The sequence below is a fragment of the Phaethon aethereus genome, assembly GCF_964289735.1.
Source record: "Phaethon aethereus genome assembly, chromosome: 1".
In the NCBI taxonomy this organism is placed as follows: domain Eukaryota; kingdom Metazoa; phylum Chordata; class Aves; order Phaethontiformes; family Phaethontidae; genus Phaethon; species Phaethon aethereus.
Window position 1 is genome coordinate 52,898,560 of NC_138575.1, and position 72,089 is coordinate 52,970,648.

The 72,089-nt window shown below is 42.8% G+C and overlaps 2 protein-coding genes across 2 annotated transcripts; both read right to left on the reverse strand.

Moving 5' to 3' along the window:
• Positions 1-2,137: 2,137 nt before the first annotated feature.
• HAL (histidine ammonia-lyase) lies at positions 2,138-16,601 on the reverse strand (the record flags this gene model as incomplete). The annotated part of the gene is made up of 20 exons (XM_082007787.1): positions 2,138-2,287; positions 3,300-3,369; positions 3,474-3,582; positions 4,699-4,833; positions 7,263-7,428; positions 7,528-7,593; positions 8,477-8,557; positions 9,373-9,431; positions 9,546-9,641; positions 9,726-9,873; positions 10,941-10,988; positions 12,902-13,041; positions 14,535-14,660; positions 14,740-14,777; positions 14,957-15,023; positions 15,102-15,174; positions 15,280-15,354; positions 15,655-15,682; positions 15,855-15,915; positions 16,355-16,601. 20 exons carry the CDS (start codon positions 16,599-16,601, stop codon positions 2,138-2,140), a joined length of 1,983 nt encoding a protein of 660 aa, XP_081863913.1.
• Positions 16,602-20,759: 4,158 nt separating this feature from the next.
• Positions 20,760-36,934, reverse strand: LTA4H (leukotriene A4 hydrolase; the record flags this gene model as incomplete). Its single annotated transcript, XM_082014017.1, has 19 exons — positions 20,760-21,292; positions 21,622-21,726; positions 22,987-23,069; positions 23,589-23,684; positions 24,535-24,589; positions 25,166-25,236; positions 25,632-25,735; positions 25,818-25,962; positions 26,919-27,030; positions 27,149-27,219; positions 28,239-28,262; positions 28,496-28,636; positions 28,947-29,019; positions 29,628-29,680; positions 31,944-32,048; positions 32,748-32,816; positions 33,318-33,438; positions 35,564-35,694; positions 36,782-36,934. The coding sequence occupies 19 exons, from the start codon at positions 36,932-36,934 to the stop codon at positions 21,172-21,174; spliced, it is 1,833 nt and encodes a 610-aa protein (XP_081870143.1). The 3' UTR covers positions 20,760-21,171.
• Between the last annotated feature and the right edge of the window lie 35,155 nt (positions 36,935-72,089).

Genomic DNA, 72,089 nt, shown 5'->3' on the forward strand with positions numbered 1-72,089 from the left:
AATGCAGTGTGTGGCCAGCATGGTGCCTCTCAGCGTAAGTAGGTGTGGTGCGAAGCTGAGGCCACCGTGCTGCAGCACGTGCTGGTGGTCCCTTGGTCCCAGGCAGCCAAAAGTGGAGGTGAGTGGGAAGCAATGCCCAGCACCTCCTCTCTGAAGTGCCTAAGGCATTTGAGAGACCAAGATTGCATAAGGTAAACCTCAAGTATTCTCTCGTTGGACAGGAATAGGCATTCATGGCCTGAAACTACTGGAGTAAAGGGATTCTGCTTTCATGAACGAGCTCTGACTGGAATGCCAAGCCGTGACCTTGCCCAACCAGCTCAGCCGAATCCAGTAGTCATTTGGGAGTATGCCCCAGGGGTATAATTAGTGGCATGTTTGCAGTTAGAGGATGTGGTTATGATTCAGTGGTGCAGCCGGCTTAAGTGGTTCCTGATGGCCAGCTACACGGTACTTGCCAGGGAAGGAACACCGCACTGAAATGTGGGAAGATTTTGTTTGCTTGTTTTTAACGCGGCTCGCTTCAGCAATGACGTTTACCGTGCTGGCTCCCGCAGCCGCTCGGAGCAGGATGTAGGTAACAGCGTGGCGGGTGGGAACTCCTGCTTTGCTACTTAAGGAACCGTATTGTTTAGCCATAAAATGAGGCTGAAGGAAAATGGTTAACCCTACAAGAACATAAGCCTGGCTGTTTGTTCTCATGCTTGATTTTAATTAATACTTGGTTTTATACAGAATGGAACAGCTTCAGGAGGAGATTGAGATACGCCTGCTACAGAGAGCCTCCAGCTGAAAGGGTAGGGACTTACTTGGCACATGGGGGAGAGACAGAGGCCAGAGATGCTGCAGATCAGGTGCAGAAGGAAGGAGCTAAACTGGGACGTCACGCGCCATGGGTGGGTACCCTAGTTCCCAGGTTTTCTGGCCAGGTTAGTTGTTTCTCTGCTAGCTTGCCAACAGGCATGAGTCCTCAGGGCACATTTGACACGACAGGTCTCAGACATGCGAGGGTAGCCCCACACTAGTGCTTTGGCTGCCCCTTGCAGCATTACCGATAGCCTGGGAAGATTTCCAGCCCATGCTGGACCTCCTGCAGCCCTGGGTATCAGACCACTAGGGCCAAGGCTCGTGATCGTCAATCAGCCTTTACTGTCGTCACTGCACCACGATGTGAAGTCTAAGCCCTGACTCTTCCCGTGGAAAAGAAAGCCTGTGCCAGAGGGTCAGTGTTGTGACACGGAGCACACTACGACACGAGCCCCTCTGTGGGGACAGGGCCCTCGGCTGCCAGGCAGATACCCGGTGAGCCATGGGAGCGTAGCTCTGGGTGCTATTGCTTCAGCACTGGCTCACATCCACCCCTCCTACACCGCCTCTTCCTCCTCCCCGTTTTCTGGCCCCTGTTCCACCTGTCCTCCTTATTTCCAGATTAAGCTTTTGCTTTAGATTTTCATCATCACACATGACAGGAAAATAGATTTCTACAGCCATATGTGAAGTCTCAGTTTATTTATTGCAGGTGTGAGCCCAAAGCTCTTTGAAAGTTGCATTAAGTGTAGTCCATCACCAGAATACAATATATTTGTTCTGGAGCAATGATCTCTATAGCACATTTTCTTGCACACAGCTTTTCTGATTTGTGAAGCTCTAAAAATGCTCTTTTTAGACAAGAACCTGTGCCTCACATATAATCTGCAAAAGAGAGGATAATTAAGTCTAAAGATAATTTTGCTTGTGGCAGAATGAAGGGGACCACAGCAGTTACCCAAAGGAAAAAAAAAAAGAGACTATCAAACCTAGACTGGTTGGTATCATTGGCACAGAAGAAGAGAAAACAAGTGAAGAGCTAACGAAATACAGGAGGCCCTGTATAAAACATCCACTGGTTTCAGCAGGAGTCTGAATGTTTTGTGTTCAGAAGCTCAGGAAATTCAGTCAAAACCACACTATTATGACAAAGCTGTCTTTCACACGTGAGGAAACCAGTGAATAATTTCTCTACTATCTGTATGTGCTCTTGAGCTAGTCACTCAGGTCCTTTGGGTCACCTGGAGAAACCATGTTGAGTTTGAGTAGAACAGCCACCCTTAGGCAAGGTCCTGGAGAGGATCTGTTCTGTACCAGAGGACCACAACTCTTAAAGTTCATCCTGATGCCTGTGGTCATGACCAACACCTGTATTCACTTCCAGCAATCTCAGGGAGAAAGCTGTTGGTGAAATGGGTCTCGATTCAGGGATGTGTTCCCTCCTGTACTTTTCAATGTAAGGTTTAGCCACTTCCCACACCTGCGAAACAAGAAAGTGAAACAGTAGAGTCAGATCTGCGAAAAAAAAGGTCAGGTAAGACATCAATACACAAGGTCAGGAAACCCTGTAGGAAAGCTATTGGGATGGAGGTGAGAATTACAGACCTACGTAAATATGCTGTACATGGTCAGCAGAACCAGGGAGGCAGCCAGAGTGAGGTTTAGGGAAGAGCATGTGGATGGAGTTGACAGGGGACAGGAAAAGATATAGCCCCTGGGGGACAAGGTTTTCGAAAGCATTCAAGGTGAAAACGCTGCATCTTGTTATCAGGTTAATGCTCTGTGTGCCATAGTTGGGACAGGATCACTGTCACTTGCTACAAAACCACTTGGTCATGAAGGGGACAAGGAAGCAAAATGGCATCTGGCATGGACAAAATAAAAGGGAAGAGACGGCTGCTGGGGTTTAAGGCAGAAAAGGAAAACGTTTTACAGTCTCCTTTGTCTCCCCCCCGTAAGGGCTGCAAGGCAAAAAAAAAAAAAAAAGGGATGCATTTTAAAAACAAAGAAAATAGATAGATCCCATAGCTGTACAAACACTTGGCCCAGGTTAACACACTTCTCCACTGCTATTCCCTCACCCACATCCCCTTACTGCTTCCAGACCATGCCCAAGGGCCTCCAAGCTGGGGCGCACTCACTGCCCCAGGAATGAGCACCACCATCTGAAGCAACTGCCGATTTCTCTGGACATCTGTGGGGTTACAGGACCCTGCCCTCAAGCGATCCGAAGTTGGACCTATGTCCGGACCCGGCCAGATTTAATAATGTAAGCTATTTATTACACAGGGCAAGTTTAAGAACTGATTTCTAAATCTATCCCACTAAAACTAAGGAAAACCCAATCTCAGAAAATCTGGTGGGTTCATCCCAGGCAGAAGAGTGCTTTTAGTGAGGTCATCCGGTGAACACATGGAGGGGTATTTCCAAAGCAAAGCTGCAGCATGCTCCTCAGGACAGCCCTACCGCACATGCCAGAAGTCAACACTTGCCTTCTGCTCCACGAGCAGCCGGTGAGCTGCCTCAATGTCGGGGGCCATGAAGCGATCCTTCAACCAAGGCCTGTAACGAGACACATTGCGAGCATTGGCCAAATATTAACCACAACTGCCGGCAGCCGGTTTCCAGACAGGTAGCCTCTGGGGGAGGCGTTTATCTGGTCTTACCTCACAACGGAGCGCACAAGGTCGTAGACCTTCTCCAATGGGGTTGTCGTTCTCAGAGGGCGTAGGAATTCAATACCCTGGCAGGCCGCGAGCAGCTCAATAGCCAGCACTAGGAAATGAGAAGCGTGAAAGGGATTTTTGGCAGGTACGGCTCATGGTGACGTTTCCCTTCTAGAACTATCCCTGCCACTTGTTCTGGCCAGTATGATGTGGTTTCAGGCAATGTGAAAAGACTGGCGGATCCACACACCCTAGAGATGCAGCCCAGCAGCAGGATCGTTCTATGTATGGTGCTGGGTGCGGTATCCAGCATTTTAGCAAGCACGTTTTGGGTGTGCTGCCATACAAACGTTTCAGTGTGCCAGGAACTCCTGGTCACCACAGTCTTAAATCCATAGGAATCTCTTCCAGGGTACCTTGAATACTCAAGTTAATGGCCATCATAAATCAGGAAGTCTCTTTAGGACTGAGAAGAAAGGAGCCTGAGCTATAAAAGAAAGTTCTGCCTATGAAGCTTGCAAGAGCCCACATGAAAGCACCAGTAAAATTACAGAGCTTTGGAAGAGAGTTTTGTTTTGAGAATTTTTGAGAGTTCTGTTTTGAGAATTTCGCACTGTGTCTGCCCACCTCACACCTGATTGTTATTGGCATTAGTTCCTCTTCTTCACAAGCCAATTCACCCAAGGAAGCGAGAGAACCAACCAGATCGAGGACACACTGTTTCTCAGCCCGACATCGAAACAGACAGTTTCTCAAACTCATTTCTCTGCACACGAAAACTGAATTTCTATAGAAGTAAGTCTTCAGAGCACTCAAATGTATAAACTTAAGTGGGCAAGTGAGCTCAGTATTTGTGTGCCATGTATTACTCTGCTCTTCCACTAACAGCTGACATCTGCACACCATTTGCCAAATAAATAAATGCATAAATAAATAAAAAGCAAGGGAGAAATCTGTCCTTGTAAGCAAGAGAGGAAAGTTTTGTGGAGTGTCCTGCAGTAAGCAGTTTTGTTTCACAAGAAACACTTAGTGCTAGATTTACCTCGTTTCTGTTAGAAAGATCCAAATGCTTGTAAAAGTATGTACTTAGTATAATACTTTTCAGATACTTCTTTCAGATGCATTAACTCCTTTTTTCTTAAAATATATCTAAAAAGAATGGCACTAATATCTTCATCTAGTTACATACATAATGCCGGTCTGGAAATCAGCTTTTTAATTTTACCTTGTTCCACGTGTTCAATAACTCTCAAAGCTTTTCTTGCAGCCCATCCTCCCATGGACACATGATCCTCTGTAGCCGCACTGGTTGAGAGGGAATCCACAGAAGAGGGGTGGCACAAGGCTTTGTTCTCAGAAACTGCAAAAATCCAGTGCAATGAATGTAAGACAGAATGGGCACGAGACAGCAGAAGCAACGGCCAGCCTGGAGCAAAGAGCTTGTCCATGACCTCAGGTCCAACTATTGTTCCTCTTTCAAGAATGCATCGATTTTTTACCTGGATTGAGTAATTTGTAATAAACACCTCAAAAACGACCATTGCCTCTGAAAACGGTAACCAATATCAATCTTTAGATGCAAATATTAACCAAATATAGGAAGACTGCTCAATTCTCCCCTGTCTCCGGGGTTGAGTTGCCCTGGCTCAAAGGCCTGATGGACACTGAAGAAAAAGAGTAGACTGAAATAGAAGCCTGGTCTTGCCTGTTACTTCAAGGCAACTCTTTGCAAAGAGCATTGGTTCCCTTTGCATTTGGTCACAGATACTGTCCCTACCCTGGTTTCAGGAGAGCTAGAGATCAGCATCTGGTCTCTTCTCATCAGAGCTGAGACTCTTGCAGAACTTGCTCCAGGAAGATGCTGCAGATGCATGGTACAAACCCTCTCCCACCCTCCTCGCCTCGCTACCAGGCTGCCCACGTTCCTCCCCAGGCATGCACACCCCTGAGGGTGGGAGCGTTCTGGCTTTGAAAGCCGGGTGCAAGGCTTGGAGTAAGTCTTTCAAACCATGCCCAAAAACATGGGGAATTTAGCTGCAGGAAGGGCTGTAGGCACCATCCGGCGACAACCTGAGGTTGAGAACAGCTCTTTTAGAAGAGAAGAAACAAAGTCTGCATCCACCGTGCTCTGGCTACACGCAGACCTTTCCTTTCCGAAGCCCAGCAGGCCGCCGCGTAACGCCCTCGCCAAATTAGTGGCTCCAGAAAAGCAACAAGAGCAACGGAGAGGTTGCTCGTGACACCGACAGTGTATTTGGAGTGACACAGGCCAGGCTGGCGCCCAGCCGGCACGTTCGGGCAGGCGACGGCAGGTCCCGGAGAAACTGCCCGTGGCTGCCGCAAACAGCTCTCTCCGGCAGGCACGGTGCTACCGGAGAGGAAGGGAGAGACGCATCCAGCCATGTTGCAAAACATCTGCAAATTTTTTGCAGCTTTTATCTGTTAACCCTGAGAGTGGACAGCGTTCGCTGGTACGCAAACGCCCTAGAAACTGGCACAGTGACTTAAAATACTAGTAATACCTTGTTAAAAAAAAAAAAAAAAGAAGAAGAAGAGCTCAGACTTCACTTTTAAGGTAAATTCCTGGCTATTTTGACCAGGGAAAGATGGTTTTAACCCATGGACCCCGGGGGTCAGTGCAGCAATGCATTTAGGAGGCAGGGCTGTCATTTTCGCTCCCTGGGGACAAAGCCATGAACACCCCAGAATCTCTTGCTCCAGATCGCGGAAGGGAGCTGCGAAACCTGAAGCCAAGCAACAACTAAAGCCTGGAGCCATCCTAAACTGCCAAGTTTTTTTTGCCCAGCCAAAAAAAAAGGTTTCCAACCTTCGAGCAAGAGGACGAGCACTTCAGCTCCTTTTCCAGCCCCACTTCCCGAAACGGTCTCTAAGCAACGTCCCTTTATTTCACTGACTTTTTTTCTGCAGGATGTTTATCTACACCTTTATCTGACACTCTCTGTTCCTTTGTCTGTTTGCATGTCTTATAATTTACCCTCTACTCATAGCCTGTTTATCTTTAGGTTGGCTCATGCTTTCCTGAACCTATGAACTGTAATATCCCAGCGGCCAGCAGGCTTCTTGTTGCCTTAGTCATGAGTACTAGAGGAAAAATGCTTATTTTTAGTGTGGTCCTCTGACAAGCAGCCCTGGGAACTCCAGTCTCCTGAGGACTCTGGAGTCTGATATTGATGTACAGACCTGGCTATCAAATGGAGACACTGAGTACTAAGGGTATCAGCCCACCTTTGAGACAAGTGGTGTCCCCGTGCTAGTGAGAAGTGAGGAACAGAGGTATCCCCTGCTTACAGACCATAACTATTCAAGCGGAGGTTCTGGGTTCAGCAGAGTGGCTCAGACAGACGTATGATTGCTGCCTGCAGTATTTGCTGTTAATTACAGCCTTATCTGAGCTGATTTGCAGGCTCCTGGGTACAGAGCTGTCACTGATTTCAACCAGAGTTCTTACATTGGTGAGTGTAAATCAGAGTGCTCCCTGCCAATCCTATAAAGATGCACACAGGCAAGCATTCCCACCAAAGTCCACCTAAGGGTTTGCATGCTCAGAGCGCTAAGCACACCCATGGATCAGTGCAGAATGAAGAATCCTGAGCTGAAATAATTGCAGCTGCGCTCCACGCTCAAACTTTGCACCCAGACAGCACAAAGCACGTGGAGGAGAGATGGGAAACGGGAATGAGATGCCTTTGTATCTACTATCAAATTGCAGCTGCCTTGATATAAAGTGGTCTTTCTAGCTTACTCTCTTGATATTCCTCAAGCACTCACCCAGGGCAGCCGCTGTGCAGTGTGCAATCATGAAGCCAGAGTTCAGACCTCCTTCCGTGACTAAAAATGCAGGCAGTTCGCTGAGTGAGGGGTTGCAGAGCCTCTCAATTCTTCTTTCACTAATTGCAGCAAGTTCATGCACACCGATTGCCAAATAGTCCAAAGCCTATCAAAGAAGACCTCATTAAACCAGATTACAGAAAAAACAAACAAACAAATGAAAACAGAAACTTTTTTTTTTTCCTTTCTCCAAATGCTTAATTACCTTTGCAGGATATTCACCATGAAAATTTCCTCCAGAAATGGTCTCTGCTCTTTCAGCAAATACCATCTGAAGGAGAAGTCAAGGCACAAACATGAGTGAAATACAGTTTACATGACAGATATCTGTCGGTAATCAGAATATCTTAACTGAATGAATGTTTGTACTAATAGGTTGTTATTTGCAAGTGCATTATATTACATCTGCATGTTCACTTTTCAGACAACAAAGACCCAATTTCAGCTCTCCTATTTTTCCAAATAGACTACATAAAATGAGGTCTTTGATCGGGGGTAGAGAGAGGTGCAAAGAAACACATGTGTTTGGATCCTAGCATGGTTTCTTGGTTCCTTGGCAGGTTCTCTCCACGGCAGATACAATTTTAGACAGGTTATAAGCAGTGATGCTTATCACCTGTGGTTGTGATGTTACATATAGCATCATTTTACTGCTGAGGGGAATCCAGCCTTGCTCAGCACCAATGCAAGAACTGTGCACAGAGTTTACCAGGCTGAGCCAACGATGAGGCTTACCAGGCACACGTGGTTTGCCTGCCTTCCCTGACTGAGTGCAAATCTTGCTCTATAGTGCAGGTTTCACTCATGCTGCACCAACAGATGTTTCATACAACAAGTCACCATCTGTCTACGTCCACTTGGTTGCCAAGTCCCGTCAATCTACACATTCAATATAAGCGTATAGAATCTCATCTAGCAAACATTTAACATGCACTAAACTGCATGCTTATGTGGTTTCCTTGCCCAGACACACACTTGCATTCAGCAATGCAGGCGTGGAGAAAGTAAGAGAGGTTGCTGTTGCAACCGATGGTAGTTATTGACTGAAGCCAGTTATGACTTTTTTGCCTCCTATGCAAATAATTATATAGAAGAAAAGCTTTAAAAAAGGCTAAGCAAAATTTTGCATAGAAATAAAGTTATCAAAAAGATACAGGGTTGTCCGTGGCACTATTGATTTCCGTTGTCATGATTTCCTTCACAAAAGCAATTGTATCATTTACAACTCCATGGACCTAGAACAAAAGACATTAGCACCTGAGCTTAGTATCTACACTTAGTTCATCTTCAGGATGCTGACTGAGCAGCAGGCACCCTCTTTCCCATCACCCCAGTCTCTACACCCACACGTGAAGATCGCCTTGTATTTGCTCTTAGTATCAGGAGCATCACTATGCGACACTGCCCATCCTAGACACCCAAAAGATTATATTTACTGTTCTTATGACAGTATTGCTAAAGGCTAATCCAAATATGTCATTCTTGTTTGGATTTTTTTACCCTAAGTGGAAGATAAGATACTTATTCAGTGGCAGAAGTGTTATTAGGAGACAAGTAGCCTTACAAAGACCCCACAGAAAACAAAAACTCTCATTAATTAACTTTCATTAATTCCACTGATTTAATAGCTTTTCTCATGTTAAAACTCACAGGATTGAGTTCTTCCAGTATGTTAAAGATACTACAGGTAGAAGAACAACCTATCGCTCTGGCTGCTTCTGGAAACAACTTTCCCCAGTTCATGGTCTTAGCATCAATGCAGAATAAACACCCTACAAAGCCTGCAAGAGTAGAAACCAACATCTGCCCCCTGATTCTGACACTCAGCCTTTTTCAGAGCTGAACACACCTTTGTTAGACGCTTCCTGATCGCTGCGTGCACGAGATCAATGAATACATGGCTCCATTAATACTAAGTTTGAAGTGAGGGAGAAGCAAAATAAAACCGCTTCCTCTAATGGAGTCAGTGCATAGCTGACAGTATTTCTGAGATGGGAATTTCATCATCGTTTATCTAGTGCTATGAAAGGAAATAAAAGTCAGTTTTTACCTGAGGGCAGCAGCGCATTGTGTACGCGTCCTGAACTCGGTCACAGAATCTATGGCTCTCTATAAGGAACAAGGGAAGAAAAAAACAACAAAAAAAGAAAGCATATGGGTTACTCTTGGAAAGACACAGACTGTCCTGTGTGACCTGAAAGGGTGAAGGTTAAGATTGTTTACCTGCTATTTCTGACGGATGATGGTCAGAATCTAGAAGGGACCTGAATCGAAATGCCACTTCAGCCTGCCCTCGATGTGGGCGCACTGCGTGAATATCTAGGAAAACAAGTTAGAATCTCAGGTTTTGCCTCTCCTGTCAATGGCCGTTAAGCAAACAGACAGAAAAGGACCGGTACCCACCAGTGTCAAAGGCCCTTGTTGTACCCTTCAAGACTTCAAGCGTGAGGGCAGCGATTATGTCAGCTTGTCTAGCAATAGCACCAGCTCTTTCAACTGCTTCACATCCCAGCGAGGTGATCATTTGTGTCCCATTGATCAGAGCCAGACCCTTCAAAGAAAGAGCAGGCATTAAGCAAATTCATTACAGCTATTCCAGTTGATATTTCCCATGATATTTCCCCATCTCTGTGATAATTCTTCCTCTCATATGAATGAGTTAAAGACCTTTGCTCAGCTTCCTGAATCGTCCTGAAACCATAAAATGCACAGCTTGACTGGGCATCTTTTTTACATAAATTGTCAATGGTTATAATCCTACCAAGTCATTATAGATGTCCTTGGAGCTTCGGAAGTTCCAAGCAAGAGGTTTATTTCATGTTATTTCAAGCTTAAGCAAGAAAAGTACAGGAAATCTGTATTCTTTTCCAGTTTTTTGGAAGTGGAATGCTATTCTTATTAATTTTTTCTGAAGTTATTAGTTAAGTCAAAGAAGTTATGAGCATGGGGAGTGCAAAAACAAAAAATAAGGAAGTGGAGAATTAAAACAGCATTAGAAGTTATAACTGCTTTAGAAGATTTGTTGAGTTCAGTTAAAACTGGTTTCCTGTTGGTTCTAAACAAACATGAGGCCCATGGGAGCCTTCCATTTGCCTTTAAGAGACACTGGATTTGGCTTCTTGCTCCTGGTGCCATTTTACAGCTGCTGAGGCCCCTTATCAGAGAGTTCCACAGCCCCCAAATCTGTTGTGTCCCCACATAAACTGTAATACTTGGAATGAGATTCATCTCACCTAGTTTTAATGGTGTCTGACCTAGAAGTCAGATACCTGGTTCAAGTCAGTCATTTGAGCTCCTGTTATGGTCAAAGGGTGGATAGGTACCTTGACAGGGCTTCTTAGCTGTTTCAGGATGATGTAAAATGTTTTCTGAAGATGCCCATCTCTTTCCACCGATCACAGAGCCAATCTGAACACCAAACTTGGGTCTGATATTTCAGGTCAATTAGGGTGACACTAGGAGAGGTGAATCCCACTCCTGATAATATTTCATTAATATTGTTCTTGAGTTTGATTTAAAATGACTGTTAATTAATTTCAGGCTAAAATTGTAAGTATAAAGCAACTAGTAATTGACTATGCTTGTTTTTCTTCAGCTGGCATCATTATACTCTATTACCTCTTTTGATTTCAAGCTAACTGGTCTCAGACCATGGGCTTCCAGGACCTGTGAAGGAGTTTAATGACAAGGCAGTTAATGAAAAAAGTGTTTTGATAATTCAACCACCAAAACATTTAAATTTCAAATGTTTCCATAAATAAAAATATTAACAAATTCCTTAAGTGAAGAGAGAAAAAGAGCTTTATATCACAAATGTCTGAAGTATTTTTTTTCTGCTGGGCTAAATGAAGGGCAGCATTTTTGGGCTTCCAAACTAGCACCTCATTTCCCAGTGCCAGTAAAAGAAGGTAGCAGGAGTACTGAAGGAAGATACTGTCACAGCCCATTAACATCTACCATGTATTGGCTGATGTGAGAGAGTAATAGGAGAGAAGGCTAGAAACATCTTGGGAAGGTAGTTCTGCCCACACCCTGCCTCACAGCAGGTTTGGCTTCGCATAAACTATTCCTTTATAAATGATTCCCTAACCCTTTCTATAGAAAGTCTCTAATGACAGTGAGAGTCCTACTCGGTTTATTCTATATATTTCTATTCCATAAGGCAATTGCTCTTGTGGGAAATGGAGGAATGGTATAACCTTGATTCTGATTAGAGTCCTCTCAGCCTTTCCAACTGAAGAGGTAATACCTCTCAGAGGCGTACAGCTGTAATTTCTGGTCCTGAAGGTCCAGGACACACTGGCCTGCTTCGTCCCTACTCCTCTGCCTGTGTAGTTCTCAGTACTTCTCCAGCCTAGAGTGATGGTACAGCTATCAGTTCATGAACAGAATTCATGAGGACAGGCTGAGAGAGTTGGGGTTGTTCAGCCTGGAGAAGAGAAGGCTCGGGGGAGACCTTATTGCAGCTTTCCAGTACTTAAAGTGGGCTTATACAAAAGATGGGGACAGACTTTTTAGCAGGGCCTATTGCGATAGGACAAGGCGTAATGGTTTTAAACTAAAGAGGGTAGATTTAGACCAGATCCAAGGAAGAAATTTTTGACAATGAGGGTGGTGAATCACTGGCCCAGGTTTCCCAGAGAGGTGGTAGATGCCCCATCCCTGGAAACATTCAAGGTGAGGTTGGATAGGGCTCTGAGCAACCTCATCTAGTTGAATATGTCCCTGCTCCTTGCAGGGGGGTTGGACTAGGTGGCCTTTAAAGATCCCTTCAACCCAAACTATTCTATGGTTCTATGAATAAAAGAGGTGTTCAAATAATTATGGACAGGAGTGATAGGTGTAGCAGAACAAATTACCATGAAAGACTTTGGAGGGGCCAGACATGGAGAAATTCAACACTAGGTCAATCTGTTGATGTATTAGGGACAGAATAACAAGTAATTCAAAATTAATTCCATTGTAAAACTTCCATCTTGTAAAGGAGGATACTATAAAGGTTACCTGTAAGCCTAGCTAATCTATCAAAAATGAAATGTCTGAAATATCTATGTATTCACTTAAAGCCATTATAAAAATCAGTAGAAATTTTACTGATAAGTTCCTGCCTCCAAAAAATCTCCAGTTACTCTCAGCATTTGAAGTTTTGAATTTGAGAGGTGATCTTGGGTTTGTTGGAACAGTGCTGATGTTTATGGAGCTGAAGATGTACTAATAGTTCTTTCATAGCTGGTATTATATCCTGTCCTCTCCAGGTCCTAAATGATGTCACTGTGGTGTCTTGTATTGCAATACTATGGCATGATATTTGTTTAGGACTTAATTACATGCTGCGTATTCATATCTGCTCCAGTGACTTCTGGCTCAGTTATTCCATTCTCATGGATCCACCTTCCTCGAGGCAGAGGATGAGTTGCTAAAAGAAACCTAGTCCCAATTCAAACTGGTACAAAAAAATCCAAAGACTTTTACATGTTATTAATCTGAGCAAAAGCTCTCTTTCTCTTAAGGCTGCACGCAATTTGACAAATGAGCCAGCAAGCAGAAAAAAAACAATCAATCAGCTACATGAATCTTACATATTTAGCATCAGCCCAGCCACTCTTTGGGGACCACATCTTTCCTTCTCCGATTAATCCCAGAGCAAGATGAGAGAGGGGGGCTAAGTCTCCGCTGGCTCCAACGGTCCCTTTCTCAGGGATATAAGGAAGGCAGGATGCTAGAAAGAAAACAAAAATTACTCCTGTTAGAGCTTCCTCTCAATACAGTCGTTGGAAAACAGAGAAGCCAGCACATGACTGTGGTCACAGTAACATCCTGCAATCACAGTCAACGGCACCAACAGGACTACTCTCGTCGCAGGCTGGGATCTGCCCCTGCTGCCAGGCTAGCTGCAGTTTATAAAGAAATCGGTTCCCTTCTGCATTTATTTCTGCATTTAGTTCTGGAGTGGGGGGACCACAGACCAGGGTGACAGCATCTACAGCCACACAGCCAGGCAGGTGAAACATCACTCCTCTTAGCTCTCCATTGCAGGGCGACCACCTGGTGTGGACAAAGCTATCTTTTCATTTCTCACTCCACTAAATATTGGGTAACTCCTAGAAACCATCTTCGAGCCCTCTTCCCCCATCCCAGCCCTCTGAGCACTGAATGTGTGGAAATGAAGGAACGGGGCCCAGGGAACTGCAGAAAAAGCAGGGAAGGGACCAGCCTGTTTCTCTTCTTTTGCAGAGCTAAAGGCTGAATTGCCGCTCCTTCATCTGCTGTGGGAGAAGAGGAGGGTCTCACAGACAGCAGGACTGCACAGAGAGAGAAAGTGCTCTTTGCTTGTCACCGCCGCGCTGGCATGCCTCACCAGAGGGACCATCAACGGACAGCAGCTGATGAACAGCACGGCTATCCCTTTGGTTTCCCTGTTGGTGGCATCCAGCAAGGCCACCCAGCTTCAGCTGCGTTGACAGCCATGGCCACGTGAGCTGCTGGCCAGCCACGTGCTTCTGTGCGGCTGCCTTGTAGCCCTTGCTCACGAATGCTTGTGTAGGTCTCAGGGAGTCTACTCACAAAAACAGGTGCTGCTCAAGTGGATCTGCTTGAAAAACACCAACACTTGTAGTTTTCTACATGGTAATAGCCCCACCCAAAAATCCTGGCATCTCGAGAGATGGTGGCACATGTGAAAGGACAAAACATTCCTGGAAACATTCAAGGTGAGGTTGGACGGGGCTCCGAGCAACCTGGTCTAGTTGAAGATGTCCCTGCTCCTTGCAGTGGGGGGTTGGCCTAGATGACCTTTAAAGGTCCCTTCCAACCCAAACTATTCTGTGATTCTATGAAAAGTTAGGGACTTGAGCCTTTGTAGAAGAGCTCACCCAGAGTCAGAGTCATGCTCTTTACCAAGCTTACTCTTGAACTAATTATCTAAATTCTCAGTGGCTCATTTCCTAGACTCCTACCTGTTGCATCCCTTTCTCTCAGCCTTTCCTGTCACTTCTGCTCACATCTCATGTACTTCAACAGAGGAACGGTCTCTAGCCATGTTCTTCCACAGGACCGGTCACAGCCGAGCTTTGGCCCTGATCTCTCACAACTACCAAGTCAAAAGACCAACATCCATAGCTGGATTCATTGACCTACATCCTTCAGTGAAACAGTTAAAAGGGGAAAAAAAAAAAAAAAGGAAAGGGGGATTTTCTTTAAACATCTTTTTACCATTAAATGCTTCAATAACTTGCTGAAGCGTTTCTAGGGATATTCCACTGTATCCTTTTGCTAGAACATTGATCCTCAGCGCCAACAGCATGCGAGATCTCTCTGGGCTCAAAGGCTTCCCCACACCTGAAACAGTAATCCCCTCAGTTACTAAGCCACTACCAACAGCAGCAGCAAAGGGAAAACACCAGGGATTTCCCATTACCTGCAGAATGCGAACGAACCAAGTTCTCTTGAAGCTCCCTATAGAAAAAAAAAACATGTAAAAACCCAAATAAGTTTTGTCAGGTTTTATTTTGCACAAAACAGAGGGAAATACTGAAGCAGCCCTCTTATTTAACCACAGCACATAAATGTACAGGGTCAAACTGTTCCCTCTTCATCCTTTCCTGAAAAGAAAGGATGGAGAAAGCCACACTTACCTCAGCTTACTGTTTGGGATGACAGTCCTGGCAAACTTCCCAAACCCGGTGGTGATTCCATAAACAACTGCAAGAAATGTACACTGCTAGTTAAGGAGGGAACCCAATGAAGTTTCCTAAACAATGAATAATTAAAAAGATTTACCCTTCTGCTCTTTTACAATCCTTTCGATCACTTCTCGCGATTGTTTGACTTTAGTTTCAGCCTCAGGTGTGAGCTAAAACATGAGTAGTTTAAAAATTAGTTTATCTGTCATTATTTAATTTTAATTGTAGAAAGATAAACGTGTAATTTTTTAGCCAGGTTTGTTCAGAATCTTTACCTTTATCTTGTAGAGCCCCTTTCCTAAGTTGACCAAGTCCTCTGTTGTTAAGCTGTTGCCATCTAAAGAAATATACTACAGCAAAGAACCACCTTTTAGTCTGGGATATGTATATGTATAAAGTTGCTTAATAATCAGAATAAAAAAACCACAACAAACAGTCAAAACTCAGCAACGACAGGACACTTGCTCATACTCATTCATAAGACGGGAACTGGCTAACAAAAACATAAGAAGCACATTATAATTTACATTCCTAGACCCAGCCAATCTAACAGCCCCTGCTCTTGTGAAAGCCGCAGAGGTTGAACTCTCAGCATGTTCTGGTGAATAGCAGGATTTGTTCTGAGTTGTACAATCGTCAGGGATTCCTACCTGCTCTGGTTCTCGGTATTTGCTGTATCTGAAAGTTCTGTGAAGGAAAATAAAAGGCAGACAGGATTTCACAGGTAGTGAGCATTAGATTACAGCTGGCAATGTGTTTTAAGAGTGAAGGAACTCTAAAAGAACAGGGAAATCTAGAAAATTATAAATCTGTAATTATAAAAATTCACAAAACGCTCAAAAAAGGATACAAATGAACTCCTTCTGGCTGAGATGGTATGAAATCTGGAGACATTATATCTCCTTCTATAACTAGAAGAAATACAGAGAATAAGCACAGGCAGGATTAAATTGCATTCTGCATATAAATTAATTTGTTATTCAGTACAATACACAGCAGTAAGAATTCTAATTTACAGTTATCAGCCCTGAACATATTCGTAAGCTTCTAGGAAAATAACAAAGAAGTATGTGCTTGTTTAAGGTACTCTAAAGGCAAAAGCAGATCAGCCCAACCCAAGCGTATACTATATATGACATCGTATACAGATGATGCATATCGAATCCTGAACCTTCTAAACCTTATATAGTTCTGTTCTTAAAAACTAAATATTCTTAAAACATTTTGGCATTTTTCCATAAGAATTGTAGGCACTACCTCAGACACAGTTTTAGATAAACTAAGCCACACTTTGCTGACTCAGATACCAACACAGTCACTCTCTGATGCGTTGCTTAAGGTTTTGCTTACCAACTTCAACAAATTCGTTGTCCTCTAGAGCATCCTCCACTGTATCATCAAGATCCAGCAAGCCAAGTCCCTTGCACCTTCGAATGTAAAATTTTACTTCTTCCGCCGAGGCAAATCCCCCATTGTCAGGTTTGTTTTTCATGTAGCGTCTCACAGCTTCCTTTCCCAGCCACCTGATCGTGTTCGTGCAGCTTAGGCACGGCACTGCCAGCCACTCTCCTCGGACGTGCACCGTGTACCTCGGCATCCTCTCTCTCCGAAAATTGTCCCTTGACCAAGAAGGGCTTCAGCGTGCAGCAGCCTTACATTTACCACGCAACGGCCTGAAGAGCAGTGGCTAGCTGGAGTCCCGTGTTGCAATCAGATAGCGGCAAAAACCCACCCACAAAATCCCCACCTTTGTAAATAAGCGAGATTGATGTATCCAGCTGGGTTCATCCAATCAAACCAAACCCAGGGAGCACACCCTTTTCATGGAAAGGCAACTCCCCTCCCGGAATTTCTTTCCAAAGATCATGTCGGGAATATAGAAATGAAAATCTGGGAGCTGGAGTTCATGTGGCAAGAATAGGTAGGTAAGTCTGAGTAAACTGGAACGCAACTGCTCTAAAAACTTAAGGGTTTATCAAAAGTTAACGGAGTTGGCACCTGGCAGTAGCTCACACTAATGAAAACCTCCACGAGGGGCAGGGCTGGAAGAGAGTCACCCCGTCATTACGGGTCGGTCACGGTTGCTGGCCCTGAAAGGAGCGAGGATTATGCCCATACATCCCTACCCGGAGCAGGGTGAGAGCAGGCAGGGTGGGAAGCCAGCCTGCTTTGCTCAGTCCACGCTGAAGCTAGAGAGCACGATTTTGTATCATAGGGGAAGAGAAGACGAGTGAGTTTCCCTCCGCTACCCTTTCACTCACGCACTGGCAGATGTTGCTAGAACAGGTAGCACAAATATCAGGCCATGCCTGCCCACGGCCGAGCCTGGTGCTGCTATACCATGCAGGCAGACGCAAAGCGTGTGGAGAAATGCCTGTTAAAATGGTAGCAAAATAAAGTTTAGCAATGACCACGTCGACACAGACGCTGAAAATACTTTTGTCTTTAAAGACAAAGCAATAGCAACACTCCATGCTACCCACAATAGTGTGCCCAGATGAAGGGACTACTATAAAATGCACTTACCTGGGGTGAATTATTGTGGGGAATTTTAACTTGAGACCCACGGGTGGGAGTGTCTGTGTGGGAGACATTGCCCCGGCAGAGCAGGACAACGCTAGCGAAAGCCATGCCTGCCATTATTCTAATTTTTTCCTAGCTCTGACAGCAAGAAATCAGAATTGAATGGCAGCATGAACTCCAATTGCTAAATCACAACATAGGATATTTGTGTTTTTACAACAAAATATTACCCCCAAAACTAGTAATATAAAACAATTCCATAACAAAAAAACAGGAGCTTTTGTTGCAATCTGATAGCTTGGACCAGAACCTGTTAACACCAGATACAGCCTCTTCCTACCAGAGCATCACCTGAGAGAATCCCCGTTCATTCAAGCAATGCTGTAGCAGAAACCTAATTAGATTTTGGGAGTAAATGAAAGGAACTGTGTAAGTGTCTAACTTGAAATACAGAAACATTCTTTTCAGTGAGTTTTCCAGCAAAAGTTATCACTTATTCAGAGGAGTAGCAAGAAGAGAATGAATGGCTTATTAGGTCCTTAACACAGAAAAGACTCCAAGTTCTTTACATGCAAGGAAATTACACTGTTTTGGTTCCAAAAAAAGCCACTATTTTATTGTGTTTATTAAAAGCTGAGTGGCACAACATTTATAGAAAGAATTTAAACTGGTTTTTGAGCCTCAGTCACCTAGGGGTTAATTTTTCTGCCATTTTTATTTAAACTACTCAGACATATGTAGGTTAAAGTTGCATGGAAGACCTCAGGATGCCTTGAATCAATGAAATCCAGCAGGCTATGTTCATAACGATTTATATTACAGCTGCTAGCATGGAAAGATGAATCTCCTGGTAAAGTATATAACTTCATCTACTTGAAAGTTTATGCTGATCAAAATCCAGATCAGAAATAAATTGATTTATATGCTCTCCGCTCCCACTTAGTGTGCTATCATTAAACCCGAAACTTTTACCATGTCTTATATTTGGTATCTTCCTCCTCTAAAACAGCACTTTTTTTTTATTTCTCCTTTGTTACTCCTCCATAGAGGAGTTAATTACCTCTACGGCAACAGATTTAATTTCTGCCAACTGATCGCCTCCAGGAAAAGCAGTTCTTCTGAAACTCACTTCAGAGAACGACCCGCAGACGGCAGTATTCACAACAGTTTCACTTAAACCATCAACTTGAACTGAAGCGCTGTAGCAATTCCAGGAACTGTGGCCCTCTAACTGATTTTTTACCTTATCTCGCAATTGTTATATTGGTATAAGTGGTAATGCCCAGAACTGGTTAAAATATAAAAAAAATTCAAACAGGAGAAAGAGAGACTTGGGTTTTACTCCCCCCTGAAATAATTCAAAGTTTTGAAAATATATAGTGGCTTGAAATGATTGAATTAAGTTACTAAAAGCATAGCAAGGGATCAAATCTGAAATTTGGTAAAAATCCCAGGTTTGCTAAAAAAAGAAAACAAGGAAATATTTCAGGCAACTATTAGTGCACAGCATAGGATCCAACAGAAATAACTAAGTAAAACCATCGTATTGTGATTCATGTGAGGAACTGACCAACGTAACAAAGGAGCTGGTGGAGGAGCTTGCCAAGACACCCTCCATCATTTATCAGCAGTCCTGGTTAACAGGGGAGGTCCCAGATGACTGGAGGCTTGCCAATGTGACGCCCATCTACAAGAAGGGCCAGAAGGGGGATCTGGGGAACTACAGGCCTGTCAGCCTGACCTCTGTACGGGGGAAGATTACAGAGCGACGAACAATCTTGAGGGTTCCCACAAGGCATGTGCAGGACAACGAAGGGATCAGACCCAGCCAGCATGGGTTCATGAAAGGCAGGTCCTCCTTGACCAACCTGATCTCCTTCTATGACCAGGTGACCCGCCTAGTGGATGAAGGAGAGGCTGTGGATGTTGTCTACCTGGACTTTAGTAAAGCCTTTGACAGCATCTCCCACAGCATTCTCCTGGAGAAACTGGTGGCTCATGGCTTAGACAGGTTCACTCTTCACTGGGTAAAGAACTGGCTGGATGGCTGAACCCAGAGAGTTGTGGTGAACAGAGTTAAATCCAGTTGGCGGCCAGACACAAGCGGTGTTCCCCAGGGCTCAGTTTTGGGGATGGTCTTGTTCAAGGTCTTTATTGATGATCTGGATGAGGGGATCGAGTGCTCCCTCAGTAAGTTTGCAGACGACACCAAGTTGGGTGGGAGTCTTGATCTGCTGGAGGGTAACAGAGCTCTGCAGAGGGATCTGGACAGGCTGGATCGATGGGCAGAGGTCAACTGCATGAGGTTTAATAAGGCCAAGTGTCAGATCCTGCAGTTCGGCCACAACAACCCCATGCAACGCTACAGATTTGGGGAGGAGTGCCTGGAGAGCTCCCCAGCAGAAAAGGACCTGAGGGTGCTGGCTGACAGCCGGCTGAACATGAGCCAGCAGTGTGCCCAGGTGGCCAAGGCCAACAGCGTCCTGGCCTGTATCAGAAATAGTGTGGCCAGCAAGAGTAGGGAAGCAATCGTGCCCCTGTACTCAGCACTGGTGAGGCTGCACCTTAAATACTGTGTTCAGTTTTGGGCCCCTCACTACAAGAAGGATGCTGAGGTGCTCGAGCATGTCCAGAGAAGGGCAACAAAGCTGGTGAGGGGTCTGGAGCACAAGTCTTATGGGGAGTGGCTGAGGGAACTGGGGTTGTTCAGTCTGGAGAAGAGGAGGCTGAGGGGAGACCGTACCGCTCTCTACAACTACCTGAAAGGAAGGGTATTGGTCTCTTCTCCCAAGTAACAAGTGATAGGATGAGAGGAAATGGCCTCAAATTGTGCCAGGGGAGGTTTAGACTAGATATTAAGAAAAATTTCTTTACTGAGTGGTCAAGCATTGGAACAGGCTGCCCAGGGAGGTGGTGGAGTCACCATCACTGGAAGTGTTCAAAAAAACATGTAGATGTGGCACTTTTGGACATGGTTTAGTGGGTGTGGTGGTGGTGGGTTGACGGTTGGACTTGATGATCTTAGAGGTCTTTTCCAACCTTAATGATTCTATGAAAGCCATGACAAATAGGGCTAGATGGAAATTCTGCTCTAACACCAGAATGCTATGATCCATTCAGGTCTTTGTAATCCTCTTGGACCCATAATAAAAATTTCTCCCACAACAAAGAAGAATAAGTAAAACAACACTATTATTTCAAAACTTTTTGTGCAGATCAATACACAGACAAGTAGACAATGAAAAGATTTATTTTTTACTCTTCAGATACTTGAAGTTTCAACCACATTATGACGAAAAAGAAAGCTGTGCACAAACAGCCATACCACTCACCAATTCATTTTCCATGTGTTTAAATTTCATGACTGACAAATGACTACATCTCAGAACAGCTTTTTTGTGTTTTCTAAAAATTGCTTGTAACAAAACCATTCTCCTAATTCCAGAGATTTAGCAATTTTGCTGTTTTACATGGAGGTGCAAACCAGAAAGTACTGAACTTGATTTGGAAAGTTCATTTTAAGCTAAATTAGTACCTAAAGCAGCAGAGCATTTTATGGCATAATCAAGCACACATATCAGCAGTTTGTGGAATCAGTTTCTTCTTTCAGCAACAAGAAAATTTCGAAGAAATCGGTAAATTTGTCACTGATCCTGTTTCAAGTCTTTGCCCACAAGCATTGAAGTGACTGGGTGCATAGAGGCTCTATGCACTAGAAATGTCTTGACAGCCAGATCTCGAGACTTGTCAAAACTGTAAAGGTCCCTGTAAAAGAAAAGAAAAAAAAAAAAAAAAAGCACCATTACAAAAATCTATGAAAATAGTACAATGGGGATTTTTGTCAAGGTTTTACTTTTCCCTTGAAAGCCTCACATTAAGGTGCATACTGGCAGACTAAGCTTTCTTCTATTAAAAAAAAGTCAGCAAATAGAAAAGTGACTCTGAAGACAAGCTTGTTCACAGTATACAGAAAATCCTGTATTATATCACTCTGAAGCATAACATAAACACATGTACAATGTCAAGTATTATACCTTCCGTTATACTAAAAATGCCAACAGCATAAGCTCCTACAATTTGAACATTACTTTTACCTGAACAAGGGCCGAGTAAACTTCATCCTGCCCTGATCTGTTGCCATTTTTAGAGCCAGTGGAATAGCTTCTTCCCACTTGGCCTTGATGCAGAGGCGCAGCCATCTGGGTAAAAAAAAAAAAAAAAAAAAAAGAATTTACACTTTTATTTTTATTTGCTGTGGTTAGTCATCTTATGATTCTGTTCCCATAAACACACTGGGCAGTGCTGTGTCATCATGGAAATTAGATTATAGCTAAGTTCAACATAAAGTATTTAGTGTCTGAGTAACACGTTACAAAAGTGGACTTTTCTGTAAAGTAGAAAAATTTTTTTTCAAAGTTTCTCCAAAATGGTCTGATTATTTTCTGCAGCTATGTATTTGTTACAGTAGCGTCCAGTTGCATCACTCAGAATTACAGGTGAATTATATAGCACTAGTCATATTTGACCAAATGATTAAGAAAAACCCAACAAAAACCCCAAACAAAATGTCATCAGTAACTGGCATGAGCTTGTTTTGTTTTAAAAATAAGAAGAAATTGATCTTGTTACAAGAAGTAGGAACTATACTGTATGTTTAAAATATTTAGTTTTGTTAATAATAAACAAAGAACTAAGCTAGTTAAGGCAGAATAACTGTCACTATTGCAAATGTAACCCAGTACATAACAGTAGCAAAATATGCAATACTTCAAAGTATTTGTAAAGATTACTTATGTCCTCAACAATACCTTTGTCTAACAAGTGACCTGTGTAAACACAATGTGTAAATACAAAACAGAAGACATCAGGATGCACTAGAATCAAGCGATTTAGTTAGAACCATTTCCTACTTGTTTAGAAACTTCCTCTGATACTTTTTTTTTTGAGGAGACAAAAACTTTGTGATAGCCAGCATTAAAATATGACCAAAAAGCTTGCAAGTTGTGCTAAAAAACCCCACCACACCGGCACATTGCAGAAGATCTGATTAGGTAAGTCCAGAGGATGGTTCCTGACTAAATTTTTTGGAAAGGTTTTTCCAAGCATGTTTGAGTCACAGAGCGGCTCAATATTGGATTACCCAATACCACCTCCAGAATAAAAGTTATCAAGTCATCAGGTTCCTTTGCTAGTATGACAAATGAAAAGAAAGTGCAGCTAATCCACCACTCACTTCCAGTTTTTCTATGAGACTGTATCTACCCAATTCATAAGTAGCAGAATACCACTCTGGTAAGCATGCTTACACATGCACTTACAAAAAACCCCATAACAACAACAAATCCCAAAAAACTCTGCGCCAGTTCTATACAACAGTACGTCTCAGACCACTTATGAAGCAGGACAGCTTGTTTTACAAAAGCATTTAAGGTTAGAAAAATGCCCATACTAGAACAAACCTGAATCTTATTTCAGAATTGTTTCTAGCATTGAAGTCATATACTTGCTGCATTCGTTGGACATGTGACACTGGAAGAGGAGCCTGAAAAAGGAAATTGCATAGTCAGAATAAGCCAGAGGCACACTTTGAGCCACATACTTCAAAAATAAACAGGTTCATTCAAGAATATTGATGCTACAAGGGAATTAAAAGCTTACCATGACAAATGTTTGTATTTGTTCCTTTCACCAGTATTAGGGAAGGGGCAAGGAATAAATGTTAGCAAATTCCCATATCCAGTGCTGGCAAAACATTCAAAACAAAGTATTTTCATTCTGTTTTATTTACAGCTTATTTGCTGTAACACCAAATACACACAAATTCAAGCACCTTATAGTTTTGTTTTCACTTTTCAATCAAGAATACTCTGTATGTTGCTCATTAGCTGAAGAGTCAGATATAACAAGGGAGGCATGGCTGAAGGTTATAGTAACCAGGTATGGTGAGAGCAGATTACAAACCATAAGTTTTGCCACTGGACAATTGAATTCCAAAGCACACTTGGGCTTCTGTGCCTGCTTTTGTGACACCAGAATCAAGTTACCCCAGGTGTGCATTTACCTCCAGAAGCAACAGAGCCAGGAACTCAATCAACTGATGAGATGACATTTCCTTCAGGTCTGCTGAGCTGAATGAGCCCAAATCACTCTCCTTTGCCTAAAAGAGAATGGTTACTTAAGTTTTTATTAGTATTTAAAAGTACAGTCGGGTGTAATTTTTTGCTTGGACATCTGCATTTACTATTGAGCCATTCCACATAAAAGAGATACTGATTTGTATTTGTGTAGGATGTTACAAGAAAGGGAAGGGAGGGACTTAAGCTGCTGTCTGATGTTTGGTATTCTTCACTTCAATTTTCACTTCTTTTCTCTGCACTGATCTTTCTATCTCCACTGTATTTCTATTAAGTGAAATATCAAATATTTTTTCTATACAAAGTAACATTGAGAGGAAGAAAGTTAAAAATAACATAGAAGTACAGCAAAAAGCCACAGGGCTAACAAAAGGAAGGTACGTGAAATGCTCTATTAGTTTTATGGTTAAATTACGAGAGAATTGTATGGTATTAGTGACTTCTTATGACTTATGTATTTCAGTTTTTGGTGAGAAATGCATACTAGCTCCAGTATAATGTACAGGAATTATTGCTAATACAGTATCATCACTAATGTAGAGATACCTTGGCATTTGTTTTGAAATCAAGCCATAATATCAGGGCTTCAAGAAGAATATTCTCAGTTTGGTTACTACATACATAGAACAAAAAGCTGGCTCTGTGTTTGTGCCTTGTTAAAATATGTACTGCCCTTCATGTACAGCAGTCATGGCAAATACACAGACTCTATGATGAAAGGCTAGTCTACGAAATGCAAAATCCCTGGCAGCCATACTATCACCATAAAAACACTCTCAGCAAATCACAGATTTCAGAAGAAAATGGTTCACTTTGTATAAAGAAAACTAGCTTTTCAAGATACAAAGACCTCAGCATTCTTTAACCACTCACTTTGATCCATCTTTGGCTCAAGGCAACACAAGCATTTGCTAGTGTCATATCATACCTGTCAAATATTAAAAACACAGGATCACATTTTGGAAACAACAAAAAGCTCCCACAATATTTTTACAAGAATGCTTAGAAATTATTTTTCAAATGGCTCCACATTTGTTCGTTGTAGGCTCCAACTCAATATTGCAACACAATTTACAAAAGATCTATCATAGTGAAACATATTTCAGCTTTAGTTAGAAGCACTTTGTGCATAGGTGACACTATCCTTTGATTCCATACACTCCTAAAATGATTGATACTTCTGAGCGTATATGCTCGTACATACATTATAGCTTACAGCTGAAAAGAGAATATTGTTGTAAAAAACTGTCAGAAAAAAGGAATATTTCCTAAAAACTTTCAAAGCAAAATGAATTTCCATCAGAATAAAAAATTGAAACTATCAACAGTGACATTTTTTCCTCTTACATACACATATCACTTTCTACGTTAAGTACTAGAACATTTTCTAATAAAAAGTTTGTGGGAAGACTTTCACCCTGTTTACAAACTGCTTCACGACTGTTTGGAAAATTATGTGCTATCTGGAGAAAGAAAATATGAACTATAAAAGAACGCAGCTTACGTCGGCTTCACTGGTGGCATTCCTGGAGCATGAAACCAGGAGTTCCAATCAACTTTATCAAGAACATTCACCTACAAAGCAACACAAATTCTTATTCAATTTTAAATGTTATTTTTAGAGAAAAATATACCCTATGAAAACTAGTTTCAATCTTTTTGTTGGTTTTTTTTTGCTTTTTGTTTTTTGTTTTTTTAACATCCCACCATTTAACCTGGAGAATCCTATACAGATTACTTCAACAAAAAATATTCCCTTCTAGGGGAAACAAACAAAAAAAAAGCATAATGCAAACCCATTAAATGCAAACCCACGAAGACGTAACGTGCCAGACTACATCATATTAAGATCTCGAGATAAAGAAGAGAAAAATAAAGAACTGGTTCTTAAAAGAAGGTAATTCCTGAGCTATGCCATAGTTTCGCATAATTAAAAAGTTTCACGCAATTAGTTTTAAATACTACTCAACCTTATCCTTGAAGTAGGAGTACAAGAACTTCTTCCAGTCCTCAGTTACTATGCTTTTATAGGCAAACTGCTGAATGTAAGCCTTCAAGAAGCCAATGAAGATATCTAACAGTTAAAAAAACAAACTGTTTCAGTGTTTGAAATTAAAATGGGAAACAATAATATACAAAGTCTGACTAACACTTACCTGGTCCTCCAAGAAGTTGTTCAAGGTAAAAAAGCAAAGCAAAGCCTTTCTCATATGGAACAGATGAATAGGCAACATCAGGATCTACTTCATTCAGATTAGGGATGAGGTTAGTTACAGGATTTTTATCTCCAAGAGTATTTATCTGTGACAAAGACACATGAAAAATATATTCATCTAGGAAAACCAGCACTCTTGCAAGTCACTACTAATCGTATTTATAAAGGTATATTCCATCCAAAGCTAAGATGACCTCAGTTCAAAGAATTCTTTCTCATTCTTTTTCCTGAAGTTCTGAATCTGCACTGAGCATAGTTTACTAAACTTTTTTCTCATTTTGTTTTATCAGTGTCTGACTGCATATCAAATAGAAGGATGCTAGGATCGATCACCCTGTGCTCCAGCTGTCTCAAAGCAGTTAACTACTGTCATGTCTGTCATAATCATGAGCACCTAATAAACTACCTATATTTATCCCTTTGTTAACAAACTATCTAAACTACTCGATGTAAATGGGTGGTATAAAGCATAAAATACAATGCGGAAATATTCATAGTGAACCAAGTAAACTACATCACCAAATGGAGTGACAGGGCTGGAAATATCGCAGGCTGAAAACTGAAAATTAGAGTTTAGAGAAACTACGCTACTTAAACACAAAACTAAACCACCCTCCTAGACAGTAACAGATTAGGAACATACTGAATTGTAACGCAGTACGCAGGAAGAAAAGAAATCAGTTACTTGCATGAAGCATTGGAAATTCTGATGGTCCTGCTTGCAGATAACTGACATGCTTTCAGCTGCTTCCTAGTACGCTAACAGGTAATACTGCAACTTAGCCATACCCAGAACAACCAAGAGTCTGTAAAGCTGTTAATTCTTACACAACAGCTTAAAAAAGTTCAAAAAGCTTCATCTGAGTATATTAAGCTATTACCTTGGGAAGAGATCATATATCTTGGAATCAAAGTTGTTCATCCTCTAATAAGAAAGTGTTAGGAAAGCTGACTAGACAAATCTTATTTGTGGGAAATGTGAAATCAGCTTTATTTTATTTAGATATATGCTTAAAGTTATCATAACTTCAAAAATATTTACCGTATTCTGCAGTTCCCTCCAACCTCCTAATGCATGAAAGTGCCTGAACTGCTCACCAAACAACCGACCTCCAATCCTGCGTTCCAGGTATACAGTATGCCCCTCATTCAGCCTGGAAATACATTGATAAAGTCAGCACTGGTAGGATGGCAAAACTAATTTAGTTGGTCTCATTACAGATTATTTTTAAAATAGGATTTGCATTGCATTGCTTTGAACATTGCACCTACCAAAAATGCTCCCATGTTCTGTTTGTTACCAAGTTTCCTGTCCAGCTGTGAGAGATTTCATGAGCAATAACCTAGAACACAGAAAACAACGACAAATCTACTATTTAGACTCCTATGGAAGATGAACATCAAATCCCAACAGAAAGAAAAAATCCTAGAAGGATCTAATTTACTGCACTACATTCACAAAGCCAGTTAGCATTCACAGCTCTGTAGACTTATCCATGTAGTTTCTATTTAGAGGACAAACACTATCCTACTGAACCTTCTCCAGAAATAATTTTGAATGTCCAGCCTGCAAATGATAGATCCACACTGATCAACAAAAGTAATTCCTCTGGTAGCACAGTGTAGGTACTTGTTTATGAAATCACCACATTTCAGAATATTGGAACCACAACAAGTAAGGGACTAGTACTACTTTCTCACCTAAGGAACTGCTGCAGTGCTGGGACGTTCTAAAATATCAAACAGGAAGAAAACAGTCACCTCTAGAAGGATAATGATTCATGATCTATTAAAAAGTACCCATGTCAAATATTTCGGTGTTCTTGGGATAAGACTATCATATTTTTTTAGCTGTGTATCACCCTAGTAGAAAGACACACGAGAGAAAACTGCATCCAGAGTATTCAACTTTCCATAAAATCCAGAATTTACTCAAATCTTACTCATGATTTCCACTTTAAAAGAAAACTCTACACAGTGTGAGTTCCAGTGCATAGACAGACATATAGAGGAAGAAGTTCCTACAAAAAATTTCTATGAGATAATTCAGTTGTGGTTTTTAAACATATCTATGCACAAGACGGGAAAAGCGCTACTGAGCAGCTAACTTCAGTCAGTCCCCTATGCATGCAGACATCCCTATTATTTTCACCTGTTCATTATACAAAATAGATATATCTCCAGTTTTACAGAGTTTACTTAGAACTAAAACTCACTTTCTATGACTTCTTGAGTTACTGCCTTAACTTTTAATTCCCCCAATAAACAAGAGACCAAGTTTTCAGATATCTATTACAAAGGAAGTTAAGATACAACTTCAAGTTGTGTTCTACTTGAAGACATGAACCTATTTTGCACTTACGTTTGATAGAGATCGATCACCTGCCTATAAAAAAAAAAAAAGGGGGAAAAAAAGAGACAAGGCAGTTGTCAGTTCAAATAAACCTACAAATATACCACTTAATGCAGTTTCATGTATGATCCCCAACTCCAAAGGAGGCAGGAACATTTATGGTTCTTTCTAGGGGGAAGATAAATCCAATTTGTGGATTAATATCCATCACTTGATGATTAAGCAAGCCCTAAGGAAAAGCTGACTTTTATCAGTGTTTCACTTACCAACAATGTTGGAGTTACAAAAGTAAGACAAGGATTCTCCATACCACCATAAGGAAAAGAAGGTGGTAAGACTAACAAATCATACTGTCCCCATACATAGGGTCCTGCTAAATCTTCTGCTGTTTTCAGCATAGCTTCAGCCTGAAACAAGAATTCACATTAGTTTCTAACACAACTTCTGACCACAAACACTGAACAAGTAATAAGCTCTTGATCCCACACTTCATTCTTTTTCACCTTGGCATGTCCCACATGCAAAATGAGCACAAGACTGTATCAAGATTTATGTTCAGTACTAGTTTTGTAATGTGATAGAACAGCAGCATTTTTCTGGGCAGAAGGTAGAAACAGGAAGGCTACAGATGAACAAAACACTGAACTTACAGTCTGTTCCTTTCCCAATACTATGGGAAACAGTTAGTTTACAAAACACTTTTTGTTAATTACTCACCTCAGCAAATTCATAGGCCGATTTATCCACTAGCTCCTTTTCAGCCCACACCAGTGTCCTTGGGCCAATCTTTCTGTTCAAAGTAAAAATGCCACTAAGACACTATGAACTGGAAATAATTCTATGGGAAACTAATTCAGAAAGCATATGTTTAACTGGGCTCATGAGTAACCCACGTTGCTGAAAACTCATTAGGGAGTCTTCTTCCTCTCTTTTTCCTCTCCACTGCTGAAGTAACACTAGAAAACGCTTTAGAAAACAAAACAAACCATGCATCCACTGTTCAGGACAAATAGACAGGAAGCACATTTACAGTTTTTAGTATGCTGTAAAGGTCTAATATAAAAGCATTATTATAATGAATGAGGCTGAAGCTGTCACTTTCTGCCTTCTGTATATGACAAGGCCTATCTGTTACTGGGGAAAAACATACTATTCCGTGAGCTAGAAAAAGCCCTTTGCAGTTCAAATCAATTCCAAACTCTTCATGGTATACCTTTAACTTATAGAAAAAATGATGTAAGAGTGAATCAAGATACCTGCAGTTTGATACAAATAAACAGGTTCATTGAACCTCCAAGACTAGAAACAAGACCAAGAAACTAACAACAAAAAAAAAAGAGGTAACACTGAAGATTTACTACGGTTATTAATATTTATAGCCGGTGCAGATTCACTCACCTGCTTTCTAAAGCTCCAACCACTAAAGCGATCAGGTAGCAAGGTATGGGAACCTAATGGAGAACATGAGAGAAAAAGAAATCTTACTTGTAATGTGAGCTATCAACACAACTGATTCAGTCAAAAAAACCCCAGAGGTATGCAAATAAAGAAGCGTGCACATTTTCTCCAGAGTTTCCTGCCTTATGTTATAATAAAGGCATGTGTTTTTTCTCACCAAATGATATTCCTTTATCTACAAGAAGTACTTGTTTCACAGATGTTTCATGCAAAGGCTACAAAATTGTAAGTATCATCTCTGTTTGAAAAAAACTGCATATATAAGAGCACACAAAAATGCTACTGGTTTGGTTACTGTTTAGAAGAAAGTCAGTTTTTCATATTCATTCCAGTCCCATTAAATTTTACAGAAAAAGAAGTTAAGAGATACTGTTCAGACAAAGCAGTTGTATCACACAGAAAGATCCAGGAATAGCTTTAATGAATTCAAGTAAACAAGAATATTTATGGATACAGAAGATTCAGCAAAATCAAAGAATATCAATATTTGATTTCCATGTTTGGAATTAAAATAAATTCTAAATATTTGTTATTTTAACAAAGAAAAAAAAAAATCCAAAGCTACATTATCTTTCTAGAGAAATGCTTTCTCCCAGTGCTGTAAAGACAAAAGGGGATAATACAGACATCCCTGTAAAAGTTCCCTTTTATCTGACTAAACAATGTTAAGTAAGACTTTAAATCATAGTTACTTGGAGACAAGATTTAAGAAAATTTTATTCCACCATTTTTTACCTCCAAGCCATTTCAATATAATTTATTAAAATACCCATCTAATAATTTGTGTTTTAATTTTACATATTAACCCACAGAATATATTCTTGAAAATATTTACTTCCATTGACTTGTGTTATAGACAGGTTATGAAAAGATTGTCAATATATCCCTACATTCTAATGCCCAATTTTCTAATCTGAAATTACTTCAAATCTCAATGATTCTTGGGTTATAAATCCATTTTTACAGAGGCTACTCTCCACTGCACTTATTACCAGCCTGGCCACGCAGGAGCAAAAAGGGTAGTTTTAGGTAAGCTCCGCACACATACATATCCAAGAGTTTGATGCATTTGTCTTTTTTCACTTACATGTTTTGTGTTTAATGCATTTAACTTTTTTTTAATTGAAACACATGCCTTTTCTAACAAATTAATCTTTCTATATTAGAAAGTGTAGTATAATTTCAATTAGACTAAATGTAATTCCTTGTACAGGTTCATCAAACTTATCGACAGTGTATTTCCAGATAACAAAGCTCTGGATAACATACAACATAGAAGCCTTACACACCAGACCGAGAGTGGCAAATGTTTTGGCTCCACAAAGAAGGCAGAACACTGCATACTGAAGAGCTTGCAGATAAGGTGACATTTTTTTTCCCTCTCTCTCTTCCCCCTCTTGTCTCTCAGCTTTCCCTTAGCAAATCAACCCAACAGCTGCTGCAGTTCAGAGTAGGTTCCCCTCCTCTCTCCCCATGTCACAAAATTCCATCCCTCCTCGCACTCATTCAGTCCCTCAGCAGCCCAGACCAGCTTAAAACAATTTCTTTTTTAAACTTATGTTAATTTTTATCTGCTTGTTCAGCAAAATGAACTAGGCTTTCCAAGAGATCCCATAAACAGCAGAACTGTAACCCAAAAAGCAGTGAGAACAAAAAAGCCAGGTGAGTAAATTGAGACTGCCACTTTAGAAGCAGTGGAATCATTAAACTAGCTGCACCACTTACTCAAACTTCATCCTGAGAACGGTAATCTTTAATAGCTGGAGATATTTTCCATAAAAGCCGAAGTTTTCACCTTTAACAAAAAAAAATCTCTGCTGTCAGAATTTGCCTAACTTCAAGTTAAAAATTGGTTCCAATTATCAGTTTCACTGCTAAGATCTTGATAAGCGTAAAATTTGCAGGATTTGTTTTCCAAAACTCATTCCCATGCTATTCAACTCCATGCATTATTTCCCAAGAATCAGTGCAGACAGAAAGGGTTTTGACAGTACTAGCTTTGAGTACACTAAACATTTTCAAAACTTGAATTTGGCTTTTCTGGGAATGCCAAAACGACCAGTAAACATCACCAGCAGTTACTGGTTGACTCTTCAGAGTTGGAGATTCATAATAGCTGGTATTTCTATAGTGGCAAAGACCTATCACAAGTCATGTGATTTATCGATGACATCAAAACCATACCTGAAATGACTGTAAACTGCATGAGTTTGGAATAAGATCTTAGGCATCTGGTTACTAGCCTGGAGCACTTACGTTCTGACTGAAACAGTATATCTTCCGACTGCTGTCCTCTGGGTCAGGCATCTCTCCATCACGATTAGCACTCATAAGAGCCACCAACTCTTTAGGAACAGATATCTGAAAGGTTACCCGACTATGAGGAACTCAGCTGGCACACAGGATTATACAACATACTAGAAGCAGCGATAGCAAAGAGTACAACAGAACAAATCTGGGCTACAAAGTCCTCTCCATCATGTAGAACATAAGGCATATAAAAAATTTTGCCTTAAAGGCTGGCAATATTTAACTAACCAAAAGGATTACCTCTGACAGAAGTTAAAAGTTTCATTTTCTTCAGACTACTGAATTATAATGTCACATTGCACACCTTGCTTTTTGCTTCCTTAAAACAATCGGGCTATTTATGCTACAACTGTGAAGATCCTCCAACTATGTACCAGAACATATTATGTCAGGCATATACGAGAGTCATTTCATGTATTTTTACTTTACAGCACTATTTGTTGTCTTAGTGTCAGCTTTTCCTGATTTAAGAATGTATTTATTTCCTACTACAGCACTTTTTTTCACCCTTTTTTTTTTTAGAAATAAAGATACATGTGAATGAAAAAAGAGATGATATATATAAAACAAAATGGTAAACCTAAAGAAGTGCCACAGGGAAGATAAGCAGTTTTTGGCTCTTGCATTAAACTGAAAGTCAATATTCTCTGTTTTTATTTTAGGCCACATGTTGGCAGCTACAAAAAAAAATTTAAAAAATCACCCATTGTAGTAGTTGTCTTTAGTTAGATATGACTTGGGTTCATCTACCTCTGCATAGTACGTTAGTTTCACAGCAGGTGTGTCTTGGCATGGAAGGATGGCTCTGCAGTGGGTAGCCTGGAGAGAGAAAAAGTAAAAAAAAAGAAAAAGTTAAAACATAACAATCTTTCTAATGCAGAGGACTAGAAATAAATCAAACTAATATATTATATTGGAAATCTATATGGGTCCTCCAAAGAATTAATTATCTATAAGCCAATACTTCCTATCGCTTACAGCTTATAGTAGTTTTCATAGTTAAGGGTTTTCTGAAAGAAATAATGGTAGGTAAGACAGATCAATAGCCACATATATTGACTGCAAAGGACTGCACGTTCTTCTACAGGAATACTGGAGAGGGTAAAGCAGTTCTGCAATTATTAAATCACAAACATATAATAAAATCTCAGCAATGTCCTGACTTACTGTTTTCATTTAAGACCTTTGACACACACAATTAGAAGTTACAGGCTACTGTACTTTCCCCTATTAGTCTTCCTCTCCAACTCTTTGAAAACCAGGGGGGATTACAGTGGTATGTAAACAAACAAACAAACAAACAAATTTAATCCACTCAACCTGACACTGGCTGAAGAGAAATGGGTATTTCTTTCCAGAAGTTTGCTCTGGAGTAAACCATTGGAGAGCCGAAGACTTTGGAGAGCTTTCAAAAGAAATTTCGACAATTGCCTCTTGTCCCCTGTATAACAGAGAATATTGTCAGACTGTTTTGCCACAACTCCTCACCACTACTGAAATTCCTCTAGAATTATTAAAAAAAAAAAAAAAAATTCTGGCATATAGGTCTGCAGCACTGGCTCAAAAGCATTCAAAATAAGAACAAGTAGCATAATATTAAAACAACTTTTCCTTTTCAATTATGATAGTAAAAATTAGCTGGTTTATTTAATTTTTAATGTCCAAAGACACTTCTATTATTGATTTACTAACGAGAAACTTCCCCTCTCCTCTCTTTAAGGAGAGCATGGACTTTTCCTTTAAACCATTTGGACCAGCCACGTACATATAGTTTTGTCACAGCTATCTAACATTGTACATGTAAGTACAAAAACCTCACTGCAATAAGCAAACAAAAAAAGTGTATAAAGCCTATATAAGAACATACATGCCTTAATAACATAGGATTTGTGTATTCTGTAAAAAAAAAAAAAAAAAAATTAGACTTTGCAGATGATGTTCTGTAAGTATGATCCTTAAGCTGAAAATAAAAAAATACTGGAAACAGAAATTACTGCAAAACCCTATTAACAATAGGGTTAACAAGAAAAAAAAAAAGTTCCAATTTTATTCAGGGTTTCAGAACTGCTGCAAAGTAAAGACTAACAGCTCTGTGCAAGACAGGTACCAGCTTGCTAACAAGAGAACACACACAAACCTGTCACTTTCATACTCTTACTTTTTAAAAACATATCAGAACCATCACTGATACCAAAAGCACACATAAATATTTGCTTCCTTTATCTGAAAGGTCCAGGTTATACATGCAACTCTGGAATTAACAATCCAACCATAAATCAGAACAAACTTCAGCTAATCAGAGGAGTTGGCCTCTAGATAAGCTGACCAGGTATACATATGTGGTTTATAACCAGTATTCCAAAGTACATATTTGACAAGAAAAGAGAAAATAATTTGTATTACTGCAAGGCACATTGCTTACTGAACGTTCAGACTTTCAGTTGTAACTCCTACCCTTTCTTATCACATTTTATTGAATTTACATAGGGGACTACCTCTCACACAAGATTATAAATTCTTACGATCACAACTCCCTCTTTGTAGCTGTTTTTCCTACAAGGAAATCTAGCAATAAAAAAAAATGCTGAAAGTCAAACAAAAGAAACAGGCCTACGTTTCTGCTGTGGCCTGTTTGTTCAAGTACTTCATTTGTTCAGTTTCATTTCAGATCATAAGCATTTCTCCAGAAAGGACAGCTACTGTATGACATTCCTTTCTCTTCCACATTATGTGTGTTTATAAATTGCACTAATTCAGAGAACAAAAAAATAAATCAGAAACCAGACATGAGTTTGTTGGGGTAGTAACCAGTTTTGAAAACAAAACAATACGAAGCAACTTAATATACAGTTTTATTTAAACAAGGGAACCTCCTTATACAATTACAGCTTTCAGCTTTGGCATGTGAGATACCATCGAGTTACAACATACAAAGCAAACTGCCAAAAAATGCACCGTAATTTGGCAACAACTTTTTAATTCATGCAACTTAAGAGGTAGATTATGGTTAGTTCATTCTCCATCACGTTGCCAAAACTCAAGTTCCAGTTTTTAGGGACTTGGGCTTAGCGTAGTCAATGCGATAAAACTTTTATTATTTGAAAACGTGTTTCTATCTAATCATAGTGGTAACCTGCAGTTCTACAGAAATGCAGGATCAGCTCTTGTGTAAAAGAAAGGAAAAACAGGGTCTGTAACTCCATAGGTATCATACTGTAGCACTTCTGAACAGGACAAAGTTCAGGTAGTTGAAGCAGAAAGAATATTATTGATAAGCACTGTAAAAATTGTGATACATTACACATAATTTTGCTGTCTACTTTGGCAAGTCATTTTGTACATAAGACCTGAAAACGGGTACAAAGAGTCCCAAAGTTTTGGCTGTCTAATGAAAGCCAAATATTAAATTAATCTACAAGATCACATCCCAAATAAATTCAACCCCCTAACTTACAAGTTAACTTAAAAGTTCCTTTGCAAGCTTTACACAATGACCCTACAGGCAGACAAGCAGCTTATACAGTGCATTTTGGAAACCACCTAAAGGAACAGGCAAAAGTCTGTACCTTTTTAGTTCAAAAGGAAGCATGATTTCCAGGGGAGTCCCCTTGAAGCTGTGCTTTTCTCCAAAACCAAATTTTGCATCCTGTCCATTTACAGTCACTTTAAATACCTGTAGGTCTTTTGTATCCAAGACCTGTAATGAAGCAAATATTACATACTTGTTAAATAGTGCAATAATTAACATAGCATGAATCAAATCTTAAACACAAGCCTCTCTGAAGAAATAAGTATTGACACTTACTAAGCAAGACCAGAAACATTGAGTAACTATGTTGCATACCGAGGACCAGAATTTTAACACAGCAGCACTGAACTTACAAAACTGGAGGGGAAAGAGGAAGAAAACCAGCTTCCGACCGTGAAAGTGGAAACAAGAGCTTACTCAGTAAACTACAACAGTAAAAGGCTTCACAGGGCTTCTATGAAACAAGGAGGACAGAAAAGCCCCTGCCAAGGCTTCCATCCTGTGACTGACTGCTATGAATCGAGACTGTCATGCAACAGAAGATGAATTAAATAATGCAGCGTCCCCGTGTGCAGCATGAGTAAGGTTTTGGTCTTTATTATTAACAGGATGGATTTTTTTTTGTCCAAAAAATAAGCGTCAATCACAAAAGGATTTTATAGAGCTAGCAGAAAAAACCCACAAAACCAACACTTCACTTTGCATATAAAGCTGAAGAGGTTTATACGTTTATTTGCACAGCTGAGAAAGCAGCTAGCATCACAAAACACACAGGTGGAAAACCCAGGAACAGAGCTTCCCAAAGGTTTATTCCCATCTTTCCGGCAACGGGCTCTTCGCCATTTTAAGGGGAAAATACATATTTCTACTCTTCCCTCGGTCTAGGCGCGATCCGCGGGAGACCTGGGCCGCCCAGGGGCAGCAAGGCGGCTGCCCCGGGCTACTCGGGGTGAGGAGCCCGACCAGCGCGGAGGCTCCGGCCGAGCAGGCGGCGGGGGCGGAGGATCCCCAAAGGGCTGGTGGCCGCGGCCGGAGGGAAGGACGGAGGGACCGGGACGAAGGCCGAGGGAAGGACGGGGGGAAGACAGCCCAGGGGAGCCGCTGCCGAGCCGGGAGGCGGGAGCCGACGGGACGGCCCCAAGCACAGCCCTCGGCACTCCGCCGCTCCCCCTCAGAGGGGGGCTCCAGGGTCACCCCTCACAAGCCGCCCCCTCGCCGCGGGCAGCGCGGGGGTCGCGCCCCGCCCCGCCGTTACCAGGCAACGCAGCGCCTCGCGCTCGGCGCGCGCGGTGAAGGCCGCCGTGCCCCGCAGCGCCTGCGCGCCGAAGTCCACGCGGCAGCGCAGGTAGAGGTGCCGCGTGAGGCAGTAGGAGGGCGAGGAGAAGGAGCTGGGATCCTCAGCCGCCATCGCTCGCGCGCTGTCTGCCGTGTGCCGCGCGGCCGCGGGCAACGCCGCAGCCGCCCCGCCCACCGCAGGGAAGGGCGGCCCGCGCTCCGGCCCTTGGGAGGTGTAGTTCCGCGCTCCGCGGGAAGGGGGAAGGTAGCGCGCGGAGAACTACAGCCCCCGTGGTGCATTGCAGGAGGAGGTGGCGCGGTGCGCGCCGGGAAGCGTTGTTGGCCGCGAGGGGTAGGGGCGGGGCGGTGCCGGGCTATGGGCGACCATCTGGCGTCCGGTGGGAAACTTTTTAGTGTACAGTTCCTCGTTAGTATAGTGGTAAGTATCCCCGCCTGTCACGCGGGAGACCGGGGTTCGATTCCCCGACGGGGAGGTACGCAATTTTTTTCCGTTTTTTCTACACCCCCCCCGCCCTGTGGCATCTATCCCAGTAGCAAAAAGCAATTCTTGGTGAAATCAAAGCGGTTGCCAGACAGCCGTTGGAAGAGCACCAGGGTTTTAAACAGGAAGCGCAGGAGAACACAGCCGGGGCCTGTCTGCCTACCTGCTTCAGGGCTGAGGCAGCCCGGGGGCCAGAGGGGCGGCTGCAGGGTTTTACAAGCTCAGCTGCTTAACTGAAAGAATGCGTGGGGAAAGTATTTTTATATTTAAATGGCTCAAACAGCTGAACAGGAGGGTTAATGAAGCCTTCCCGAAACATTGACCCTTTTTCTTAAACCAAGATGGGAAAAAAAACCCAGCCTCACCAAAACCTGTGAGGTGGAAACAATGGGAAGAGGGGCAGGTCAAACGGACATGGCAGAAGCAGAAAGGTGGAAGGCTGAAGACATCACCATCTCCTGGCCTGCAGTAACGCAGCCCCTCGTTTTAATCCTCAAAGCGAGACCTTCGGAGACCAGAAAGCCCTGAGGCTGCCCCGGATCCCAGCCCGAGCCCATACTTCCAGCCAGCGGGCTGGTGCCGTCTGCTGCACTAGCTAAGAGGACGTTGCAAAACAGGTGTGAGACTCCTGCTTGCATTTACTTAGTATCGTCGGAAATGCTTCTCCCCTCCCCATTTTTTTTTAATCCTTCCGCCAAATGGCATTTATTTATTTATTTATTTATTAACATTTCAGGACAAGGATACTAAAAGAGATCTCCTCCTTTCCATGGGAGGTCAGCAGATGCCAAGCAGTAAATGCGATCGCCCAAATTTCTCTTTCTCCAAGTCAGGAAAGAGCACTGCGGCCAACCACACATAAAAGGGGTAAGGAATTAGAACCCGAGATGAGAAGCCAAGGCACCCAGCCGCGAGGGATGCGGGCTGTGCGTGCCTGGCGTTCAGCGCAGGAGGTCTGGAGGGCCCTGCTCTGGCCCCGGCTTTTTGCACTCAGACAGTTTCAATCAAATGAATTCGATGCTCTCACACAGTGGGCGTTGAAAGCAAATTATTCTGTACCATGAGTGACCTCGCATCAACTACACAAATACAGCAGCAAGCACTCAAGTGAGGACATACACAGGAAAAACTACCTCTGTGTAGTACAAGCTAAGATGCAATTTGACAGCAAAGTTTGGCAACAAAGGCCAATTATTCTTGAAAAAACATTGCCGGAAGCCACAGACATGTAGTGCCAAATACAGGGCCTAACTTTTGTCACCCTTAGAAATCAGTTCCCAGAACAGCACATCTTCAGCCTGTGTGCACACAGCCGGGCGAGCAGCACACCAGGAGCTGCAGAGAGCTGCAGGCACAGGAGGGATATAAGGCTTGAGGTACAGTGCAAGAACAAGAGGTGCTTTTCGTGGGCCCACCAGCTGATGGCAAAGTTTGTGGGCCTCCCAAGAGCAGCCCACTGCCCTAGCTGTCCCATCTGGATGTGACCCTCAGATGGGAATGTATTGTGGTTTATCCCCAGCCAGCAACTAAGCACCACACAGTTGCTCGCTCATCTCTCCCCCGAGGTGGGACGGGGGAAAGAATCAGGGAGAAAAACCTCATGGGTTGAGGTAAAACCAGTTTAATAGGACAGCAAAAGAAGAGGAAACAACAACAATGATAATAATACTGATAACGGAGTATACAAAAACCAGTGATGCACAATGCAACAATTGCTTACCAAGCAGCAATTGATAGCCTGCCCACAAGCAGTGATTCCTGCCCCCCAGCCAACTCCAGTTTATGTACTGGGCATGACATTATATTGTGGGGAATATCCTTTCAGCCAGTCTGGGACAGCTGTCCTGGCTGTGCCCCCTCCCAGCTTCTTGTGCACCTCCTCACTGGCAGAGCATGGGAAGCTAAGTCCTTGACTTAGTATAAGCACTACAATTACTTAGCCACAACCAAAACCATCAGTGTGTTACCAACATTATTCTCATACCAAATCCAAAACACAGCACTATACCAGCCATCAGGAAGTAAAACCAGCTATATCCCAGCCAAAACCAGTTCAGAATGTGAGAAGCACATGAAGAAGAGGGGATGTGACATGGAGCATCATCCACAGTGACACCCTGGAGCTTTGTATAAACCATCCGGACTAGAGCCACATGCAGACAAGCACAGATAAACCCTGGCAGGAGAGGAAGGGAGTTTCAGTAGGTCTATTGCTGTGTGTACTACAGAATGAAGAAAAAATAACCACAACATTTTTGCTTTTGCAATTTCTGAATTTCCTCCCATGCCCACTTCTCGTTCTCAAAATCCACATATACATGTCATCAGAAACACAAGGAGACCGATTTTGTTTAGTCAGCAGTTTATTTCAAACCAGAGGATGGACCATAAAATAAGATGTAAGAACCATTTAGTAGTTCCTATGTGTTGGCATCCAGTCAGGCAATTTCAGCTGTCATAAAACAATAAGGGATTAAAAAAGCAATTCATTCAAAACAGAAATATGCTGACAGTGCTTTGCAGGCTTACAAGAGAGTCTTGCAAGCAACTCCATACCTGCTTAGTCGGGGTTCCTGTTTCCAGATTAAGCTTTCACAGTGCACAAGCAAACTACACAAGAGGCAAAGTTTTGCTATAGACATGCAGCTTCTAAGAGTCCCAGGCAGTCATTCTCATTTGTGTGGGGCAAAGGTAAAAGGAAGAGGAACAAGGATCTCAGGGTGTTGAGCAGAGATTTACAAGGTCAGCCTTTTTCCCCCTGCAGCATACTTTGTTCTTGCCTAAGTCTCCCCCATGTCAGCTCAACCTCTTCCCCCTCTCCTGCGGTAGCAAATCCTTCCCACGCACCCCCACGGTGCTGTCGCACCCCACCTGCCAGCGTGGAGCCAGCACCACTAGAACGCCAGCAGCAATGCCAGCAAGCCCAGCTGCAGCTGCCCACACCGCCTCGGACCCCTGTGAGAATTCTGGTGTGGTCCAGGTTGCCTTCCCTGTGAGCAAAGTCCCCAGGAGGCACAAGGTGTGGGAACACTGGCAGGAAGCCCCTGCAGTGTTAGCAGAAGGGAAGTTTGAATGAGGGCTGGCACTAATGCAATCTGGAGGACTAAACACTGCTGCATTGCTAATAGAAGTCTTGCCCTGATTTCTTCTTCAAACGTCTATTGAATTATCCACATACAGCTTTCATCCACGTCTCTTTTGATGCTTCTAGTCATCCCACGCGGCTTGCCATCACGTGTGTCTTTTATTATCCTCACCTTATGAAAAGCTTGGGGAAAGCTGGTATCAGCCTTATGGCTGGGAGAAAAAAACATGACCAAACCAGCAGGAGGAGAGCTGGCTGGAAAGTAAATGATCACTTGCAGCCTTGCTGGTCACACAGCATGATAGCAAAGCAGCACTGAGCGGAGGTCTGGGCTGGAGGCTCAGCCTGAGCATGTTAACAGCGTCTTGTTAAAGCATTTGTTTAATCTTGTTCAAGCCCTGGGTACTGTGTAACTCTGTGTATTCTGTCCTTTGTGTGTTGTACCCATATCTGTATTTAACTAAGTGTGGTTTATGTATGCTTAACTCTGCCAAACTTTTTAATTAACCTTTGTCAAGAAGATTTTTGGAAGGCAAAAGATTGTTTGCAAATGTTGGAAACTGCTTTATGTCATTAGTAATGACAAAACACAAACTTATGAGCACTGAGATTCTTGGAAGTTTTATGTTGGTTACTCTAAGGGCAAGGAAAAGAAGAGAGGACCCCCTTCTTAATAACTATAGCAATAAATTAATGTTTTAAGCCTAGTTAAAAATAAGTTGTCAGCAATTGTTCTAGGCAGTCCCAATGGGGAAACTTAAATGGAACCAGCTACTGAAAATACCCTAACTGTGTTCTTACTTAGAAGAAAACTAATCAATAAATAGGCAGGTAAGGTAGAGCAGTGTAAAAAATGTCGCTATAAGTGCTCAGCAAGGGTTAATAGCAGGAACAGACAATGGCAAATTGTTCACAACCTTTCTTGCAGGTCAGGACATCCAATATAAGCATGATGAACTGACAATTTAGGAGGATAAAAGCCCTCTACTCCACTTTGATTCTTCTACAGAGACCCCTGGTGCCAAACCTTTGGGCTGGTTAGAGGAGAGGGGAACATGGTTGCCCCTCAGAAGGTGCTGAAACAATTTGCAGCAGTAGCTGCTATAAGCCTCTGATCCCTACACACGGCAAACCAGCTGATCATACAAATAAAAAAAAAACTTCCTGGAAGAGCTTAATCTTCTTCAAGATGTTTTAGCCTGTTATCATTAATAACCACTAACAGTCGCTCCAAGGACCCCAATAAGCTCTGCAGTCTTCTCCCTGCAGTGAGGAACCCGGCTGCTGGTGCCTCGGACCAGCTCTGTGATGGTGCCAGCCTTGGATCAGCTGCTGGGAAAAGAGCTGCATGAGGATGACAGCTGGGCCGTGGCTGTCCCCCGTCACTGCCACTGCCACTGTCCCTGCTCTGCTCGCCTTGTGCGGGCGCTGTGGGGCTGCGCCCTTGTCGGTGGCAGCACGGCCCCGCCAGCCCCACAGGAGCAGCCCGCTCCCACGGCTCCCTGGGGGAGCAGGATGTGGGTCTGTGAGCACAGTGTGCCACCAAGGAGTGGGTGACTGAGTCCTTTCATTGAAAATTTCCAATGTATTTACACAGGTCTGGGTCATCAGGTGCTGCATGTTGCTGCAGCCCCCCTTGGGTCAGTGGAGCAATGCTAATCTAAGTCAGATGGGACGCCGACCTAAGCGCCAATTAAAAATACCCAGGCCACCATCAAGCATTCGATCCCAATGCATGCTGTGGTTTTATGACTCCTCCAGACTAGCCTGGCATCTTTCCATGTTAGCTTATAATAAAGGTAAATTAGGTGTCCACTTCTCCTCCAGTAGCTCTTAACATATTGAGCACTTAATACTTGAACATAATGATTTACAAGGAACTGTTCAATTTTGTACATGAACGACCAGTAGTGGATCCAGTTTCCTGGGACAGATAGGGTGGAAAATATTTTAAGGCAATATCTTATTAATAGTTTGTCCTGTATTTATTTTGGAGCAACTTTAGAGCATCTATTCTATTTCTGTTTTTCTGAGAAAGACAGTTTCTTGGTCCTGTCTTCCCTGCAGAAGCCAACACCAGGACTTAAAGGGGGCTTATAAGAAAGATGGGGACAGACATTTTAGGAGGGCCTGTAGCAATAGCACAGAGGGTAATGGTTTTAAACTAAATGAGGGTAGATTCAGTCTAGACATAAGGAAGAAATGTTTCACAATGAGGGTGGTGAAACACTGGCACAGGTTGCCTAGAGAGGTGGTAGATGCCCCACCCCTGGAAACATTCAAGGTCAGGCTGGACAGGACTCTGAGCAACTTGGTGTAGTGGAAGATGTCCCTGCTCACTGCAGGGAGGTTGAACTAGATGGCCTTGAAAGGTCCCTTCCTACCCAAACTATTCTATGATTATATGAACCATTTCATACAGCTGTATTTCTACATGTCAGATGGTCTGTTAAATATAATTTCCATCATCCTTCTTTTTACTTGGAGGGAATCTGTTTTGTAATTTTTTCAGTTCCTCCTTTATTCTGATTTTATAATACTTTTGCATAGGTAGTCTTTTTTTTTTTAAACTTCCATGTTGCTAGATATGCACACAGCTTAACCACCAGAATGGTCAGCCTCAGCTTTTAGGTGCTGTGTTTAAAGTACCATAGAGACCTGATGTTCAGAGTCACTCATATTATATATTTCAAAACTAAAGCACACAAAAATCACAATACACATTTGAAAATGTTAACCTACAACTTTGGGATACACTATTAAGTAACTAACTTTAAAATTGCCACTTGAACTGCCCATATTTGCATTTCTACACAGTTATGACACAATTTATTCCTACCACTTCAAGGCGTGCAGTGTTTTTTCTTCTCCAGAGGATGTTATTTAACTGTATGCAGAGATCTGGCAACCTCAGGGTGTCGTCATGACAGGCTCAGGTAAGGACAATTCCTGCCTCAAAAACAAAAATCCAGACGATGCACAGCTAACTCTTCTGTTAATTTGATGTTAAATGTCTATTAGACCACTTAGCCTGCTCAGCATTTTTTTTTCCTCAGATATTTTCTTTGTTAAAGCTTTTTAAATCTCCTGGTTGGCAACACTTCCTCTTTCTGGTTTTGTTATTCACATTTACCAACAGTGGGTTGCAGCACCCTTCTCCATCTGAAAACCCTGAGTGCACATAAAACTTTGTTATACAGACAGAATTGCAGTATATGAAGAAATCATCTATGTTTTCTATGTATCTATAGCTATTATTAGCTTCATAATCTTCTCAATTATCAATTTTAAAAACAACTGCTTCTGGGTGATTAGGCCCTTTCTGTTCCATGAGGTACTAAACAAACAAGCTCATGTTAAATTTTAAGCATCCAGGAATCAGCATTGAAACAGAAGGGACCATATATATGTTTCACACAAAACATGATCATAAGCACTTTGCTTGCACAGCACACAGATGCTCATCTCCTTGCAGAATAAACTCCATGATCACAAAAGGGATTTTTGTCTCTGTTGTTTAATATCTAAAAGTTTGCAAGATGAGGTTTCATGTTTGTTTTCATAGGGTACAGCTTTAAGTGACCTTTTCCCAATCAATACAAACGAACCTCTGGATAAACTCGGGGTATTGTTTTAGGGGTAGGAGTACTATTGAATTGCACCTAGGTCTGGTGCTGTCTTTCACCAACAGATGCACAGAAATACATCCATCTCCTCCCGCTTCCACACGAGGCAATGGCTTCTGGTCAGTGTAACATGCGGTAACGTGGCTGCCTTTGAGCTCATTGTCGGGCCAGTAGTCTGCATCTGTAGATCAGTAGGTTGGATTTCCCTTAGCTAGACCTGGTTTTTTTCTTTTTTTAGTTAGATATGCTTCTTTGAGCCTTTTCTTCAAGGAGATGGTACAGAGCTTTTTTATGTAATTATCTGGCTATTTGTCCCTCACATCCAAGTTTAGAGCAGGAATGCAAACCAGAGCAAGAACACAAGCAGAAACTAAATAATTGTGCAGGAAAATACCATATTACCCAAAGGCTTCAGCAAAAAGCAGAAGTCTCATACATCTCAACTACATATGTTTTTACTCAAGAATGGGAGCAGAGAAGAAATACTTACTAAACAGCAAAAGATTCTATTACAGTTTTGGGAGAAAAACTTAGTCATGTGCTTTCGTCTTTTCAGTCAGCATGACAGTATCTCTCCGTATAATTTTTGAGGTTGCAGAGGGTTTGCTTATTTCTTCTGCTTGGTTTACTACATTCATATCATTTGCAGTATTCTGCTGTTAACGCAACACCCAACCAATGGAAATTTTCACAAATGGTTTGATTTTACATTTCTGCCCCCTCTTGTGTGTAGGCTTGGAGTGTGATCTGAAGACTTGGCATTAGAGCAATGTTTATATTACTGCACATGCTTATGTGGTGTTGCCAGTCTCTCCAAATTTCAAAGGCTTTATGTCTGGCACAGAAGAATTGCATGTTTTTAAATCAGAATTTGCCTCTGTGACCCTTCTGCTAGGCTTTGCCTGGCAAACAGCATTGGCTTTGACTTGTAGAGGTCAAGCTGGGAAAATGGAGTTATTCCATGCCAGTACTTAACGAAGTCCACTTTTTCACAATAAGCAATGAAAGACGCTTAAACAAACAATAATTTATTATAGAGGAGAAAGAAAAGGAGAAAGGAAGCAAAAGAATTATCAAAAGAGGCAAAGATAAACGCTCTGTCCAAAATCACTGGATAATAATGTGAGTCTTCACTTCCTAGTGAAGGGCTTGTGAGGGTGTGAACAGCAACCTCTTGTTCACAGGTTGTTGTCCTCTTTATTTCTCAAACCCAGGTGTACGTTCACTTATCCTCATTTAAGCTACTGGTTAACAAGTCCAACCGTTTACTTTGCAGTGTTGAGCTGCTTTCCACAACATTCTTCGTTAGTTGTGTCTGCTATTCCTTTGCCCCAGAGATCTCGGCTCCTTTGCAGGAATACCCACAAAGCCCACAAAATGTTCTTGCCATAAAGGGAAGACTCCCTAAATTGATGTACCTGCAAACTTCCCTCTTCATCTGTAATGGGGATGCCCCAAGCCTGAGAACAACTGGAGACAGTTACCACAGGCATAGTCCGCTTTTCACAACACAGGCAGTAACTTTCACATTCCTCCCATAGTTGTTTTTGGCATGGCTATTTCATAAGGCAGAAGTGCCTTTTGCCTCTCCTCCAACTTATTGCATAACACGCAACGTAACACACAAACTAAGTCTGCTATTTAGGTGACACTCTCTTCACTAAAAACCTGTGGAGCACCCCATCTATCTAGGTTTCCACACCTGTGGTGCTCTCAGCAGAGGGATTGATCTCCTCTTGGCCCACCATGTTCAACCTCAGCCAAGTGATGTTGCTACACCAAGATGCCTGTAGCCCTCCCCTTTCAGTGCAAGGACAGCTCCAAAACTGTGAAGCAGGACCTTCTTGGGAAAGGCTATGCACTCAGAGGAAAGGCCTCCTGTGCAGGTTTGTGCTGAGGCGTTCTGGGCCATGAAATGCAGACCTTTCTCCCTCTCCCTCTCAGCTTCCCTGCTGAAATAGGTGGGGGACATTCCCAGCCCAAGGGAAAACCTTGGAGCTGCATCCTTATTGCCTGAGGCTGGTTGAGTTCAGATGGCCAAGGGTTGCTGGAGATGGTTTTTCATTGTACTCAGCACACGACCTGAAGGAAGGTCTTTGCTGAGTTGTCTGAGACTATCTTCAGCTGAGAGAAAGGTTTGAGAAATCCTGAGACCAGAGCTGAAAACTCTGGCTAAACAAGAATGATGTAGAGATACAGGTAGACCTTCAGGTGTGTTAAGAAATATTGCTTATATTGGTTGGACTCCTCTGAAGAGTGGGATCCCCTCATCCTGGTCACTTACCGAGATGCCTGGGCAGACACTGCACAGCCTGGACTAAAGAAATAATATAGATGGCTCTTTTTAGAGTTGGTGTAATTTTGGGTCAAATGGGGAAATAATAAGTTTGAGAGACCTCTTCAGAAGACACGCTCAAATACATTTATTTTGTAAGTGTCTGACTTCTGCAGGTCTCCAGCTGAGGTCCTGGGCAGCCCATCCACCTGTCTGGGATCTGGTTTCAGGCACTCCAGGGTGGCTGAGGGGGCTGCGTCCCCCCCATAGCTTTGGGAGGGCCATGGAATTTAGGATGTGTCAGGACCAGTGGTAAGACCTTCCTTCTTCCTGCCCTCCTTCCTCCTGAGCCAGGAGAGCAAACAGTCAGCAACAAAGGATTTGGGCTTTTGTAAGGAATACAGCATGCACCCCAGCTCCCCAGATCAGCACCTTTCACCCTCCTGCCCCCCATTAGCCAGGGCTGGGCTGCGGGGAGCACTGTGTGGATCTGGCAGGGGATACTCCAGCCACCCTCCAAGGAGCCTATGGCCCCACTGAGCATTGGCCATCTCCACCAACGTGAGCCTCAGGAGCAGTGCAGACAGACCATGGGTGGTCTTGTGCCAAAACCGGGTATAACCATTAAAGCCTCCCCACCGTCCCTCCCCACAAAGCAGAGCACAAAGCCTTCTCAACATCATTCCAATCCCAGAATATAAAAATGAGTCAGAATATAAAAATGAATATTTTTACTGAGAGTCAGTAGATTTCTTTTTTCAGTGGTAGGTTTTTTTCCTTTCTTTTTCTTTTTTTTTTTCTGGCTGATTCCCCTCATTAGCTTACCAGCACCTCCTGGCAGGGTAGATTTTAGACCAATGTATGGACTGCCAGAAGGAGGCTAAAAGTCTACCAAACACCTCAAAGAAATGAACAAACAAGCAGGCACAGACGTGCTGGGTAGCCCCTGTTTCCTGTGGGACAACATCGAGTGCCTTATCAAAAGGAAATCCTGCATATGACCTTTCACACTGCACAGCCTCACTCGCAAAATTTATTAGAAGTAAGCAGCTACACTGAGTTTTTGCATTTGATACGTACTCGCACCATTCCCAGCTGCCAGCAAAGCTGAAACCACAGGGCAAATCCCCGCACACACAAAGAGGCGCTGGACGTTAGATTGCCCCGCTGGGACTCGCACCCACTGGCAGGTGAGGTTTTCCAGCTCTCAGTCCGGCTCTCAGGGCATGCAGCGTTTGCTCTTCTTATCCTGGCTGCCAACCTCCAGGAGGACTCCCCTCCCCGCCCCCAGATTTTCCTCCAGTTAAGGTCTGTGGCACCCTGAATGTCTGAGATGGTCCAGAGGGAAGTATTCATCCAGTCTTGCTTGTAAATAAATACTTCCTACCAAACCCTAAAAAGGAGGAAGCAATATTGCCAGACAAATGTACAAAACAATGCAAGAGGATCGGCTGGGCATATTTACTTTTGTTCCTAAAATATGTGGCTGGACAATAGCCATGGCAGGCTTCAACCCAAGTAATATGAAACAGCTTGTACGTTTATGTGAAGACATTGATAAAAGCTCAGGGACTGTATTTTGAAATATTTAAAAAAATAGATGTCTATAAAATCACAAGTGGTCTGGAGAAGATGAACTGGGAATGGTTATCTATTGTTTCTCATAAAAGGAGAACTAGGAGGCACACAATGAAATTTTTGGCAAGCAGGCAAGCAAAAGAAAGCACTTTTTCATGCACTTAAATGAGCTAAGTGCAGACATGTAAACTATGAAACTCATTGTCACAGGATGTCATAGACACTGGGAGTATAAACAGGTTCAGAAGAGTTAAACAGTTGTAAAGCCTAGATCTAACACTGTCTTTAAAACATTTTTGAGAGGATGCAGCTTTCAACTCCTGAAATCTATAAAGTACGGATTGCTATAACCTGGGAGATTATACCAGGGGAAATATCACTCCATACTTCATCTTTCTTATGCTGTTCTCCTTAAGCAGGGAGAAGACAGTGAGTGAGGTGAGCCCTTGGTTTGGTCTCCTTGGAGGCTCTTAATCAATTACGTTCTTAATTAGATATATTGGTTTTGACCCTGGCAGGCCGTACGTCCTACGAGGTCGTTTGGACTCAGAAGTGTAGTGTCTGGCTGGGAGGACACAGGGGTGCTCAGCATGGGTCTTGTCACAGACACTGACTGGGATTTTGGAGAATATTGTGCCCATCCAGGCTCTACCACAGGCTCCTTGTGCGTCTCATTTCAAAATTTTTGCTAAATGAGAGTAGTGTCCCTTTTGTATATCTTGTGATTTTGACTACAAAGCTTTGTGGGGAAGGTGTAGGGACTATATGCAGAACCTAGCATCGTGGGGCTTCTGCAGCCTCTTTGGATACAACTAATTCAAGAAGCAACAGAACACTGAATGGAAAGAACCCCCCTGATGGGAGGAGGGTGGAAGGTAGGAAAGAAGACTATTACTATGGGGCTCTCACACTTTGATATGTCAGTGTTGCTTTCCCAACAGAAGAGATTGCCACTTCAGAGAAATGAGTCTGCAGAGTTTCAGGCCAAAATAAGCTCATTGGCAGCAACTAGCGTGACAGAGTGCTCGCCCATCAGCAAAGATTACAAATATTTTTAATTCCACATTGTGACTCACGTTCTGTCCTTCAGTTGCTTGTTTGCGTTGCTAAGTAAATATTGGTTACAAAAGGAATTTTTTACCTTGAATTTCTGAAGAATTCTTGTTTTTTGAAGTTATTGAGTTAATTGCAAAGATGTTGCCAGTTGCAATCTGGCAATTCATGCCCCTCCCCTGGCCACTGTGCTCAGGGGGCTGGAACTCTCCCAATCTTCAGGGAGTGGGGTCAGGCAGCGGCACCAGGAGCCAACAACTTACTGCGTTTGCTTGAGGTTTGTTAGGAAGTCAAGCTTGCGCAGACCTAATCGGGTTGATCTAGGCGTTTCAGACATTGTTTCCAGTTTATGATGAAAACTTCCACATAAAGAGTCATTTAACTCCATGAAAATTGCAGTGAGGATTGCTGGCCATCCCCATAATGGTGACGAGCTAACAAATATTGCCATAATTTCCAAAATCTGTTTTGCCAAGCAGATGACGCTTGTCCCAAGAGTAGTTTTGTACTAGCAGTGTTTAACTCCCTGTAGTACAGTCTCTTCTCATGGGGAAGCTGTAGAGCATTATGATACATGAGACAGAGAAGAGAGAACATATTTTGAGCTGTGTTTTCCTTGCGAAACAAAACTATCCATGTTAACCCCACTGTCACTTTGGGCCCCGTGAATCCACAGATAGACCAGTGGTCTGTCGGACAAGCGCAGGTGACGTGAAGCCAAGTTGGACGACGTGCAGGCTGATCACCCGTTGGGGGCAGCGGCAAAGGCTCAGTCCCAGCCATGAGTGGAAGATGAGCCAAGGATCAAAGCAAGCCAGGCACTCTGAAGGCCAGGCTGGAGCCTTGCTTTGCAGTGTTGAGGCTGAATGTACCCAGAAGCTGAACCTCAATATTAAGAGCCTTCTTAATATTAAGAGCCTTCTTAAGAACCTTCCCAACAATGCCAGGGGCTTTCAGGATCTGCTCAGTCTCATCCAGTGCCACTCTTGCTGTCTGCTGCAATAGCTTAACTTGTTACCCAGGAAAATCCTTTTGTAAGAGTAGCCTGGGAACCTTTAAGAAAGAAAAACTGCATTTGCAATATTAGACCAGATTTTCTAGACTTATCTCCTCAAAAATCTACTGCTGTGGAGTGGTGACACCTAATGGTAGGGACACAATGCAAGACACGGGTACAGCAGGGGTGCAAATGCGCTGAAAGAACTGCGTCACTCTTCATGGACACGACGTAAATGTTGGGCTATCTTATATGACTTACAGACCCAACTGTGCAGAATTTTAATGCAATGTCTCCTTTTCAGTCTTCGCTATCTCAGTGTAATGTGTTATTAAGATTTGCTCTTGGAGACTTCATTTCATGTTCTGGTGTTATCCTAGTCCTTTCCCCCTCCTGTGCTATCCTCTGCTCTGCTGACTCTGGCCTACCCTTTTTATTAAACCCTGCAATTTGTAGCTTGTCTCAAAGCAGCTTGTTCAGATTAGACTTGCCGAGGGGCTAGTTTAAATTGCTCACATGACTTCTCGTAAGAAACATTACACACGTGTTAAATTCATGAGCCAAAGTAGGCTTGTATGTGAAGCACTCTCCATTTCCCTTTGCCCTTTCCATGTGGCTTTTTCCTCATCTTTCCACACATTTCCCGTATTCCCCACCTCTCCTTCCATGCCTTTGTATGGAAACAAAGAGAATCCCATCTCTGTACAATGACATATAGCAACCCAGTCTGACTATTTAAATATTCAGGATTGGAATTTGTCCCTATAAAACCCATTTGTAGACAATTGTAGTACAGTATGCAAACATAGCTGAAATGTAGAAAGAGAGCGGAGGGAGCCATTCACATATCCAGTGCATTAATACACGAAGGAGGTATTTTTGCCTCTGGTTCTGGAAAGCACAAAGCAAGAGAGGTTGTTCCCACTTAAATTTTGTTTCAGATTTCCCTGTGTTGCTCTCAGTGCAGAGACTAGCAGCTTTCTGCAGTCCTGCTCTCAGTATGACCCCAATGTGTTTTCCAGAGCTGAGAGCAGGACTGATGCCACTTTGATTACTGGGGTACTTTTCCTGCATAGAGCATCCCTAGAGGGTCACAAACACCCACTTGTGGCTCTGTTACTCTAGCTCTTTGCTGGAAGGCTAGCAGGTAGTCAGTATGCTGGTGCGGGCAGACAGGATGGTTGGGTTTAGAGGTGAACATCTGCAAAACAAAATCACTCTCAGTGAGTCTGAGACTAGTCACAAATAAGGGGGTAACAGCCAGCTGTGCTTAGCCCAGCTACTGTGAGCTGAAGAAATGATGCTCAGTAAAATGAAATGAAATTAAGTAACTGGAAAGGGAAGAAAATTCCTGCCAGCGCCTGTATGGAGGGGAAGGTTGTGACATTTCGCCCTTTTTAGGCATCATGGAGGAGTGCCATTATGAAACATTTCTTCTCAACGAGAGGAAAATCATCTGCTGGAGTTCACACCTCCTTAGATGCCAGGTAGTTCAAACATGAGACACTACCAGGCCTTCCTAGTTCCACCTCACACAAAACTACCACAGTTAAGACTGTGGCTATTTTAAGGGCAAGTGGCAATACGGCAATGCAATTAAGCCATCCATCCGTTCCAGATAGCAGAGCATGGGCAGGCTGTTTCCACGGTGGGGAGAGCTGGCTGAAGGAACAACACAGCCACACCATTTTCCCATCTGGATGTAATCTGAGCTGTTAGCACTATGTAAAACGGGATGGTAAATGGTTTAAAGGCTAGTCCTGAAGGACCATGTCTCCCTCCATGGACTTCCATGGAAACTCAGATAATCGGCAACATTTTTCCTGAAAGTCTATAAATTTGTGCCCAGGACATGAATCATTTTCAGAAGAAGGACCTCAGCTGTGCAGCACCATCCTCCCAGCAGCCTGCCGGACCTTACTGGTCTGCAGTAACACTTACCTAGCTGACACCATGCCTTGATTCCCCATCTGAATCAGCTCCCCTAAGCAGGCTGGGAAGCTTCTGTTGCACTTTTTGGTTCTTTGGTCTAAAGCCCTTCTGAAGTTAAAATTCAGTTATAGGGAGTTCCCCTGCTGGGAAGCTTCCTGCCCCATTCCCAGGGCTGGAGGACCTCTACCAGCCTCAGACCTGGACCCCAGACCCATCGGCCCTCCTGTACCCTGTACTCTCCTCCTCTTCTAGCCTCCTTGCTGACCTGTGGTATTTCCCCAACACTTCAAGAAATGTAGTGCAGAAGAAATCCCCATCCTCCTACAACAGGCTGCCAGCTGTGCCATGCAGAACTGCAGGCTGCTTGCCCTCACTCCGCACCTCTTTTCATTTCCCATGGCCTCTTCCTCCACAAACTTCCTTGTGATCTTTTCTGTAAACCCCATCGGGACCCAATGCTTCCCTTCGCTGAGCTGCAGAGAAACCCCGACCTGGTCTGAAAACTGTTCCCATAAATGACCGTAACAAATGACTACTCACTCCCCCGGTATCCACACTCCCATTGTTTTCCAGTTTAATAAGCCTCTCCTTTTAAATTAATTACTGGGAATTATGGAAAGTTCTTTTTCATAGAACCAGCAGGGGCCAAACATGTCCCAGAACAACTTGCTATGAAAGACCGAGTCCTCTTGACTCAGGGCAGCAAAGGTTCTTCCTAGAAGTTTTTCAGTGCTTGGTTACACAGATATTTGGGTTAAAACAGTAAGGTCACAAGTGTTTTCCTTAGATTGTATATGATGTCATCGGACAATGAGGACCCATATATGCACATAATTGCTGACAGTAAATATTTTGTGTGTCTTAAAAATATGTACTTATTTGCTTTGCCCGCCCGCTCCCCGGGGGTCCTGGGGTGCTTAGCCACCGCAGCAACAGTGGAGCAGAGGGTTGGAGCAACTGCACAGTAAGTGGAGAGCTACTGATACTAAAGGAGGGTAGCTTGCCTAAAACAATAGCCAAAAAATATTCGATTTAAAGGTTGTATAATTTTAACCCAAAACATACAAACCATATTCACCTGGAATGGGACATTATTTATTAGTGACTAAAAGTAAACAATAGCTTAATGCAGCTGAGGCAGTGGAGTACATGCTTTCCTGGCACGCTTGGTTGTAAGAGCAACCTTGTGTATTGCATTGCAATGTACTCATAAATGTATTTATTATTTATTGTTGTATTAGTGAATCTTTATGTGGACTACACAAAGCTACTACACAAAGCTATATGGAAAAGACCAAATTCTGTGCTAACATAACTCATGTTAGAAGGACATCATTTCCATCTGCTTACACCCTGCCCAGACCAGCCTCAGCCAAGACTTCGTGATGATAGCCAAGTGATACCATGTAGATGTGGTACTTTCTGGCTATGTTTGTTATTAGATAGTTGAATATTTAATAGAAAAATGTGACTGCATTTGCAAAGTGACAGAAAGAACGTTTTAAGGATTTACAAAGCTGACTAGAATTCGTAAAGACGGTTAGCATCTATGTGGAAAGAAGAGAAGTCTGTACTGAAGGTATAGGCAAAAATATTCTTAATGTCTCTACAGCGTTATTATTAGATGCCACTTTAATTTACATTCATGAATATGTGCAATGTGAGTTATTTTACTTAGATTTTTTATTTACTACATGACTATTACACAAATTAAAAAAAAACCCCCACACGTTTTCCTTATGGATATGTCTCTGGATACTATTATATACTGGAGTATATATACTATTCTATACAATTATATACTGGATACTATTATAATTTCCAATTTGGTACATATTGTTGTGTACATCCAAAAGATTGATATCCTAGCCACATTTTTACTATTGGATGTACTAACTTATTTGGCTTTGATGCTGTGTTCTGCATAAAAAAGTATTTTATATTTTGATGTCCTGATGGTGGCAGTAGGAGATTTTACAACAGAGTTTGCAGAAAACAATGATCCAGCAGTAAACAGCTGCCTAACACATTGTACCATTATTTATTTTGTTCTCTCCATTCCAACACAACCCAAGTGACACATTCTCATTTACACACATCAGACAGATAGATAAATAGCAGAAATCATGAGCTCTTCAAGAAGCACTGACAGAAGTGAGCTATTATCTGAAACACAGGTATTTGCCTCCGTAGTTTTCTTAAGAGGAGAAAGGAAGAAGGGGGACATGAGATGGCAGGGATATCCGTGGCCCGGGCTGGGCATGCCTGGCAGCACCAGCCCCACTCGGAGATGGGAGAGGAGACACACTGGATCCTTCACCACCCAGGAGGAGCACAAGGGTTGCTCTGAGCTGTGCTGGTGACCATGGCAGTGTGAGGATCACAGGTAGCAAGGGGCATCACAGCTGGCTATGGTGGAGGCCTGGGGTCCTGACATGCCACCAGCAGAGGCAAAAACTGTTCTGGTCCTGCAGACCTTATGGTGCCAATGTGTCCTTGATGATTGGACAAGGACTAAAAAGACAAAAAAGCAGGGAAGCACAGGTAAGAACATGCCACGCAGGGACACAAGTGAGTAGATGCATGGTCTCTGCCTCTGCTGCCCGCTCCTTCATTCGGCTTGCAGCTGTGTTAACTAGGAGCGATTAATGAGAAACTTAAGCAGCTCAACAAGCCTGCCAGAAATGGTGTCCCTAAAAATTAAACAGCGGTAATTAAAAGTGGTAATAGGGCTTTAAGAGAGATTGAAAAGAAAAAAAAAAATCTCTTTCCACCAAAGTGCCAGAGACTCCTTAAAAATTACGTTACAGGAAATGAATGCCTGGAAGTGGAGCAGAATGGATATATTCACTACCCATACTGCAGAGGCAGACTCTGCTGCACGAATCCTTGGGAAGAGAAGTTACCAATGCCAAGACCTGATCCTTATCCTGCACTTACTTTGCGGTAAAGGAGGAGCAGCTCCACAGGGATCTCGGGGAGCTAAACCCACTCTAAAATTGATTTGCACGAGACCTGAATCACCCTGTCTTGTGCCCAACCCAGACTAGTGAGCTGAGACTGATAAAACTGTTGCCATGGCTGTTGTTAAAAAAGTGATCTCAAACAAAACTGGGATACTACTGAAAATTAAACAAAAAAATGTAGTAGGACCTTAATAACTGGGAACATGCACCAGCTGTTGTTTCACAGACTGGAATTGTAAACCTGTATTAAGGCTATCAGAAAATGAATTTGGAGCATTAAAAATTTATAAAGCCTTTTAAGTCCCTAGAAAGATCATTACTAGGCAACATATTGCTGTAGTTCCTGTCACAAGCCACTGAGACGGTACAGACCCGGCTTCGTATCAGCTGAGCTCCTTCCACCCTCACGGTGCAGAAGAGGGAGCCTACTGAACAACACTACAGTGCCATAAAGTGCCTTTGTGTGAGAAGATCTTTGCCGCTGTGAGGAGCATCAAGTCAGCAGGAGTCTGCTGAGGCACGCGGGGTGGGAGGACTGAGGTCTCCAGTTACCAGCATCCTCCCATAGACAGCCCAGTTAGTTCCCACATTTGCTAATCAGTGTAGCTTTGACCTTTTCCCTTAATGCGAGTTAGCACTTTTCCCCTCTATTTAGCAGGTTGAATCTGACTCAGAATGCCCCACAGGAAATACTTTGAATGAACAGGTTTCATAAAAATTCTTTTAGTCTAAAATATCTTAGTATTTCATAGGTACCGCTGCTGGCTTCATTCAGTGTGACTACCCTTTTTATGGTGCATGCAGTTTTCTCATTTACTGCTGTGTGGTTTTGTGGCAAAAGCACTCAAGGGGCTTGCAGTCTCCTCAAGGCTCTGCCTTTCTCTTTCAGCCATAACACTGAATGTGACACTTGCTCTGCGATAGCTTCTGTAGTTTTGAATAGGGAAAATAATACACTGCCTCTCAGAAGTATTAAAAAGCTCCACTCCTCATATTTATTAAATGTTTTCAGTCTTCAAGAGAAGGTGCAATGTGCTGTAAATGCAAATTATTAGTAGTTATTACTCATGTAAATAAAAGAGAATTTTTATTTGGCAGGTCTCAGATGAAGTGGAACAGTCATACCATGAACTGTGTTAGTATATGCCATAATATATGCCATATGCTGTGTTAGTAACAGATGGGTGAAAGGAAACCAAGACCGCAAACTGTTGGGATTCCTATTGAATCTACACACAAACGTATTGGCAGAGGCTAGCGTTAGGTCTAAGGCTCTGCTAAATGTTAGATAGGATTTACTAGGCTGTTGCTCTCTCAACAAGGTTTATCACCAAAAGGCTGTTTTATTTCTTATGTCCTTATATCCATTGCTTTATATCGTGTTGTCTGTTTAAATATTTGTGTGCATTCAGGAGCAGCAATTTCAACTCTCTAACAGAAAAATGTTGCAGCTGGCAGTGGCTCTGGGCCAATAACACACAGGATGTTAGAGCAGCCCTGTGTTCAGTGTTTCTCTGCCCCAGCAATCTGCATTATGTTTTTGTAGATTTATTTGATCATGGCACTCATGAAAATTACAAATTAACATCAGTAAGTAGGAGCTGACATGGTCTCAGTGTATCTTGTGTAATCTTTGCCATAGCTTTGCTGCTCAGCTCAGTCCTGACCTGCCACGCTCCTTCCTTTCTTCAGATTACACTCCTTTCAAGACTGAGGCTGGTGGTGCACCAGCACCAGCAACTACAGATGCTAAGAGAACCAGAGGATGACAAACATTGTGCAATTTGACACTAGCATGAAACCCAGTCAAGTTCCGGGTTATGAGAAGAAGATGAAATAATAACAGTTCAGTGCTGTAGTAACTGACCAACAATCAAGATTTTCATTAAAGCCTTGAGCATTTAAGAATATATTTAGCTACATCCCTACTTTGCAATGCATTCCTATGTTAGTTTAACCTCCCTCATTCGCACAAACCTATGGATTGTCTTTGTTTCTGCGTTAAGTGAATAATTACTCTTGAATGTGATTGTAAGATTTGGTCCTTAGGTGAAAAGAGCATTAGCGGTTGAGGACTGATACAAGGTGGCAAAATGATGCTGTTTAAGCTTCCAGTACTAATTTTACACACACACACACATCACATCAATCTTTGTTTTTTAACCACTTTAAAGTGACTCACTTTTCACTGCACTGGGAAAAATATTAGTCATCATCATGGATTTTGGAAATACTGAAAGAAAAGAACAACCAAAATTTAGCATCACATAGCAAGCTATACACACTCTACATTTGCTAAGATGACATCCCAAATATGCCCCAGGAGGGAGGCAGGCAGGCAAACGTGAAGTCATCTCAGTGAAACCATTTACACAAGCAAATCATTACCTCACAGTGTGTAAGTCCAGATGATCCTCACATAACTAACCTGAGGAAAACAGTCGCTTGTCCGCTGAAGAGCTGTTCAGTGGGCTAGAGCAAGACAGATCAATAGAATTAGCTTTTGTCTGCATTTTCATCATGAGAGCTTACAGGAGATTAAATGGAATTTAATGTAATACCGTAATACCATACTGCCACTTAATTGCATGGTAATACGTAATGTAAAGCATTCCACAAAGTTTAGTCTGTTAGTTCCTTTGGTTAACTGAACATTTAGCCCTTCCTCCCCTGTCTCCCCACCCTCTGCTCCCTCCTCTCTGAAAGAAAAATTGATCCATTCATCATTATTGGCTCTTACTACAGAATAATTCACTCTCCAGTGTCACTATCCAAGTGTCCTTATCTGTTTGAAAAACAAACAACAGTAAGAGGGTGAAAGAGAGACAGGGGCTTTTTAAAGGAAATCACAAGCTAAAAAACATAACACTTGCAGAAACCAGTACACTTCAAATTTTAACAGTAGTCTCCATTTCTGTGACAAGCTAAACAAATCCATTACATCCGAGCATCCCCGCACTCAGAGCTCAGGCTCACCTTCGCTCTGCAATTACTGTTTCTGCGGGTTTAATGGTCAGGACAATTGGCTTAATCACATCCACCTTTCCAGGAGCCAGAGAGGAAGGCAGCCTGCCAGCACGCTCCCAAGTGCGGGGCTATCACTGCCTTCCCCTGCCTAGGTGCAAGCCCACTCGGCAGTGTGCCCGAGCCACGGTGCTGGCCTGCGTCCCACCTCTGCACTCCTGCTGGCACACCTTCAGCCACTTCTACCCAGGGAGCAGCTTTAAACTCCTTCAACCCATTCCTGAGAAGTCATCGGCTAAGGAGGTGTTCTACTCCAGAACTGGAAATTTGAAAATAAAGATTCCAGCAAAGTCCGTCTCACAATATTTTTTGTTAGCAAAGTGGAAACATTAGGAGGAATGAGGATTCATACAGCTGGATTCCCTCAGACACTTCCCTCTCCTGCTCATAAATTATGCCCAAATAAATTTCTAGGCTTTTTTATGCTTATCTCAGATTTCCAGATGTTTGATAGCTATAACTGATTGTACAGCACTAGCTCAGAGCTGGGACTTGGCCCTCACTATCAGAAGATTTGGCTATACTGTGGCAAGATGCAGTCTCACCAACAGCTGGTGGTGATGAGACTTGCTCCTTTGCAGCTTGTGGTTCTCTTGGGCTCCGTCCCATCAACATCACTGCCTGGGAAAAGTCACATCAGGGGATTCAGAGAACGGGATGATTCACTGCACAGTTCTGTACTGCACACTACTGCATGAGACCAGTGTTTCTCAAATGTTACCTCCGTTACCTTGTAAAAGTGGCTACATGGGAATCAGGTGGAAAATGGAAAGCATTGCAAAAATTAATGCAACACCATAATTTTTGCACATTGTTAAAGAACATAAGCCCTGTAAACAATGTCCACTACTTTTTGTAACTCAAAATGCTCAGGTAGTGTAGGAAACAGACCCTGGAGTTGCAGACAAAGGATTTATAAAATGTGATCTGGACTTTTGCCTCTGATTTCTGCCTGTGTAGCATCAAAAGTCTCATAAAATTGCAGAAAGTAGAGGAGCCAACACAGAGGAACCATAACCAAAGCTGGTGGAGTGCTTGCTGCAGGTGGCAAGATGGGATAGTTGTGCAAGCTTCACAGAGCACAATGTGCAAGCTGTCTGATGTCATGTGAGAGCACTGGTCCAGTTAGCAAGTAAACACAGGCTGATTCATGAAAAAGACATTGCCATGTTGCTCCAGTGGCAGCTCAAGCTGTGAACAGCAACACTGTTTTTTCTTTTCCTTGAAAGACCACAATATGTCTTTGCTGAAATGTAGAAATCTGTTGCAGCTTAGTTTTGTCCTCTCTTGGGAGCCTTGAAACAAGACAAATATGACTACTCTGTCCACACAAGGCAGAGCAAAAACACGCGACTGAAAAGTTGGAAGCTGTTCTTCGTGACCTCGGAGAGGAAACACCAAGCTCCTTTTAGCTTTGTGCTGGTTTTCAGTTTTCACAATAGGTTGTTCACATCACAAAGTCCTCCTGTGGGAACCCCATCCAGATGTGATCCACTCCAGGTGGCTCCTGAGAGGGGATAGGAAAGGATCACCAGCGTCATTGCAGAGCTGCTGATGGAACAGCCCCTGACACCAGGTCCAGGAGAGCTTCCCCAGAATTAGTCAGGAGGAATAGCAGCCTCAGAAAGAAAGTTTGTCTGTCTTTCTCCTCCCCTAATCAATATAACTAAATTTCAGAATAGGCAAAGAGATATTATTGCTTGAGACTTGGTGTATATGCATGAAGAGCTCCTTAAGAAATGCTGAGTTGAAGAAATGAGATTTGCCTTTGGTTTCCACCCACAAAGCCTGCAGTCGTTCCTGGCTCTTATGTGAGTAAGGGGTATGATTTAATCTAGTCCTGTTGATTTCCTCCTATTGGTAAAACATCACTGCTCCAAGAGGATGCAAATGTTAAAGCAAGGTGTTGTCCCAGACAGAAAGGAGTGACCTGTCTCAGGAAGGACTTTCCCATCTGGAGACCTGGAATTGGACTTTGCATTTGCTGGTGACTGGTGCTGACATGAGCACTGGTGTGATGTGGCTGTACTGCCTCAGTCAGCAGGCAGAGAACTGAGCAAGTGAAATTTGCACTGAAGGGGGCTGTTTCCCAGTGTACAAGTACAGGTACACCTACAACAAACTGAAGCTACTGGATGAATCGCTGATGCTAAAGATGCTCTGACACTGCATCCAGCAGTCCAGCTTGCAGGTTATTATAGGGTTGCAATTTTCTTGTTACAAAGAGAAGATGAAGTAGTTCTAGCTGTCTTGAATATTAGGGTTATTTAGAAGCATTCAGGAGTCTAAATAGGTCAAAACTCAATAAATACTTAGGTCATATGTACAAGGTTTATGAAGTTGGCATTGGCCAGGACAGGCATTATGAAGAACTGGCAGATGAGGCTGAATTTTTGTGCTGTGTATTCCAGAAAGATTGAGTGATTGTCAGCACTCGCATTGAGTTCAGTCTAAGATGGCCAATTCCTGCTCTCTCCTCACCCTGGACCCTCTTGAAGAAGACCTATACTGAACAGCCTGGAGACTTTCTGCAGGATGGGACTGGATGGAGATGACTTGGAAGAGGCCACTCACCAGTGTTACAAGTGCTGCCTCTGCACCATGATCTGGCTGGTACAAATGCAGCAGTGAGCAAGGTGTGCTGGAGCTTGGGTTTTGTTACTGGCAGACCTCCTGATGGCAAAGCCCTTCCACAGGCAATTGTAAACCAGAAAGGCAAGAGATTTTAGCTGTCTCTGAAGGAGAGGGCATTTAATGCTCTCATTCTGTCTAAGCCTTTTTATCTGTGTAAACTGTGCTTTTTTTTCAAATGGGCAGAGATAAAATCCAATCAGAAGTGGCCCACTGCTATCTTTGTTATCTTGTTGGAATAAAATTTAGACCTCCAGAAAGTAATAGCCAATAAATATCATTATCTCTTTTGTGGGAATAAAGTATTCAGAAGTAAGAGGAAGAAATATGTAGTCTAAACAAAAGTTGATAACTGGAATCAAAGAAACATTACAAAGATGGAGCATACCAATGTTCAGATGTGTTGGCTCATTTGTCAGAACCAGTGGTTCTCTGATGTGAAAATGTCAGATTGAAGGGTTTGTAAATCACCGTTTAAAAGGTCTGTTTCTTCCATGCTGTGGTGAACAGAACGCTGTGTAAACACCACCTCGTGTCAAAAGATTAAAATACGCAGTCACTTGAAGAGCTGTATCATTTCTGTGTATCAGCATCATAGAAGAAATAAAAGGAAGAGATATAGGAGTGTGGATGAATAGATAAGAAAATGCAGCAGATGACTTAGATGTGTTAAAAAAACAACTGACAACCAACAATGGGTGAATGCTGAGAAGTGATCAGACCAACAGTTGAGGAGACTAAACTACCTTCCCACTTGAGATGAAGATCCAGACACAGTGGAGATGCTAACATGGCTTATACCCTCACCAAATTAGCTTAGTGACTCAAGAAAAAATTTCAGTTCCCTTCACCTGGTTTACCTGCCAGGAGACTACACTGCTGCAGGCACTCACACATACACAATTATAATGTGTGGAACAGAAAAAAATGCTTGTTGAAAAGAGCACTTACTGAATTTGACACTTTGGCTGGGGCAGTTCTGCTACTGTAAGGAGATGAATTCCTTGCATGCTAGGTTATTATTTTTAATGTTCTGCAAGAGGTGAATTATTCAGGATTAGGAAACATAAACTACTGAGCAATTTTGCAGGTCTAAGTGCCCCTTAACAGTTATAATGTCCTAATTGTTCTTCAAAATCTACTGTAGGGAGGGTCTCACCCACTGAATGCTGTGTCTAATCTAAAATGGCCCATGCTAACATTTCCTGTAGCTTGAAAACAAAATGAGGAGGGAAAAAAAAAGAAAAAAAATGGCCAAGAGGAGAAACAAGGGAGAAGGAGAAAAATGTAGGAGAAATTTGGCTGTATTGCTAATGAACCTTTGAATTCCTACCTTTGATGATCACTTTTTGAGAAAAAAGTAAAATGGGGAAACGAGGGAGATTCTCTTATGCCTATTTCTAATATTTCTTACTGTCTCAGAAACCTATGCTGAGGATTCAGACATCTGTTCTGCAGGACAGATGTGCTATAAAATACAAATGATGATGTCTTTGTGGCAGAAGAGGTTAAGCCAAAACCCATTAAAGTAAATAAAAAACTCCTGGTGTTTTCAATGGGTTTTGGATCAGGTGCAAAGTCAGTGATGGGGAACTATGGGGTCTCTGCTCCCTGCCCAGCTCTACCACAGGGTTCCCAAGTGACCTCACCAACTAATTTAAGTTTTATGCCTCAGTTTCCCTACTTTTCAGAGTCTTCTAAAGGGCCTACCCAAAGGCATAATCCGTCTTAACGGCTCATAACGTGATTGAAAAATCTTAGAAAGTGCTATAGGACTGCAAGGTATTCCTGGTACCCAGCAAATGTTTTCTTTTATGGTGGTTAAACACTTAATGTTTAAGATATGAGGGATTTGTGAACACAAGTGTTAATAACATGTTCCCATAGATTAGGTTTTCTCCTGTGGGTCTACTTTGAACTTTATTCCATGTTTATTTAGCTGTGTGTATGTGTGTGCATGGCCCTGCATGTAGCAAAGGGCCAGAAGGACTGAGCCCCTCCCTGAGGAAGCTCTGACAGAGGATCTGTGCAAATGTGCTTCCTCTTCCTTTCACTCCCCAACCTTAAGGTCAGAGGATCTGGAAAATCCTCCTCCACCCTGTGACTTGATCTGACGATTGTAAGAGAACCGCGGTTCCCCCCGCGCCTTCCGCTCCCCACCCTTCCCTCTTGCAGCCCGGTAACCCTTTAAAGCCTTCTCCCGACTGATGCCTATCGATCCTGGGCTCCGAAAAGGGATGCGGGGCTGTTGGGTGCCTGTGTTATTACAGGCTGAGCAGCCCTGGGTGTCCCAGGTGGTAGGCTGTTTCTGTGACCCCCATGGGCCAAGGCAACACTTGAAAACGGTGTCTCAAAGATTGTTCAGGGGCATTGTTTCCTGCTCCCAGCCAGATGAGAGGCAAGCCTGGAAAATGCATCAATTGCTAACTCAGTTGAAAAGAGTTAACTGCTTTTTTATTTATTTATTTTTTTCATTCTTAATCTCAGATATTTGGATTCAGGTCAGCCGAGTCAGGAATTCCTGCCTTCGGCTTCCAGCTCCACTGCGGCGTGAGGGGCCCCCACAACAGCCGGCAGCACCGCGGCCGGTGCTGGCGGCTGGCGCGGACGGGAGCATCAGGGCTGTGAGGATGCCGTTTCAGGGGTCCTGGTTTGGGTGGAGCTCTCCCATCGGGGCACTTTCCCACAGTTGCTGGCACTGCCCTTACACAACTGCTTTGGGGACTCTTAAAAAAGCCTTCAGGGACCCCCAGGTGGAAATCACAGCAAAAGGGACTGTCGGCCAGAGGAGCGTCTCCATGCCCACAACATGTGACCAAAATGGATGCCAGGCAAAACCATGAGCAAACTGTGCTCCGAGCATCCCTCATCTCTGACAAGGCAGCAGGCTTTCCACCGCCTGCGTCTCCCTCCGCTGCCTCGCTGCTGTGGCGCGGAGAGGTGGCAGCTACATTTCGGCCCAGGGAAGGTGGAGGCCGCTGTGCCCCATGCTATATAGCCACAGTATGGACCACACCACCTTTGGAGAAATCATGAATTAGCCTTCTTTGGACTGGAGATTTGTTAGAAAAAAAACAATGGCAATTTGAGTTGGGTTTTTTTTTTGCATTCTGGCTCTTTTAGTTGCACCGGGCTTTTCTCTGCCCTCATCAGATCTCAAAAGTGGCTTTTTATTTTCAACAGAAGGTGCAATTTCCACAAAGAAGAGCTGATGTTCTGTGACAAACACATGAGCTGCAGGCAGAGAGTAAAACCGTGAGCGCAAGCTGCGTGCCGACTGTGGCCCAGAGGCCTGCACTGCGGTTCAAAATGGAGTCTGTCTCCCTCAAATGGCAGCTGTGGGCTTGCTGAGGAGAGCAAGGCTGACTCATGTCCCAGCGTGCCCCTTCCTGCCACCCAAAGCTGAGAGCTCTCAGGTGCCATGGGGCTTTCAGATGGCAAATACACCAGCATTTGGCCTCGGCTGCCATTTTTAACATAGCTCCAGTAAAAGGGGGCGCCCAGCTTCCTGGTAGGGGCAAGGCAGCAGCCACAGCAGCCCTGCTCACACCTCAACCTACAGGGCCTCGCCTCTTCACCCCTGTCCTCCAAAGGAGTGGGCTTGCGTCCCTCCCTGCAGCTGCCTGTCTGTAGCAAGAGACCTCACGGCAGCGACGTGATCCTCAGCTGCTGGTTCATGTCACAGGTTCACCTCCGTCGGCCGGCTGGCCGGGGTGGCTCTTCCTGCACACCTGCCCCTGCAGGAGCCGGGGGCGCAGGAAGGGATGCCAGGGCTGGGATGCTGCCAGGCACGGCTTGGCGTGTCTCCGATGCCAGCTTTTGCAGGTCCCCGGCTCATCTCAGCCAGCGAAGGACCCCTAGGATGAGACAGGGGAGGTGGCAGTGTCCCACCTGCTGCTCCTCTTTGTGGGTGGACAGTCGATCCAGCACTTTCCAGGGACACTAGATGCACTCCCAAGCTCCAAAAGTCCACATGCAAACCTGATTATTTTGTATTAATCTAAATGATTTTTAAGGAACCACCTGGAAATATTATCATTTGTTGCTGTTGTGTGTTGACCCTGGCTGGATGCCAGTGCCCACCGAAGCTGCTCTGTCACTCCCCTTCTCAGCTGGACAGGGGAGAAAACACAAGGAAAGGCTCGTGGGTTGAGGTGAGGACAGGGAAAGATCACTCACCAATTACCGTCACGGGCAAAACAGAATCGACTTGGGGAAATTAGTTTAATTTATTACCAAACAAATCAGAGTAGGATAACGAGAAACAAATCCAAATCTTAAAAACACCTTCCCCCACCCCTCCCTTCTTCCTGGGCTTAACTTTACTCCTGGTTTTCCTCTACCTTCTCCCCTCCCAGTGATGCAGGGGGACGGGGAATGGGGGTTGCAGTCAGTTCATCACGCTCAGCCGTTCCTTCCTCCTCACACTCTTGCCCTGCTCCAGCGTGGGGTCCTTCCCACGGGAGACAGTCTCCACAACTTCTCCAACGTGAGTCCTTCCCACACGCTGCAGTTCTTCACAAACTGCTCCAGCCCGGGTCCCCCCACGGGTGCCGTCCTTCAGGAACAGACGGCTCCAGCCTGGGTCCCTCATGGGGTCACAAGTCCTGCCAGCAAACCTGCTCCAGCGCAGGCTTCCCACGGGGCCACAGCCTCCATCGGGCACCTACCTGCTCCATCCTGGGGTCCTCCACAGGCTGCAGCTGGGTATCTGCTCCACCATGGAGCTCCATGGGCTGCAGGGGCACAGCCGGCCTCACCATGGTCTTCACCACAGGCTGCGGGGGAACCTCTGCTCTGGTGCCTGGAGCCCCTCCTGCCCCTCCTGCCGCCCTGACCCTGGTGGCTGCAGAGCTGTTGCTCTCACATATTCTCACTCCTCTCTCCAGCTGCAATTGCCCAGGTGGCCTTTTGGGTTCCACCCCACCCCCCCTCTTTTTAAATAGGTGCTACCCTGCTATCCCAGAAGTGCTACCACCGTCACTGATGGGCTCAGCCTTGGCCAGCGGTGGGTCTGTCTTGGAGCCGGCTGGCACTGGCTCTGTTGGACATAGGGGAAGCTTCTAGCAGTTTCACACAGAAGCCACCCCTGTAGCCTTCCACACTACCAAAACCTTGCCACACAAACCCAATAGAGTTGCTTTTGTATGCAGTCAGACATTTCTGTTGTCGTGTGTAGACTTTGCCTCCTTAAAAGCAGAAGAAGGTACTCCCTAAAGAGCAAATTCAGTGTGTGCCTCCATTTCTCCACTCAGTCTAGACTGAGCAAACATTTTAGGTTCTATCAGTGTTTGTGGTCTGCAACTAAAAAAGCTGAGACAGGTACAGGTTAGACTGGTTCTTCTGTAGTGTGATTTATTATGGACACGCAGGCCAGGGACTGCGCACTGCAGCAATATGTCTGACCCACAGAATAAGTACTTTCTAATATTAGCATTGACCCAGGCAAATTACACAGAGATGCCTGTGTAATTATGCCTTTTGACAGGCCTTTCAGTAAATATATATGTGTACAAAGTGTCTTTCATTTAAAGAACACAAAGTGTTTTGGGTCTTATTCCACTCCATTTACACTAAGGCGCTGTTACCCTTCTGTGGAGGTGAAACTATACTGGGCTTCAGCCTGGGGAAAACCACAGGTGTTTGTGTCCTGCAACAAACATTTCTGGGTGCCTACACTAGCATTTGTAGAGGTAATCACGAAATGAGTTACCATGGGGCCACAAACCTGGCTATAAATATATGCACAAATTTCACGTTTCCTGAAGCAGGAACTGCTATTTATTGTGTACAGCACCTGACACAATGTAGTCTTGACCTGGTTAGGGTTCCTGTGCTGTCCTGCAGTGAAATGGTAAATAAAATAGCAATAAAGATGTTTTCCCCTTTCCTTCTGCATGGTGTTTTTGTTTAGTGGGTCTAATTAGCGAACTTGCGGAGTTGCTACTGCATGAAAACCATTTGGAAGAAGGCACGTTTTTGCCATTTGCGAATCCCATCTACTTTAAAACAGGGCCCTGGTTTCTTGAAATTTTGTAAGAAGCGAACCCATGGTTTTTACAATAGTAATGAATTCTGCGCAGTGCAAAAGGTCATATAAAAAGCAGCAGGAGGACAGGATGCTGGGATAAAACACTGAGCAGATTTACTTCCTAAATTAACATTTTTTTCTCTTTTTTTTTACTCTCCCTGGGATTTTGTGGAATACCAGCATCTTGTGCTAGACAAAGGAAATGAAAGAGCATTATGTACAGGTATACTGCGAACACGGTAGGGACAATACTGGGACATTTCTAAAGAAAAACAACAAAAGAACCCAACAAGGAATGCAGATTTAAGTGGAAACATGCAATTCAGCTTATCAGCAACTTTACATTTTATTCATTGTCAAAAGTATTGGAAAAATATTAAGTGGACAAGTATATGTAAAAGCTGCCAAATATGATCAACGAGAACGAAGTCACTGAATTTATGAGAAACTCATGTGCATCTACCCATGCAAGTATGAAGTAGGGTTGTTATACCTGGCTACATATTTCCTGATTCTGAAGAGACTGGACTGGACAGTCTTTGGACATTTATTAAGCTCATATTTGCCTGGTGTAAGTGCCTGAAAATGGAGGCTCCAATACACTTCAATCCAACAGATGTATGAATGTTTGGTTTAATAAATATTCACAAATTCAAATGTCTGTGACGTTTGGAAGAAGTTTTAATTAAAGACAAGTTTAGCTTACTGCAGCAGCTAATGATTTGCTTGTACCAAGGTGTTTGACTCACCAAGAAAAATCTATGGCAAGGCATAAATTTTCACAACGTAGACTTTGAAAACCTTGCTAAATTTACGAGAGATGCCCATACACTTTTGTCACTTTGCTTTACTAGATGGGCCCTTCTGCCTGCTCCGAGGTCTCAGGAAGACTCTGCACTCAGCTGCCCTGGGCTAGGAGGAGCACTGGGACATGCTGGCAGTGAGACCTCCTCCCCATGTCCTCACCCACTTGGTAGCAGGAGCAAACTTATCTCACAGTCCAGCTGTACCTTCGGGCCAATGCAAGAGGGGGTCAGGGCCATTCCTTTCCTTTCCCTGTCCTTCCACATGCCAAGGAGATGTATAAAGCACAGTCCTGACATCTCTGCCCATTATTCTCTTTTGGCTTCCTCCTCCATGGGACTGTTGCTAATTTCTTGCCTTGTTGTCACACTTGCTGGGCACACCCATTCATCCTCAGGTTCCTGTGGGATAAAAGGAGTATTAAGTTACCTGTTTTCTATTTCAGGCAAGAGTTTTCAGAGCCCTTTCCTGCCCCAAGTCCTCAAGATCCCACAGGGATCTCTGTGCTCTTGCAGGAAGGGGGAAGCAGAGAAGGCTCCCATAGCAACAACACTCCTTCCTTGCATCTCTCTGCATGCATCCTCTGGATTTTCATCTGCAGAATGGAAAAAGATAAGCTTTGCCCTATTTTCCTTTCTAAGAGGCACTGGAAGATTACCAAGAGGGCTGGGAAGGTGTAAACAGGATAAATATAAATAATAAGATAAAAGAGAAAAAGCTGCAAGACAGAGAATTATATAAGTAAAAGAGAGAAAATTATGAAGTGAGAAAGAGTGAAGAAGTGGAAAGTGCAGAAAAGAAATCATGATCCCAAGTATCTGTGTAGCTGAGGCTTTCACTTCCACAGCAATGTGCACTTCCTAGATTGACATAACCGTTCAGGAGCATTTTGTGCTCAGAAACACTAATTTCACACAGAACCTGTTGAAAGCATCACAGAAACCCGTCTTTTATGAAATGTGCTGGAATAGCTATATTGGAGTTACTGTTCCAGGGGACAGGGAGAAAAAGTCAATACCGTGTGGTGGACTACAACATGCTTCTGTATTCTGCCTGGGATTGCTCCCCAAATGCCTCCTACTGGGATAATTTAAAACTTTGAAGATCTATGACCAGTGCATACAAATTGTATCCTCCTTTGCTTTTTCTTTATCATCTTCCTCCCAACCTTCCTCTTAGCTCTTTGGGTCAAAAGGGCATAACTTCCTGTCTGCCTCCTAAAACCATAGTCTTTTTTATTTTGAAGCAAGAATGAGCTGAAGATGAATTTTATTTTGCAGATAGCTGAACATGAAAACATTTGAAATAAATAGGAGCAGAATTTGAGGGCTTTCATAGTGGAAAGTAAAAAAAAAAGCAAGCAAAGTCATTCCCTCAGAATACTTGCAAAAAAGAAACAGATGTGAAAAAAAATCTAAATGTGAATATAAAATAAAATCCAGACCTGTAAAACCTTTTTTTTTTTGCAAAGAAATCCAGATTTATTGATATATCCTTAAAATAGGGAAACAACATATTTGAAAAAGTAAAAAATAAGGTGAAAATACAGCATCATAGGTCTGAAAAAATCAATGAAAATACCACAGTGAGTGAGGATTTGCAGAAGCCAAATAAGTGCTGACATGACTTAAAGAGAGAAAATAAAATAATCCTAGCTAACAAAAGAAAGTCTCTGCATCATAGCTGAAAAAAATAGAGAGATGACACTTCAAAAGATGATCTGTTATCTTCATCAAGAATTTCCTTGCTAATTTTTGACCCTAATGAGGCTGTAGTATAACATTTCTGCAGCTGATCATCATGCTACTTAAAAGGATGTTTGTTTATTTTTTGTAAATCAGAGACTAAGGCTACTTTGAAGTTCCCAAATATTAATATCACATACACTCCACTGCAGTGTGTGCGTTGTTTCCAGGCTGAAAGGTTTAGAAAAATGTACAACTGATCTCTGAAGCATAAAATTTATCCCAATGAGACCTGTAAGTTAATCCATTTAACACAGATAACATAAACTGTTTTTTTTCCTCACTATTTTGAGGAAGAATTTAATAAAAGCCACACCTGAAAACCCACACAGAAAAAATGGGGGGTAAGAGGCTTCATCCTTATCTGTGGCACACTTAGCACACACAGCTGCAATCCTTATTCCCACTAGCAAATTAATCCTCGTTCTCAGTGAACTTTGATGTTCAAAATACAGGCTCGCTCAAAAAATCCCAAGTATGTATCTGACTAAAACCGGGGCCTTGGTTGTTACCTGATTTTCTTCTTCGCTATTTTAAGACATGTAAGATGTTACACACACAGGTACAGATTCTAATTCTTTGATGCATTTTGCTCACAATATGCAAGTGTCAAATGCCAAAATATTGGAAAGAAAATGTGACAACAGTTTTGATTTTTTTTGCAGATATTTCGTTGGTGTCATTGATGGAAAAAAAGCAAGCTCTTTAATTAGGACATCAGCGCAAGGTCTTTCTGAAACTTCTTAAGCAATGATGACAGCCCAAAGCAGCCACTTCTAAACTTTCTTCTGTTCACATCTTACAGACCAATAATTTTCTGCAACAACTAATGTTGGACCCAATAGTATACTGTAATCTCATATAGTAGCACAATCAGTACAGAGCAACCCTGTACATAAGCATTAATGTTAGTGAACACACAGAATTTCTGCTGGGTGTATAAGCCCACAAACAGCTACATTTGAGGGTATAACTCCTGATTTAGGATATTAGTAAATATAGTGTAAGCTGTTAGATATAGCTGAACATAGTTTAAATCCTTTCTCTCCTCTCCTCTCCTCTCCTCTCCTCTCCTCTCCTCTCCTCTCCTCTCCTCTCATAGAATGTGCTGTTTGCTTTACAGCTCTTCAGAGTAGACCGTTTTCATGCTGCATACAAAGAAGCCAGAAATATTAAATATTTTTTGTGTCCTTTCCATCTCTGGTATATTCTCTTCTATACCCTGGAAGAATCCCATCCTCATCTCACAGACAGATGACTCCTTGTCATCTCCAGACAGATGACTCCGTGTAAGTCTTGCTTGAAATCACTCAGATAGCATATACCTGTTACAGAGTGACAGGGTGATTGATATCTTACCAGAAGAGATTGCCCTCCCCTTTCTAAGCAATTCAATTGAAAAGGTTAGCAGATAATGCCAGAAGCTCTAGCTTTGACACCTCCTCCTCATGTAAGTACAAATACATATTTTCCAGGCAGATGACCTCCCTTTTTCTCCAGACCTGAGAAGGGTGACAATACAGTAATTTGGAAATCACTGCAAGATAATATTCCCTTAAAGATATAAAATATTCGCACAGTTCAGCAAAGATCTAGAAAGAGCTAAGTTCTCCATTGCTGAAGCAAGGCACCATTATCGATAACTACTCATCAGTTCCCAGCACCCTTGCCACAAGACCTAGAACATCACAGTTCCCTGTTTCACCCCACTGAACAGTTATGCAGAACTTTCAAGAGAGGTGATGAAACAACATGTATGTTGGAAAAAAGGCACCAACTCTATTTTGGTAGAGCTCCATGGAAATTAAACAGCTTTGAGAGCAAAAGAACACATTGAAACGGACTGAAATGCTACAATTCCAGATTTTCTTTGCACCTAAAGGCCTCTAAACTGGCAAGACCTACCTTAAAAGAAGCTGGCAAAGCTGCAGTGAGGCAAAACAGAGGTGATTCTTGATGGGAAAAAGACAGGCATCATAGAAGTTGCTGTTTCCTCTCCTATACCACACATCCTCAAGGGCATCTGTTTCTAGATTATTAAATTAATCTTTAGCCTGTGACTCATTTTTGCTTCTTCACAAACATAAACTCCCTTGACAGCTGTTCTGCTCAACTGAGGAAAGTATCAGGCCCCAAAGGAAGGTTTTTGCATGTGGGAGAGAAATGGAAGTGGAGACTGTGGAACCTGCAGGGGCAGACGTAGCTCTGCTCTAAATATGACTTATAGCCTAGATTTAGTGATGTGGCCCTTGAGCACATGGAGGTCTTGCAGACCATACTAATTGGGGAAGTACGGGGAAGAGGAAGGAAACCCTTTCAGCATCATGGTAAATGCCCAACTTGGTTACCTCCCACAGGAGACGCAAGTCATGATTCTTTGTTCACTGTTTTCAGAACTACACAGAGCACTCATCCTTTTGATGTGTCTTTACCTCAATAAAATACTCACAGAAACACACTCACACATTTTTTTAAAAAATGTAATCCAATTATGAAACAGCTTTTCTGCGGTGAAGAAATAATTGTTTGGAGCTGCTTGTAATGAGGTTTGAACAAACTAACCTGAAAATGCAGGCTCTGAAATAGTTGCTAAATTTTCAAGGGGCTGTTCTTTACCTTTAATAAAAAGTCTTTCACTAAAGCATCCCCTGTCCACTTCCACAGAGACCAGATTCCTCTTGTGACACCACCGAGCAATAACTTAGTGATAAAAATGTGCTAACATAAGTATCACATGGAACCAATCGCCTATGTATCTCATAAGTCCACTTTAATAATGCTGGTTTGGGTACAGTAAGGTTTCCACTTGTCCTAGAGGAAGCAATGAGTTTACAGCCTTATGCATAAAGGCAACTGGGGAAACTAGTTCAGAAAGCCACTGGTTCAAAACTGTCTGCCTGATGGCGCAACAAGAGAACCCTCTGGAGACTGAGGCAAGCTGTTCATCAAGCTACATGTTTATGGGTTTTTTCCTCTATAAAACTCAGCTGAGACTGCCTTATCTAATATAGTTGATCAGAAGTGTAACTGATAAATTAG